Source organism: Staurois parvus, unplaced genomic scaffold (genome assembly GCF_062004578.1).
Source record: "Staurois parvus isolate SC_StPar_1 unplaced genomic scaffold, SC_StPar_1.0 ptg000833l, whole genome shotgun sequence".
NCBI classification, from domain to species: domain Eukaryota; kingdom Metazoa; phylum Chordata; class Amphibia; order Anura; family Ranidae; genus Staurois; species Staurois parvus.
In genome coordinates this window covers 101556-171844 of record NW_028318629.1, presented here as the reverse complement: position 1 = coordinate 171844, position 70289 = coordinate 101556, and the positions used below count along the sequence as shown (strand labels likewise).

The 70289-nt window shown below is 47.8% G+C and overlaps 1 long non-coding RNA gene across 2 annotated transcripts; it reads left to right on the top strand.

The window, feature by feature from the left end:
* The first annotated feature begins 34479 nt into the window (after positions 1-34479).
* LOC149443745 (uncharacterized) lies at positions 34480-66623 on the top strand. Of its 2 annotated transcripts, none has more exons than XR_016306622.1 (7): positions 34480-35525; positions 43998-44121; positions 45331-45472; positions 47009-47108; positions 47489-47649; positions 53333-53456; positions 66384-66623. It is a non-coding gene; the product is annotated as an uncharacterized LOC149443745 (long non-coding RNA). The 2 variants fall into 2 exon arrangements; XR_016306623.1 differs by lacking the exon at positions 34480-35525 and adding an exon at positions 39272-40152.
* Positions 66624-70289: the final 3666 nt, after the last annotated feature.

Genomic DNA, 70289 nt, shown 5'->3' with positions numbered 1-70289 from the left:
TTCCTCTTTTTTTCTTTCTTCTTTTCCTCTTCTTTTCTTTCTTCTTTTCCTCTTCTTTTCTTTCTTCTTTTCCTTCTTTTTTCCTCTTCTTTCTTCTTTTCTTTTTTCTTTCTTCTTTTCCTTCTCTTTATTCTTCTCTTTATTCTTTTCGTCTTTTTTTCTTTTCCTCTTCTTTTTATTCTTCTTTTTCTCTTCTTTTCTTTCTTCTTTTCCTCTTCTTTTCTTTCTTCTTTTCCTCTTTTTTTTTTCTTCTTTTCCTTTTTTTTCTTCTTTTCCTTTTCTTTCTTCTATTCCTTCTCTTTCTTCTTTTCCCTTTCTTCTTTTCCCTTTCTTCTTTTCTTCTTTCTTTTTTTCTTCTTTTCCTCTTCTTTTCTTTCTTCTTTTCCTCTTCTTTTCTTTCTTCTTTTCCCTTTCTTCTTTTCCTCTGCTTTCTTCTTTTCTTTCTTCTTTTCCTCTTCTTTTCTTTCTTCTTTTCCTCTTCTTTTCTTTCTTCTTTTTCTCTTCTTTTCTTTCTTCTTTTTCTCTTCTTTTCTTTCTTCTTTTTCTCTTCTTTTCTTTCTTCTTTTTCTCTTCTTTTCTTTCTTCTTTTCTTTCTTCTTTTCCTTTTCTTTTCTTCTTTTCCTCTTCTTTTCTTTCTTCTTTTCCTCTTCTTTTCATCTTCTTTTCCAATTATTTTCCTCTTCTTTTCTTCTTTTCTTTCTTCTTTTCCTCTTCTTTTCTTTCTTCTTTTTCTCTTCTTTTCTATCTTCTTTTCCTCTTCTTTTCTTTCTTCTTTTCATATTTTCCAATTATTTTCTCTTATTTCTTCTTTTTCTTCTCTTTCTTTTTTTCCTTCTTCTATTCCTGCTCTTTCTTCTTTTCCTCTTCTTTTCTTCTTTTTTTTTCCTCTTTTCCTCTTCTTTTTTTCTTCTTTTCCTCTTCTTTTCTTTCTTCTTTTCCTCTTTTTTTTCTTTCTTCTTTTCTTTTCCTTTCTTCTTTTCTTTTTTCTTTCTTCTATTCCTTCTCTTTCTTCTTTTCTTTCTTTTCCTCTTCTTTTCTTTCTTCTTTTCTTCTTCTTTCTTTTCCTCTTCTTTCTTCTTTTCCTCTTCTTTTCTTTCTTTTTTTCCTCTTATTTCTTTTTTTCCTCTTCTTTTCTTTCTTCTTTTCTTCTTCTTTTCTTTCTTCTTTTCCTCTTCTTTTCTTTCTTCTTTTCTTTCTTTTTTTCCTTCTTCTATTCCTTCTCTTTCTTCGTTTCCTCTTCTTTTCTTCTTTCTTTGCCTCTTCTTTTCTTTATTCTTTGCCTCTTCTTTTCTTTCTTCTTTTCCTCTTCTTTTCTTTCTTCTTTTCCTCTTCTTTTCTTTCTTCTTTTCCTCTTCTTTTCTTTCTTCTTTTCTTTCTTCTTTTCCTCTTCTTTTCTTTCTTCTTTTCCTCTTCTTTTCTTTCTTCTTTTCCTTTGCTTTCTTCTTTTCTTTCTTCTATTCCTTCTCTTTCTGCTTTTCCTCTTCTTTCTTTTCTTCTTCTTTTCCTCTTCTTTTCTTTCTTCCTTTCCAATTTTTTTCTTTCTTCTTTTCCTTTTCTTTTGTTCTTCTTTTCCTCTGCTTTCTTCTTTTCCTCTTCTTTCTTCTTTTCCTTCTCTTTCTTCTTTTCCTCTTCTTCTTTTCCTCTTCTTTTCCTCTTTTTTTTCTTCTTTTCCTCTTCTTTTCTCTCTTGTTTTCCTCTTCTTTTCCTCTTCTTTTCCTCTTCTTTTTTTCTTCTTTTCTGTCTTCTTTTCTTTCTGCTTTTCCTACTTCTTTTCCTCTTCTTTTCCTCTTCTTTTCCTCTTCTTTTTTTCTTCTTTTCTGTCTTCTTTTCTTTCTGCTTTTCCTACTTCTTTTCCTCTTCTTTCTTCTTCTTGTCCTCTTCTTTCTTCTTTTCTTTCTTCTATTCCTTCTCTTTCTTCTTTTCTTTCTTCTTTTCCTCTTCTTTTCTTTCTTCTTTTCCTCTTCTTTCTTCTTTTCCTCTTCTTTCTTCTTTTCCTCTTCTTTTCCTCTTCTTTTCCTCTTCTTTTCTTTCTTCTTTTCCTCTTTTTTTCTTCTTTTTCTCTTCTTTTCTTTCTTCTTTTCCTTTTCTTTTCTTCTTTTCCTCTTCTTTTCTTTCTTCTTTTCCTCTTCTTTTCTTTCTTCTTTCTTTTTTTCCTCTTTTTTTCCTCTTCTTTTCCTCTTTTTTTCTTGCTGCTTTTCCTCTTCTTTTCTTGCTGCTTTTCCTCTTCTTTCTTCTTCTTTGCCTCTTCTTTCTTCTTTTTCTCCTTCTTTTCTTTCTTCTTTTCCTCTTCTTTCTTCTTCTTTTCCTCCTTCTATTCCTTCTCTTTCTTCTTTTCCCCTTCTTCTTTTCCTCTTCGTTTCTTTCTTCTTTTCCTCTTCTTTTCTTTCTTCTTTTCCTCTTCTTTTCTTTCTTCTTTTCCTCTTCTTTCTTCTTTTCTTTCTTCCTTCTTCTTTTCCTTCTCTTTCTTCTTTTCCTCTTCTTTTCTTGCTTCTTTTCCTCTTCTTTTCTACTTCTTTTCCTCTTTTCTTCTTCTTTTCCTCTTTTCTTCTTCTTTTCCTCTTCTTTCTTTTTTTTCTTTTCTTTCTCTTTCTTCTTTTCTTTCTCTTTCTTCTTTTCTTTCTCTTTCTTCTTTTCTTTCTCTTTTTTCTTTTCTTTCTTCTATTCCTTCTCTTTCTTCTTTTCCTCTTCTTTTCCTCTTCTTTTCTTTCTTCTTTTCCTCTTCTTTTCTTTCTTCTTTTCCTCTTCTTTTCTTTCTTCTTTTCCTCTTCTTTTCTTTCTTCTTTTCCTCTTCTTTTCCTCTTCTTTCTTCTTTTCTTTTTTCTTTCTTCTTTTCCTTCTCTTTATTCTTTTCTTTCTTCTATTCCTTCTCTTTATTCTTTTCGTCTTCTTTTTTTCTTTTCCTCTTCTTTTTATTCTTCTTTTTCTCTTCTTTTCTTTCTTCTTTTCCTCTTCTTTTCTTTCTTCTTTTCCTCTTTTTTTTTTCTTCTTTTCCTTTTTTTTCTTCTTTTCCTTTTCTTTCTTCTTTTCTTTCTTCTATTCCTTCTCTTTCTTCTTTTCCCTTTCTTCTTTTCCCTTTCTTCTTTTCTTCTTTCTTTTTTTCTTCTTTTCCTCTTCTTTTCTTTCTTCTTTTCCTCTGCTTTCTTCTTTTCTTTCTTCTATTCCTTCTTTTCCTCTTCTTTTCATCTTTTTTTTCTTCTTTTTTCTTCATTTCCTCTTCTTTTCCTCTTCTTTTCTTGCTTCTTTTCCTCTTCTTTTCCTCTTCTTTCTTCTTTTCTTTCTTCCTTCTTTTCCTTTTCTTTTCTTGCTTCTTTTCCTCTTCTTTTCTTGCTTCTTTTCCTCTTCTTTTCTTGCTTCTTTTCCTCTTCTTTTCTTGCTTCTTTTCTTGCTTCTTTTCTTGCTTCTTTTCTTGCTTCTTTTCTTGCTTCTTTTCCTCTTCTTTTCCTCTTCTTTTCCTCTTCTTTTCCTCTTCTTTTCCTCTTCTTTTCCTCTTCTTTCTTCTTCTTTTCCTCTTCTTTCTTCTTCTTTTCCTCTTCTTTCTTATTTTCCTCTTCTTTCTTATTTTCCTCTTTCTTTTCTTGCTTCTTTTCCTCTTCTTTCTTCTTCTTTCTTCTTCTTTTCCTCTTCTTTCTTCTTTTCCTCCTTCTATTCCTTCTCTTTCTTCTTTTCCCCTTCTTCTTTTCCTCTTCGTTTCTTTCTTCTTTTCCTTTTCGTTTCTTTCTTCTTTTCCTCTTCGTTTCTTTCTTCTTTTCCTCTTCTTTTCCTCTTTCTTCTTTTCTTTCTTCTTTCTTCTTTTCTTTCTCTTATTTTCTTTCTTCTATTCCTTCTCTTTCTTCTTTTCCTCTTCTTTTCTTTCTTCTTTTCCTCTTTCTATTCCTTCTCTTTCTTCTTTTCCCCTTTTTCTTTTCCTCTTCGTTTCTTTCTTCTTTTCCTCTTCGTTTCTTTCTTCTTTTCCTCTTCGTTTCTTTCTTCTTTTCCTCTTCGTTTCTTTCTTCTTTTCCTCTTCGTTTCTTTCTTCTTTTCCTCTTCTTTCTTCTTTTCCTCTTCTTTCTTCTTTTCTTTCTTCCTTCTTCTTTTCCTTCTCTTTCTTCTTTTCCTCTTCTTTTCTTGTTTCTTTTCCTCTTCTTTTCTTCTTCTTTTCCTCTTCTTTCTTCTTTTATTTCTTCTTTCTTCTTTTCTTTCTTCTTTCTTCTTTTCTTTCTCTTTCTTCTTTTCTTTCTCTTTCTTCTTTTCTTTCTCTTTCTTCTTTTCTTTCTCTTTCTTCTTTTCTTTCTCTTTCTTCTTTTCTTTCTCTTTCTTCTTTTCTTTCTCTTTCTTCTTTTCTTTCTCTTTCTTCTTTTCTTTCTTCTATTCCTTCTCTTTCTTCTTTTCCTCTTCTTTTCTTGCTTCTTTTCCTTCTTTTTTCCTCTTCTTTCTTCTTTTCTTTTTTCTTTCTTCTTTTCCTTCTCTTTATTCTTTTCCTCTTCTTTTCTTGCTTCTTTTCCTCTTCTTTTCTTCTTCTTTTCCTCTTCTTTCTTCTTTTATTCTTTCTTCTTTTCTTTCTCTTTCTTCTTTTCTTTCTTCTGTTCCTTCTCTTTCTTCTTTTCCTCTTCTTTTCCTTTTCTTTCTTCTTTTCCTTTTCTTTTCCTCTTCTTTTCCTCTTCTCTTCTTTCTTTTCTTCTTTTCCTCTTCATTTCTTTCTTCTATTCCTTCTCTTTCTTCTTTTCCCTTTCTTCTTTTCTTCTTTCTTTTTTTCTTCTTTTCCTTTTCTTTTCTTGCTTCTTTTCCTCTTCTTTTCTTCTTCTTTTCTTCTTCTTTTCCTCTTCTTTTCTTCTTCTTTTCTTCTTCTTTTCCTCTTCTTTCTTCTTTTCCTCTTCTTTCTTCTTTTCCTCTTTCTTTTCTTTCTTCTTTTCCTCTTCTTTCTTCTTTCTTCTTCTTTTCCTCTTCTTTCTTCTTTTCCTCCTTCTATTCCTTCTCTTTCTTCTTTTCCTCCTTCTATTCCTTCTCTTTCTTCTTTTCCCCTTCTTCTTTTCCTCTTCGTTTCTTTCTTCTTTTCCTCTTCGTTTCTTTCTTCTTTTCCTCTTCTTTCTTCTTTTCTTCTTCTTTTCTTTTCCTTCTCTTTCTTCTTTTCTTTCTTCCTTATTCTTTTCCTCTTCTCTTCTTGCTTCTTTTCCTCTTCTCTTCTTGCTTCTTTTCCTCTTCTTTCTTCTTTTCTTTCTTCTTTCTTTCTTCTTTCTCTTTCTTCTATTCCTTCTCTTTCTTCTTTTCCTTTTTTCTTTCTCTTTCTTCTATTCCTTCTCTTTCTTCTTTTCCTTTTCTTTTCTTTCTTCTTTTCCTCTTCTTTTCTTGCTTCTTTTCCTCTTCTTTTCTTGCTTCTTTTCCTCTTCTTTTCTTGCTTCTTTTCCTCTTCTTTTCTTGCTTCTTTTCCTCTTCTTTTCTTGCTTCTTTTCTTCTTCTTTTCCTCTTCTTTCTTCTTTCTCTTTCTTCTTTTCTTTCTCTTTCTTCTTTCCTTTCTCTTTCTTCTTTTCTTTCTTCTCTTTCTTCTTTTCCTTTTCTTTTCTTTCTTCTTTTCCTTTTCTTTCTTTTTTCCTCTTCTTTCTTCTTTTGTTTCCCTTCTTTTTTTTCTTTTCTTTCTTCTATTCCTTCTCTTTATTCTTTTCCTCTTCTTTTTTTCTTTTCCTCTTCTTCTTTTCCTCTTCTCTTCTTCTTTCTTTTCTTCTTTTCCTCTTCTTTTCTTTCTGCTTTTCCTCTTCTTTTCTTGCTTCTTTTCCTCTTCTTTTCTTGCTTCTTTTCCTCTTCTTTTCTTGCTTCTTTTCCTCTTCTTTTCTTGCTTCTTTTCCTCTTCTTTTCTTGCTTCTTTTCCTCATCTTTCTTCTTTTCCTCCTTCTTTTCCTCTTCTTTCTTCTTTTCCTTCTTCTATTCCTTCTCTTTCTTCTTTTCCCTTCTTCTTTTCCTCTTCTTTTTTATTTCTTTTCCTCTTCTTTTCTTTCTTCTTTTTCTCTTCTTTTCTTGCTTCTTTTCCTCTTTTCCTCTTCTTTTCTTTCTTCTTTTCTTTCTTCTATTCCTTCTCTTTCTTCTTTTCCCCTTCTTCTTTTCCTCTTCTTTTCTTCTTTCTTTTCTTCTTCTTTTCTTTCTTCTTTTCCTCTTCTTTTCTTTCTTCTTTTCCTCTTCTTTTCTTTCTTCTTTTTCTTTCTTCTTTTCTTTCTTCTTTTCTTTCTTCTTTTTCTCTTCTTTTCTTTCTTCTTTTTCTCTTCTTTTCTTTCTTCTTTTTCTCTTCTTTTCTTTCTTCTTTTTCTCTTCTTTTCTTTCTTCTTTTCCTCTTCTTTTCTTTCTTCTTTTCCTTTTCTTTTCTTCTTTTCCTCTTCTTTTCTTTCTTCTTTTCATCTTCTTTTCCAATTATTTTCCTCTTCTTTTCTTCTTTTCTTTCATCTTTTTCTCTTCTTTTCTTTCTTCTTTTTCTCTTCTTTTCTTCTTTTCCTCTTCTTTTCTTTCTTCTTTTCATCTTTTCCAATTATTTTCTCTTCTTTCTTCTTTTTCTTCTCTTTCTTCTTTTCCTTCTTCTATTCCTTCTCTTTCTTCTTTTCTTCTTTTTTTTTCCTCTTTTCCTCTTCTTTTTTTCTTCTTTTCCTCTTCTTTTCTTTCTTCTTTTCCTCTTTTTTTCTTTCTTCTTTTCTTTTCCTTTCTTCTTTTCTTTTTTCTTTCTTCTATTCCTTCTCTTTCTTCTTTTTTCTTTTCCTCTTCTTTTCTTTCTTCTTTTCTTCTTCTTTTCCTCTTCTTTCTTCTTTTCCTCTTCTTTTCTTTCTTTTTTTCCTCTTATTTCTTCTTTTCCTCTTCTTTTCTTTCTTTTTTTCCCTCTTCTTTTCTTTCTTCTTTTCATCTTCTTTTCTTTCTTCTTTTCTTTCTTCTTTTCATCTTCTTTTCATCTTCTTTTCTTTCTTCTTTTCTTTCTTCTTTTCATCTTCTTTTCTTTCTTCTTTTCATCTTCTTTTCTTTCTTCTTTTCTTTCTTCTTTTCCTCTTCTTTTCTTTCTTCTTTTCCTTCTTCTATTCCTTCTCTTTCTTCTTTTCCTCTTCTTTTCTTTCTTCTTTTCCTTTTCTTTCTTCTTTTTCTTCTTTTCTTTTTTCTTCTTTTTTCTTTTCCTTCTCTTTCTTCTTTTCTTTCTTCTATTCCTTCTCTTTCTTCTTTTCTTTCTTCTATTCCTTCTCTTTCTTCTTTTCCCCTTTTTCTTTTCCTCTTTTCTTCTTTTTTTCTTCTTTTCCTCTTCTTTTCTCTCTTGTTTTCTTCTTCTTTTCTTTCTGCTTTTCCTCCTGCTTTTCCTTCTTCTTTTCCTCTTCTTTTCTTTCTGCTTTTCCTTTGCTTTCTTCTTTTCTTTCTTCTATTCCTTCTCTTTCTGCTTTTCCTCTTCTTTCTTTTCTTCTTCTTTTCCTCTTCTTTTCTTTCTTCCTTTCCTATTTTTTTTCTTTCTTTTCCTTTTCTTTTGTTCTTCTTTTCCTCTGCTTTCTTCTTTTCCTCTGCTTTCTTCTTTTCCTCTTCTTTTCTTTCTTTTTTTCCCTCTTCTTTTCTTTCTTCTTTTCATCTTCTTTTCATCTTCTTTTCTTTCTTCTTTTCTTTCTTCTTTTCATCTTCTTTTCATCTTCTTTTCTTTCTTCTTTTCTTTCTTCTTTTCATCTTCTTTTCATCTTCTTTTCTTTCTTCTTTTCTTTCTTCTTTTCTTTCTTCTTTTCATCTTCTTTTCTTTCTTCTTTTCATCTTCTTTTCTTTCTTCTTTTCATCTTCTTTTCTTTCTTCTTTTCTTTCTTCTTTTCCTCTTCTTTTCTTTCTTCTTTTCCTCTTCTTTTCTTTCTTCTTTTCCTTCTTCTATTCCTTCTCTTTCTTCTTTTCCTCTTCTTTTCTTTCTTCTTTTCCTTTTCTTTCTTCTTTTTCTTCTTTTCTTTTTTCTTCTTTTCTTTTTTCTTCTTTTCCTTCTCTTTCTTCTTTTCTTTCTTCTATTCCTTCTCTTTCTTCTTTTCTTTCTTCTATTCCTTCTCTTTCTTCTTTTCCCCTTTTTCTTTTCCTCTTTTCTTCTTTTTTTCTTCTTTTCCTCTTCTTTTCTCTCTTGTTTTCTTCTTCTTTTCTTTCTGCTTTTCCTCCTGCTTTTCCTTCTTCTTTTCCTCTTCTTTTCTTTCTGCTTTTCCTTTGCTTTCTTCTTTTCTTTCTTCTATTCCTTCTCTTTCTGCTTTTCCTCTTCTTTCTTTTCTTCTTCTTTTCCTCTTCTTTTCTTTCTTCCTTTCCTATTTTTTTTCTTTCTTTTCCTTTTCTTTTGTTCTTCTTTTCCTCTGCTTTCTTCTTTTCCTCTGCTTTCTTCTTTTCCTCTGCTTTCTTCTTTACCTTCTTCTATTCCTTCTCTTTCTTCTTTTCCTCTTCTTCTTTTCCTCTTCTTTTTTATTTCTTTTCTTTCTTCTTTTCCTCTTTTTTTTCTTTCTTCTTTTTCTCTTCTTTTTCTCTTCTTTTCTTTCTTCTTTTCCTTTTCTTTTCTTCTTTTCCTCTTCTTTTCTTTCTTCTTTTCCTCTTCTTTTCTTTCTTCTTTTCATCTTCTTTTCTTTCTTCTTTTCTTTCTTCTTTTCACCTTCTTTTCTTTCTTCTTTTCACCTTCTTTTCTTTCTTCTTTTCTTTCTTCTTTTCCTCTTCTTTTATTTCTTCTTTTCCTCTTCTTTTATTTCTTCTTTTCCTCTTTTCTTTCTTCTTTTCCTCTTTTCTTTCTTCTTTTCCTCTTCTTTTCCAATTATTTTTCTCTTCTTTCTTCTTTTTCTTCTCTTTCTTCTTTTCCTTCTCTATTCCTTCTCTTTCTTCTTTTCCTATTGTTTTCTTTATTTTCCTTTTCTTTCTTCTTTCTTTTTTCTTTCTTCTATTCCTTCTCTTTCTTCTTTTCCTCTTTTCTTCTTCTTCTTTTCCTCTTCTTTCTTCTTTTCCTCTTCTTTTCTCCTTCTTTTCCTCTTCTTTCTTCTTTTCTTTCTTCTTTTCCTCTTCTTTTCTTTCTTCTTTTCTTTCTTCTATTCCTTCTCTTTCTTCTTTTCCCCTTCTTTTCTTCTTCTTTTCCTCTTCTTTTCTTTCTTCCTTTCCTCTTTTCCTCTGCTTTTCTTCTTCTTTTCCTCTTTTCCTTCTTCTATTCCTTCTCTTTCTTCTTTTCCTCTTCTTCTTTTCCAATTCTTTTCTTCTTTTTTTTTCTTTTCCTCTTCTTTTCTTTCTTGTTTTCCTCTTCTTTTTTTTCTTTTCCTTTTCTTTTCTGTCTTCTTTTCCTCTCCTTTTCTTTCTGCTTTTCTTCCTTCTTTTCCTCTTCTTTCTTTTTTTTTTTCTTCTTTTCTTTCTTCTTTTCCTCTTCTTTTCTTTCCTCTTCTTTTCTTTCTTCTTTTCTTTTATCTTTTCCTCTTCTTTTCTTAGTCTTTTCCTCTTCTTTCTTCTTTTCCTCTTCTTTTCTTTCTTCTATTTCTTCTCTTTCTTCTTTTCCTTCTTCTTTTCCTCTTCTTTTCTTTCTTCTTTTCCTCTTCTTTTCTTTCTTCTTTTCCTTCTTCTATTCCTTCTCTTTCTTCTTTTCCCCTTCTTCTTTTCTTCTTTCTTTTCTTCTTTTCCTTCTTCTATTCTTCTTCTTTTCCTCTTCTTTCTCCTTTTTTTCTTCTTTCTTCTTTTCCTCCTTCTTTTCTTTCTTCTTTTCCTCTTCTTTCTTCTTCTTTTCCTCTTCTTTCTTCTTTTCTTTCTTCTTTACCTCCTTCTATTCCTTCTCTTTCTTCTTTTCCCCTTCTTCTTTTCCTCTTCTTTTCTTTCTTCTTTTCCTCTTCTTTCTTCTTCTTTTCCTCTTCTTTCTTCTTCTTTTCCTCTTCTTTCTTCTTCTTTTCCTCTTCTCCTCTTTTCCTCTCCTTTTTCTTCTTCTTTTCCTCTCTTTTTCTTCATCTTCTTTTCCTCTTCTTTTCTTTCTTCTTTTCCTCTGCTTTCTTCTTTTCTTTCTTCCATTCCTTCTCTTTATTCTTTTCCTCTTCTTTTCTTTCTTCTTTTCTTTCTTCTTTTCCTATTTTTTTTTCTTCTTCTCCTCTCCTTTTCTTTCTTATTTTCCTCTTCTTTCTTCTTCTTTTCCTCTTCTTTCTTCTTCTTTTCCTCTTCTTTCTACTTCTTTTCCTCTTCTTTCTTCTTCTTTTCCTCTTCCTCCTTTTCTTTCTTCTTTTCCTCCTTTTCTTTCTTCTTTTCTTTCTTCTTTTCCTCTGCTTTCTTCTTTTCCTCTTCTTCTTTTCTTCTTTCTTTTCTTCTTTTCCTTTTCTTTTCTTTCTTCTTTTCCTCTTCTTTTCTTTTTTCTTTTCCTCTTCTTTTCTTTGTTTTCTTCTTTTCTTTGCTTTTCTTCTTCTTTCCTTCTTTCTTTTTCTTCTCCCTTTCTTCTTTCTTTTTCTTCTCCCTTTCTTCTTTCTTTTTCTTCTCCCTTTCTTCTTTCTTTTTCTTCTCCCTTTCTTCTTTCTTTTTCTTCTCCCTTTCTTCTTTCTTTTTTCCTCCTCCTCCTCCCATCATCTCCTCCTCCTCCCATCATCTCCTCCTCCTCCATTTCTATCTCCTCCATTATCCCCATCTCCTCCTCCATCATCCCCATCTGCTCTTCCTCCTCCATCTCTATCTCCTCCTTTTCCATCTCCTCCTCCATCATCTCCTCCTCTTCCATCTCCATTTCCTTCTCTTCCATCTCCTCCTTCTCTATCATCCCCATCTCCTCCTCCATCATCCCCATCTTCTCTTCCTCCTCCATCTCCTCCTCCTCCCCAATCTCTTTCTCCTCCTCCTATCTCTTCCTCCATCTCCTCCTCCTCCATCATCTCCTCCTCCTCCATCATCTCCTCCTCCTCCATCATCTCCTCCTCCTCCATCATCTCCATCTCCTCCTCCATCATCTCCATCTCCTCCTCCATCATCTCATCCTCTTCCATCTCCATCTCCTCCATCATCTCCTCTTCCTCCATCATCCCCATCCATCACCTCTATCTGCTCCTCCATCTCTATCTCCTCCTCCTCCTGCATCTCCCCCTCCTTCATCTTCTCCACCTCCTCCTCTATCATCTCCTCCATCATCTCCATCTCCTCCTCCTCCATCATCTCCTCCTCTTCCATCCCCATCTCCTTCTCCATCATCCCATCTCCTCCTCCATCATCTCCATCTGCTCTTCCTCCTCCATGTCCTCTTCCTCCATCTTCTCCTCCTCCTCCTCCATCATCTCCTTCTCCTCCTCCTCCCCCTCCTCCATCATCTCCTCCTCCATCATCATCCTCCTCACAGTAACAATATAACATGAAGTCAACAAAACATTTTTTTTTTAACCTTTTTGTTTACTTTTTAATTTCCTAAATTTTTTTTTGTACTTGAGATCGAATCGTGACACCCACGGGTCGGCGGGGGCTTGGGCGCGCCCCCCTGCCTGCAAAAACAACGGGAGTGCGAATGACGTTTTGAAACGTGATTTTGTGCAGCGGTTCCACCCTGTCGCCGTTTTTATACAGTGGCTGGTCGGCAACCAGTTAATTTTGTAAATTTTTCTTTCTACCTTGTGATTTATGTTTTGTAAACACAGGAACCGGCTGATCTGTGATTCGTTACAGCAGATCAGCATGATGACTGATCGGTGCTGTACCAAATCAAAGCAGTGCCGGGCTGGCTGGCACACGTGTGCACCCCCTGTCCGGGTGCTTGAATGGTGTATGAAGTACGTGATCCAGTGCAGGGAGCCCACTTTGCCAACGTATTCCTACGTGAAGCGGTCTGCAAACAGTTAAGATAGGTAGAGGAATGAAATTTCCCAATAATGACACTGAAGTGTAATAACCGGAAATGGATATTCCACACTGTATAATGTGTAGCTTTGATGTAAAACATTGTTTTCCCCCATGTAGTTGTATATATTATTATTCTGACTACTTTCAGAGCGTGAGGAAAGTACTGTTGAGAACCGGCAGTTGTCAAAGCAGGGATCGGCACCGATCATCAGTGCTCAGCAGTGCCACCCACCACTTCTGCCCAGCAGTGCCGCCCACCTGTGCCAAGCAGTGCCACCCACCTGTGCCAAGCAGTGCCACCCACCTATGCCAAGCAGTGCCACCCACCAGTTCTGCCCACAAGTACCCAGCAGTGCCACCCACCTGTGCCACCAGTCAGTGCCGCCAGTCAGTTCCCAGCAGTTGCGCCAGTCAGTATCGCCTATCATCGCCGAATATCATTACCCAACTCATTAGTGCTGCCTATCAGTGCAGCTTCATCAACGCAGATCAGTGAAGGAGAAAAATGACCAGTTTGCAAAATGTTATAATAGAAACAAAGGAACTTTTTTTTTTGCTCTTTTTTTGTTTATGGCGCAAAAAGTAAAACACCCAGCAGCAAGTAAATACCACCAAAAGAAAGCTCGATTTGTGAGAAAAAAATAATAAAAATTCCATATGGGAATAATGTTGCATGATCACGCAATTGTCCTTCAAATTGCGACAGCGCTGAAAGCTGAAAATTGGCCTGGTAAGGAACGGGATATAAGTGCCCGGTAGGCAAGTGGTTAATGTCTGTGGGAGGAATATTGCCTCAAGAAGAACACATACCTAAAAATAAAACATATGGATTCCTCCATTCACATCGATCAATGTGGATGAAGAAATCTGTGCCAGAAGAAAACGGAAAAAAAATATATGCCGAAGTATAGGAGCGATCCACCCACTGACCGCCCCCGGCCCCCATATTTGGGCGTATACATTCTGTCAGAGTAAACATGTCAGTGCTGCAGCTGATTGGTCTTCCTGCAAAGCAAACAACGATTAACAATAAAACACAGTAACAATATAACATGAAGTCAACAAAACAACAATTTGTTTTTAACTTTCTTAACGTTTGTTTTCTTTTTAATTTTTTAAGTTTTTTTTTTACTTTTTTGATTAATGTTTTGTAAACACAGGAACCAGCTGATCTGTGATTCATTACAGCAGATCAGCATGATGACTGATGAGTGCTGTACCGAATCAAAGCAGTGCTGGTCTGGCGGGCACATGTGTGCACCCCCTGTCCCGGTGCTCGGATCGCATTCTAAGTACGTGGTCCAGTGCAGGGAGCCCGCTTTGCCACCGTATTCCTATGTGAAGCGGTCAGCAAGCAGTTAAGATAGGTAGATGAATGAAATTTCCCAAACAGACAGTGATTGGATATTTTCTAATAATGACACTGAAGTGTAATAACCGGAACTGGATATTATTATTATTATTATACAGTATTTATAAAGCGCCAATAGTTCACAATGTATAACGTGTAGCTTAGATGTTAAATAATAGTTTTCCTCATGTAGTTGTATGTTATTGTATATATTATTATTTGACTAGATAATGTGTATAATAGTTACCACTAGTTCTGGATAAATGTCTAAGTAAGTGACAATGTACCTCTAGATCAGATATAAAAAACCTTTTAAAAAGTAAGTTACGTTACCTCAGGGCAGGGGTGTCAAATTCTTTATCATAGTGGGCCCCATCCGCATTATGGATGCCCTCAAAGGGCTGACTGTCTCTGTAAGACTAGACATCCAGGGCATCCCCCCTTACATCACTGCCACTGATACTAATGATGGGGCACTATTCCTCCCACTGATACCAATGATGGGGCACTATTCCTCCTACTGATATCAGTGGGAGGAATAGTGCCCCATCACTGGTATCAGTGGGAGGAATAGTGCCCCATCACTGGTGTCAGTGGAAGGAATAGTGCCCCATCACTGGTGTCAGTGGAAGGAATAATGCCCCATCATTGGTATCTTGGGGAGGAATAGTGCCCTATCATTGTTGTCAATGGAAGGAGTAGTGCTCCATCATTGGTATTAGTTGGAGGAATAATGCACTATCGTTGGTGTCAGTGGGAGAAATAGTTCCCCGTCGTTGGTGTTAGTGGGAGGAATAGTGCCCCACCATCGATGTCAGTTGCAGGAATAGTGCTCCATCACTGGTTTCAGTGAGAGGAATTATGTCCCATTAATTTCAGTGGGAAGAATATTGCCCCAAGGGCCAGAAGAAAGAAACAAATTCCTTAAAAAATAAAATTCTTCCATTCACATTGCTCATCAATAGTGACAATGGGATAAATAGTGCCCCATCTTTGGAGTTAGTGGGAGGAATATTGTCCCATCGTGGGTGTCAGTGGGGAGGAATAGTGTCCCATCGTTGGTGTCAGTAGGGAGGAATAGTGTCTCCTCGTTGGTGTCAGTGGGGAGGAATAGTGTCCCATCGTTGGTGTCAGTGGGGAGGAATAGTGCCTCAGTGTTGGTGTCAGTTGCAGGAATAGTGCTCCATCACTGGTTTCAGTGAAAGGAATTATGTCCCATTATTAATGTCAGTGAGAAGAATATTGCCCCAAGGGCCAGAAAAAAGAAACAAATTCCTTAAAAAAAAAAAAACCCTCCATTCACATCGCTCATCAATAGTGACAGTGGGATAAATGGTGCCCCATCTTTGGAGTTAGTGGGAGGAATATTGCCCCATCATTGGTGTCAGCGGGAGGAACAGTGCCCCTCGTTGGTGTCAGCGGGAGGAACAGTGCCCCTCGTTGGTGTCAGCGGGAGGAACAGTGCCCCTCGTTGGTGTCAGCGGGAGGAACAGTGCCCCTCGTTGGTGTCAGCGGGAGGAACAGTGCCCCTCGTTGGTGTCAGCGGGAGGAACAGTGCCCCTCGTTGGTGTCAGCGGGAGGAACAGTGCCCCTCGTTGGTGTCAGCGGGAGGAACAGTGCCCCTCGTTGGTGTCAGCGGGAGGAACAGTGCCCCTCGTTGGTGTCAGGCGGGAGGAACAGTGCCCCTCGTTGGTGTCAGCGGGAGGAACAGTGCCCCTCGTTGGTGTCAGCGGGAGGAACAGTGCCCCTCGTTGGTGTCAGCGGGAGGAACAGTGCCCCTCGTTGGTGTCAGCGGGAGGAACAGTGCCCCTCGTTGGTGTCAGCGGGAGGAACAGTGCCCCTCGTTGGTGTCAGCGGGAGGAACAGTGCCCCTCGTTGGTGTCAGCGGGAGGAACAGTGCCCCTCGTTGGTGTCAGCGGGAGGAACAGTGCCCCTCGTTGGTGTCAGCGGGAGGAACAGTGCCCCTCGTTGGTGTCAGCGGGAGGAACAGTGCCCCTCGTTGGTGTCAGCGGGAGGAACAGTGCCCCTCGTTGGTGTCAGCGGGAGGAACAGTGCCCCTCGTTGGTGTCAGCGGGAGGAACAGTGCCCCTCGTTGGTGTCAGCGGGAGGAACAGTGCCCATCGTTGGTGTCAGCGGGAGGAACAGTGCCCATCGTTGGTGTCAGCGGGAGGAACAGTGCCCATCGTTGGTGTCAGCGGGAGGAACAGTGCCCATCGTTGGTGTCAGCGGGAGGAACAGTGCCCATCGTTGGTGTCAGCGGGAGGAACAGTGCCCATCGTTGGTGTCAGCGGGAGGAACAGTGCCCATCGTTGGTGTCAGCGGGAGGAACAGTGCCCATCGTTGGTGTCAGCGGGAGGAACAGTGCCCATCGTTGGTGTCAGCGGGAGGAACAGTGCCCATCGTTGGTGTCAGCGGGAGGAACAGTGCCCATCGTTGGTGTCAGCGGGAGGAACAGTGCCCATCGTTGGTGTCAGCGGGAGGAACAGTGCCCATCGTTGGTGTCAGCGGGAGGAACAGTGCCCATCGTTGGTGTCAGCGGGAGGAACAGTGCCCATCGTTGGTGTCAGCGGGAGGAACAGTGCCCATCGTTGGTGTCAGCGGGAGGAACAGTGCCCATCGTTGGTGTCAGCGGGAGGAACAGTGCCCATCGTTGGTGTCAGCGGGAGGAACAGTGCCCATCGTTGGTGTCAGCGGGAGGAACAGTGCCCATCGTTGGTGTCAGCGGGAGGAACAGTGCCCATCGTTGGTGTCAGCGGGAGGAACAGTGCCCATCGTTGGTGTCAGCGGGAGGAACAGTGCCCATCGTTGGTGTCAGCGGGAGGAACAGTGCCCATCGTTGGTGTCAGCGGGAGGAACAGTGCCCATCGTTGGTGTCAGCGGGAGGAACAGTGCCCATCGTTGGTGTCAGCGGGAGGAACAGTGCCCATCGTTGGTGTCAGCGGGAGGAACAGTGCCCATCGTTGGTGTCAGCGGGAGGAACAGTGCCCATCGTTGGTGTCAGCGGGAGGAACAGTGCCCATCGTTGGTGTCAGCGGGAGGAACAGTGCCCATCGTTGGTGTCAGCGGGAGGAACAGTGCCCATCGTTGGTGTCAGCGGGAGGAACAGTGCCCATCGTTGGTGTCAGCGGGAGGAACAGTGCCCATCGTTGGTGTCAGCGGGAGGAACAGTGCCCATCGTTGGTGTCAGCGGGAGGAACAGTGCCCATCGTTGGTGTCAGCGGGAGGAACAGTGCCCATCGTTGGTGTCAGCGGGAGGAACAGTGCCCATCGTTGGTGTCAGCGGGAGGAACAGTGCCCATCGTTGGTGTCAGCGGGAGGAACAGTGCCCATCGTTGGTGTCAGCGGGAGGAACAGTGCCCATCGTTGGTGTCAGCGGGAGGAACAGTGCCCATCGTTGGTGTCAGCGGGAGGAACAGTGCCCATCGTTGGTGTCAGCGGGAGGAACAGTGCCCATCGTTGGTGTCAGCGGGAGGAACAGTGCCCATCGTTGGTGTCAGCGGGAGGAACAGTGCCCATCGTTGGTGTCAGCGGGAGGAACAGTGCCCATCGTTGGTGTCAGCGGGAGGAACAGTGCCCATCGTTGGTGTCAGCGGGAGGAACAGTGCCCATCGTTGGTGTCAGCGGGGGGAACAGTGCCCATCGTTGGTGTCAGCGGGGGGAACAGTGCCCATCGTTGGTGTCAGCGGGGGGAACAGTGCCCATCGTTGGTGTCAGCGGGGGGAACAGTGCCCATCGTTGGTGTCAGCGGGGGGAACAGTGCCCATCGTTGGTGTCAGCGGGGGGAACAGTGCCCATCGTTGGTGTCAGCGGGGGGAACAGTGCCCATCGTTGGTGTCAGCGGGGGGAACAGTGCCCATCGTTGGTGTCAGCGGGGGGAACAGTGCCCATCGTTGGTGTCAGCGGGGGGAACAGTGCCCATCGTTGGTGTCAGCGGGGGGAACAGCGGCCCATCGTTGGTGTCAGCGGGGGGAACAGCGCCCCATCGTTGGTGTCAGCGGGGGGGAACAGCGCCCCATCGTTGGTGTCAGCGGGGGGGAACAGCGCCCCATCGTTGGTGTCAGCGGGGGGGAACAGCGCCCGCCCCATCGTTGGTGTCAGCGGGGGGGGAACAGCGCCCCATCGTTGGTGTCAGCGGGGGGGGAACAGCGCCCCATCGTTGGTGTCAGCGGGGGGGGAACAGCGCCCCATCGTTGGTGTCAGCGGGGGGGGAACAGCGCCCCATCGTTGGTGTCAGCGGGGGGGGAACAGCGCCCCATCGTTGGTGTCAGCGGGGGGGGAACAGCGCCCCATCGTTGGTGTCAGCGGGGGGGGAACAGCGCCCCATCGTTGGTGTCAGCGGGGGGGGAACAGCGCCCCATCGTTGGTGTCAGCGGGGGGGGAACAGCGCCCCATCGTTGGTGTCAGCGGGGGGGGAACAGCGCCCCATCGTTGGTGTCAGCGGGGGGGGAACAGCGCCCCATCGTTGGTGTCAGCGGGGGGGGAACAGCGCCCCATCGTTGGTGTCAGCGGGGGGGGAACAGCGCCCCATCGTTGGTGTCAGCGGGGGGGGAACAGCGCCCCATCGTTGGTGTCAGCGGGGGGGGAACAGCGCCCCATCGTTGGTGTCAGCGGGGGGGGAACAGCGCCCCATCGTTGGTGTCAGCGGGGGGGGAACAGCGCCCCATCGTTGGTGTCAGCGGGGGGGGAACAGCGCCCCATCGTTGGTGTCAGCGGGGGGGGAACAGCGCCCCATCGTTGGTGTCAGCGGGGGGGGAACAGCGCCCCATCGTTGGTGTCAGCGGGGGGGGAACAGCGCCCCATCGTTGGTGTCAGCGGGGGGGGAACAGCGCCCCATCGTTGGTGTCAGCGGGGGGGGAACAGCGCCCCATCGTTGGTGTCAGCGGGGGGGGAACAGCGCCCCATCGTTGGTGTCAGCGGGGGGGGAACAGCGCCCCATCGTTGGTGTCAGCGGGGGGGGAACAGCGCCCCATCGTTGGTGTCAGCGGGGGGGGAACAGCGCCCCATCGTTGGTGTCAGCGGGGGGGGAACAGCGCCCCATCGTTGGTGTCAGCGGGGGGGGAACAGCGCCCCATCGTTGGTGTCAGCGGGGGGGGAACAGCGCCCCATCGTTGGTGTCAGCGGGGGGGGAACAGCGCCCCATCGTTGGTGTCAGCGGGGGGGGAACAGCGCCCCATCGTTGGTGTCAGCGGGGGGGGAATAGCGCCCCATCGTTGGTGTCAGCGGGGGGGGAATAGCGCCCCATCGTTGGTGTCAGCGGGGGGGGAATAGCGCCCCATCGTTGGTGTCAGCGGGGGGGGAATAGCGCCCCATCGTTGGTGTCAGCGGGGGGGGAATAGCGCCCCATCGTTGGTGTCAGCGGGGGGGGAATAGCGCCCCATCGTTGGTGTCAGCGGGGGGGGAATAGCGCCCCATCGTTGGTGTCAGCGGGGGGGGAATAGCGCCCCATCGTTGGTGTCAGCGGGGGGGAATAGCGCCCCATCGTTGGTGTCAGCGGGGGGGGAATAGCGCCCCATCGTTGGTGTCAGCGGGGGGGGAATAGCGCCCCATCGTTGGTGTCAGCGGGGGGGGAATAGCGCCCCATCGTTGGTGTCAGCGGGGGGGGAATAGCGCCCCATCGTTGGTGTCAGCGGGGGGGGAATAGCGCCCCATCGTTGGTGTCAGCGGGGGGGGAATAGCGCCCCATCGTTGGTGTCAGCGGGGGGGGAATAGCGCCCCATCGTTGGTGTCAGCGGGGGGGGAATAGCGCCCCATCGTTGGTGTCAGCGGGGGGGGAATAGCGCCCCATCGTTGGTGTCAGCGGGGGGGGAATAGCGCCCCATCGTTGGTGTCAGCGGGGGGGGAATAGCGCCCCATCGTTGGTGTCAGCGGGGGGGGAATAGCGCCCCATCGTTGGTGTCAGCGGGGGGGGAATAGCGCCCCATCGTTGGTGTCAGCGGGGGGGGAATAGCGCCCCATCGTTGGTGTCAGCGGGGGGGGAATAGCGCCCCATCGTTGGTGTCAGCGGGGGGGGAATAGCGCCCCATCGTTGGTGTCAGCGGGGGGGGAATAGCGCCCCATCGTTGGTGTCAGCGGGGGGGGAATAGCGCCCCATCGTTGGTGTCAGCGGGGGGGGAATAGCGCCCCATCGTTGGTGTCAGCGGGGGGGGAATAGCGCCCCATCGTTGGTGTCAGCGGGGGGGGAATAGCGCCCCATCGTTGGTGTCAGCGGGGGGGGAATAGCGCCCCATCGTTGGTGTCAGCGGGGGGGGAATAGCGCCCCATCGTTGGTGTCAGCGGGGGGGGAATAGCGCCCCATCGTTGGTGTCAGCGGGGGGGGAATAGCGCCCCATCGTTGGTGTCAGCGGGGGGGGAATAGCGCCCCATCGTTGGTGTCAGCGGGGGGGGAATAGCGCCCCATCGTTGGTGTCAGCGGGGGGGGAATAGCGCCCCATCGTTGGTGTCAGCGGGGGGGGAATAGCGCCCCATCGTTGGTGTCAGCGGGGGGGGAATAGCGCCCCATCGTTGGTGTCAGCGGGGGGGGAATAGCGCCCCATCGTTGGTGTCAGCGGGGGGGGAATAGCGCCCCATCGTTGGTGTCAGCGGGGGGGGAATAGCGCCCCATCGTTGGTGTCAGCGGGGGGGGAATAGCGCCCCATCGTTGGTGTCAGCGGGGGGGGAATAGCGCCCCATCGTTGGTGTCAGCGGGGGGGGAATAGCGCCCCATCGTTGGTGTCAGCGGGGGGGGAATAGCGCCCCATCGTTGGTGTCAGCGGGGGGGGAATAGCGCCCCATCGTTGGTGTCAGCGGGGGGGGAATAGCGCCCCATCGTTGGTGTCAGCGGGGGGGAATAGCGCCCCATCGTTGGTGTCAGCGGGGGGGGAATAGCGCCCCATCGTTGGTGTCAGCGGGGGGGGAATAGCGCCCCATCGTTGGTGTCAGCGGGGGGGGAATAGCGCCCCATCGTTGGTGTCAGCGGGGGGGGAATAGCGCCCCATCGTTGGTGTCAGCGGGGGGGGAATAGCGCCCCATCGTTGGTGTCAGCGGGGGGGGAATAGCGCCCCATCGTTGGTGTCAGCGGGGGGGGAATAGCGCCCCATCGTTGGTGTCAGCGGGGGGGGAATAGCGCCCCATCGTTGGTGTCAGCGGGGGGGGAATAGCGCCCCATCGTTGGTGTCAGCGGGGGGGGAATAGCGCCCCATCGTTGGTGTCAGCGGGGGGGGAATAGCGCCCCATCGTTGGTGTCAGCGGGGGGGGAATAGCGCCCCATCGTTGGTGTCAGCGGGGGGGGAATAGCGCCCCATCGTTGGTGTCAGCGGGGGGGGAATAGCGCCCCATCGTTGGTGTCAGCGGGGGGGGAATAGCGCCCCATCGTTGGTGTCAGCGGGGGGGGAATAGCGCCCCATCGTTGGTGTCAGCGGGGGGGGAATAGCGCCCCATCGTTGGTGTCAGCGGGGGGGGAATAGCGCCCCATCGTTGGTGTCAGCGGGGGGGGAATAGCGCCCCATCGTTGGTGTCAGCGGGGGGGGAATAGCGCCCCATCGTTGGTGTCAGCGGGGGGGGAATAGCGCCCCATCGTTGGTGTCAGCGGGGGGGGAATAGCGCCCCATCGTTGGTGTCAGCGGGGGGGGAATAGCGCCCCATCGTTGGTGTCAGCGGGGGGGGAATAGCGCCCCATCGTTGGTGTCAGCGGGGGGGGAATAGCGCCCCATCGTTGGTGTCAGCGGGGGGGGAATAGCGCCCCATCGTTGGTGTCAGCGGGGGGGGAATAGCGCCCCATCGTTGGTGTCAGCGGGGGGGGAATAGCGCCCCATCGTTGGTGTCAGCGGGGGGGGAATAGCGCCCCATCGTTGGTGTCAGCGGGGGGGGAATAGCGCCCCATCGTTGGTGTCAGCGGGGGGGGAATAGCGCCCCATCGTTGGTGTCAGCGGGGGGGGAATAGCGCCCCATCGTTGGTGTCAGCGGGGGGGGAATAGCGCCCCATCGTTGGTGTCAGCGGGGGGGGAATAGCGCCCCATCGTTGGTGTCAGCGGGGGGGGAATAGCGCCCCATCGTTGGTGTCAGCGGGGGGGGAATAGCGCCCCATCGTTGGTGTCAGCGGGGGGGGAATAGCGCCCCATCGTTGGTGTCAGCGGGGGGGGAATAGCGCCCCATCGTTGGTGTCAGCGGGGGGGGAATAGCGCCCCATCGTTGGTGTCAGCGGGGGGGGAATAGCGCCCCATCGTTGGTGTCAGCGGGGGGGGGAATAGCGCCCCATCGTTGGTGTCAGCGGGGGGGGAATAGCGCCCCATCGTTGGTGTCAGCGGGGGGGGAATAGCGCCCCATCGTTGGTGTCAGCGGGGGGGGAATAGCGCCCCATCGTTGGTGTCAGCGGGGGGGGAATAGCGCCCCATCGTTGGTGTCAGCGGGGGGGGAATAGCGCCCCATCGTTGGTGTCAGCGGGGGGGGAATAGCGCCCCATCGTTGGTGTCAGCGGGGGGGGAATAGCGCCCCATCGTTGGTGTCAGTGGGGGGGAATAGCGCCCCATCGTTGGTGTCAGTGGGGGGGAATAGCGCCCCATCGTTGGTGTCAGTGGGGGGGAATAGCGCCCCATCGTTGGTGTCAGTGGGGGGGAATAGCGCCCCATCGTTGGTGTCAGTGGGGGGGAATAGCGCCCCATCGTTGGTGTCAGTGGGGGGGAATAGCGCCCCATCGTTGGTGTCAGTGGGGGGGAATAGCGCCCCATCGTTGGTGTCAGTGGGGGGGAATAGCGCCCCATCGTTGGTGTCAGTGGGGGGGAATAGCGCCCCATCGTTGGTGTCAGTGGGGGGGAATAGCGCCCCATCGTTGGTGTCAGCGGGAGGAACAGTGCTCCATTGTTGCCAGCGGGAGGAACAGTGCTCCATTGTTGCCAGCGGGAGGAACAGTGCCCATCATTGATGTCAGTCGGAGAAAAATCGCCCCATTGTTGGTGTCAGTGGGGGAAATAGCGCCCCATCGTTGGTGACAGTGGGGGGGAATAGCGCCCCATCGTTGGTGTCAGTGGGGGGGAATAGCGCCCCATCGTTGGTGTCAGTGGGGGGGAATAGCGCCCCATCGTTGGTGTCAGTGGGGGGGAATAGCGCCCCATCGTTGGTGTCAGTGGGGGGGAATAGCGCCCCATCGTTGGTGTCAGTGGGGGGGAATAGCGCCCCATCGTTGGTGTCAGTGGGGGGGAATAGCGCCCCATCGTTGGTGTCAGTGGGGGGGAATAGCGCCCCATCGTTGGTGTCAGTGGGGGGGAATAGCGCCCCATCGTTGGTGTCAGTGGGGGGGAATAGCGCCCCATCGTTGGTGTCAGTGGGGGGGAATAGCGCCCCATCGTTGGTGTCAGCGGGAGGAACAGTGCTCCATTGTTGCCAGCGGGAGGAACAGTGCTCCATTGTTGCCAGCGGGAGGAACAGTGCCCATCATTGATGTCAGTCGGAGAAAAATCGCCCCATTGTTGGTGTCAGTGGGGGAAATAGCGCCCCATCGTTGGTGACAGTGGGGGGGAATAGCGCCCCATCGTTGGTGACAGTGGGGGGGGAATAGCGCCCCATCGTTGGTGACAGTGGGGGGGGAATAGCGCCCCATCGTTGGTGTCAGTGGGGGGGGAATAGCGCCCCATCGTTGGTGTCAGTGGGGGGGGAATAGCGCCCCATCGTTGGTGTCAGTGGGGGGGGAATAGCGCCCCATCGTTGGTGTCAGTGGGGGGGGAATAGCGCCCCATCGTTGGTGTCAGTGGGGGGGGAATAGCGCCCCATCGTTGGTGTCAGTGGGGGGGGAATAGCGCCCCATCGTTGGTGTCAGTGGGGGGGGAATAGCGCCCCATCGTTGGTGTCAGTGGGGGGGGAATAGCGCCCCATCGTTGGTGTCAGTGGGGGGGGAATAGCGCCCCATCGTTGGTGTCAGTGGGGGGGGAATAGCGCCCCATCGTTGGTGTCAGTGGGGGGGGAATAGCGCCCCATCGTTGGTGTCAGTGGGGGGGGAATAGCGCCCCATCGTTGGTGTCAGTGGGGGGGGAATAGCGCCCCATCGTTGGTGTCAGTGGGGGGGGAATAGCGCCCCATCGTTGGTGTCAGTGGGGGGGGAATAGCGCCCCATCGTTGGTGTCAGTGGGGGGGGAATAGCGCCCCATCGTTGGTGTCAGTGGGGGGGGAATAGCGCCCCATCGTTGGTGTCAGTGGGGGGGGAATAGCGCCCCATCGTTGGTGTCAGGGGGGGGGGAATAGCGCCCCATCGTTGGTGTCAGGGGGGGGGGAATAGCGCCCCATCGTTGGTGTCAGGGGGGGGGGAATAGCGCCCCATCGTTGGTGTCAGGGGGGGGGGAATAGCGCCCCATCGTTGGTGTCAGTGGGGGGGGAATAGCGCCCCATCGTTGGTGTCAGTGGGGGGGGAATAGCGCCCCATCGTTGGTGTCAGTGGGGGGGGAATAGCGCCCCATCGTTGGTGTCAGTGGGGGGGGAATAGCGCCCCATCGTTGGTGTCAGTGGGGGGGGAATAGCGCCCCATCGTTGGTGTCAGTGGGGGGGGAATAGCGCCCCATCGTTGGTGTCAGTGGGGGGGGAATAGCGCCCCATCGTTGGTGTCAGTGAGGAGGAATAGTGCCCCATCGTTGGTGCCAGTGGGGAGAAATAGTGCCCCATCGGTGCCAGTGGGGAGGAATAGTGCCCCATTGTTGGTGTCAATGGGGGGGAATATTGCCCCACCGTTGGTGTCTGTGGGAGGAATAGTGCCCCAATCGTTGGTATCTGTGGGAGGAATAGTGCCCCATCGTTGGTGTCTGTGGGAGGAATAGTGCCCCATCGTTGGTGTCAGTGGGGAGGAATAGTGCCCCATCGTTGGTGTCTGTGGGAGGAATAGTGCCCCAATCGTTGGTATCTGTGGGAGGAATAGTGCCCCATCGTTGCCCCATTGTTGGTGTCAGTTGCAGGAATAGTGCTCCATCACTGGTTTCAGTGAGAAGAATATTGCCCCAAGGGACAGAAAAAAGAAACAAATTCCTTAAGAAAAAAAAAAAAAAAGCCTCCATTCACAGCGCTCATCAATAGTGACAGTGGGATAAATGGTGCCCCATCTTTGGAGTTAGTGGGAGGAATATTGCCCCATTGTTGGTATCAGGGGGGAGGAATAGTGCCCCATCGTTGGTGTCAGTGGGGAGGAATAGTGTCCCATAGTTGGTGTCAGTGGGGAGGAATAGTGCCCCATAGTTGGTGTCAGTGGGGAGGAATAGTGCCCCATAGTTGGTGTCAGTGGGGAGGAATAGTGCCCCATCGCTGGTGTCAGTGGGGAGGAATAGTTCCTCATCGCTGGTGTCAGTGGGGAGGAATAGTTCCCCATCTTTGGAGTTAGTGGGAGGAATATTGCCCCATCGTTGGTATCAGGGGGAAGGAATAGTGCCCCATCATTGGTGTCAGTTGGATAAATAGTGCCCCATTGTTGGTGTCAGTGGGAGGAATAGAGCCCCATCGTTGGTATCAGGGGGAAGGAATAGTGCCCCATCGTTGGTGTCAGTTGGATAAATAGTGCCCCATCGTTGGTGTCAGTGGGAGGAATAGTGCCCCATCGTTGGTGTCAGTGGGAGGAATAGTGCCCCATCGTTGGTGTCAGTGGGAGGAATAGTGCCCCATCGTTGGTGTCAGTGGGAGGAATAGTGCCCCATCGTTGGTGTCAGTGGGAGGAATAGTGCCCCATCGTTGGTGTCAGTGGGAGGAATAGTGCCCCATCGTTGGTGTCAGTGGGAGGAATAGTGCCCCATCGTTGGTGTCAGTGGGAGGAATAGTGCCCCATCGTTGGTGTCAGTGGGAGGAATAGTGCCCCATCGTTGGTGTCAGTGGAGAGGAATAATGCCCCATCCTTGGTGTCAGTGGGGAGGAATAGTGCCCCCGCGCTGGTGTCAGTGGGGAGGAATAGTTCCCCATCGTTGGTGTCAGTGGGGAGGAATAGTGTCCAATCTTTGGAGTTAGTGGGAGGAATATTGCCCCATCGTTGGTATCAGGGGGAGGAATAGTTCCCCATTGTTGCCCCATTGTTGGTGCCAGTGGGGAGGAATAGTTCCCCATTGTTGCCCCATTGTTGGTGTCAGTGGGGAGGAATAGTGCCCCGTCGTTGGTGTCAGTGGGGAGGAATAGTGCCCCGTCGTTGGTGTCAGTGGGGAGGAATAGTGCCCCGTCGTTGGTGTCAGTGGGGAGGAATAGTGCCCCGTCGTTGGTGTCAGTGGGGAGGAATAGTGCCCCGTCGTTGGTGTCAGTGGGGAGGAATAGTGCCCCGTCGTTGGTGTCAGTGGGGAGGAATAGTGCCCCGTCGTTGGTGTCAGTGGGGAGGAATAGTGCCCCGTCGTTGGTGTCAGTGGGGAGGAATAGTGCCCCGTCGTTGGTGTCAGTGGGGAGGAATGGTGCCCCGTCGTTGGTGTCAGTGGGGAGGAATGGTGCCCCGTCGTTGGTGTCAGTGGGGAGGAATAGTGCCCCGTCGTTGGTGTCAGTGGGGAGGAATAGTGCCCCGTCGTTGGTGTCAGTGGGGAGGAATAGTGCCCCGTCGTTGGTGTCAGTGGGGAGGAATAGTGCCCCGTCGTTGGTGTCAGTGGGGAGGAATAGTGCCCCGTCGTTGGTGTCAGTGGGGAGGAATAGTGCCCCGTCGTTGGTGTCAGTGGGGAGGAATAGTGCCCCGTCGTTGGTGTCAGTGGGGAGGAATAGTGCCCCGTCGTTGGTGTCAGTGGGGAGGAATAGTGCCCCGTCGTTGGTGTCAGTGGGGAGGAATAGTGCCCCGTCGTTGGTGTCAGTTTCCTCTATTCACATGGATCAATGTGGATGAAGAAATCTGTACTAGAAGAAAAGTGAAAAAAATATATGCCAAAGCATAGCAGCGATGCACCCACTGACTGCCCCCGGACCCCATGCTTGGGCATATACGTTCTTTTTTTAACTGCAGATGAGAAATCTCCTCCTGCAGCACTGCAAGGACTGACCTGTATATTGTGAGGGCAACACCCTGTTGCTGTCAGAGTAAATATGTCAGTGCTGCAGAAATAGTGCCCCATCATTGGTGTCAGTGGGAGGAATAGTGCCCCATCATTAGTATCAGCGGGAGGAATAGTGCCCCATCATTGGTATCAGTGGGAGGAATAGTGCCCCATCGTTGGTGTCAGTGGTAGGAATAGTGCCCCATCATTGGTATCAGTGGGAGGAATAGTGCCCCATCATTGGTATCAGTGGTAGGAATAGTGCCCCATCGTTGGTGTCAGTGGGGAGGAAGAGTGCCCCATCGTTGGTGTCAGTGGGGAGGAAGAGTGCCCCATCGTTGGTGTCAGTGGGGAGGAAGAGTGCCCCATCGTTGGTGTCAGTGGGGAGGAAGAGTGCCCCATCGTTGGTGTCAGTGGGGAGGAAGAGTGCCCCATCGTTGGTGTCAGTGGGGAGGAAGAGTGCCCCATCGTTGGTGTCAGTGGGGAGGAATAGTGCCTTATCGTTGGTGTCTGTGGGGAGGAATAGTGCCCCATCGTTGGTGTCTGTGGGAGGAATAGTGCCCCATCGTTGGTGTCTGTGGGAGGAATAGTGCCCCATCGTTGGTGTCTGTGGGAGGAATAGTGCCCCATCGTTGGTGTCTGTGGGAGGAATAGTGCCCCATCGTTGGTGTCTGTGGGAGGAATAGTGCCCCATCGTTGGTGTCTGTGGGAGGAATAGTGCCCCATCGTTGGTGTCTGTGGGAGGAATAGTGCCCCATCGTTGGTGTCTGTGGGAGGAATAGTGCCCCATCGTTGGTGTCTGTGGGAGGAATAGTGCCCCATCGTTGGTGTCTGTGGGAGGAATAGTGCCCCATCGTTGGTGTCTGTGGGAGGAATAGTGCCCCATCGTTGGTGTCAGTGGGGAGGAATAGTGCCCCATCGTTGGTGTCAGTGGGGAGGAATAGTGCCCCATCGTTGGTGTCTGTGGGAGGAATAGTGCCCCAATCGTTGGTATCTGTGGGAGGAATAGTGCCCCATCGTTGGTGTCAGTGGGGAGGAATAGTGCCCCATCGTTGCCTCATTGTTGGTGTCAGTGGGGGGAATAGTGCCCCATCGTTGGTGTCAGTGGGGAGGAATAGTGCCCCATCGTTGGTGTCAGTGGGGAGGATAGTGCCCCATCGTTGGTGTCAGTGGGGAGGAATAGTGCCCCATCGTTGGTGTCAGTGGGGAGGAATAGTGCCCCATCGTTGGTGTCAGTGGGGAGGAATAGTGCCCCATCGTTGCCCCATTGTTGGTGTCAGTGGGGGGAATAGTGCCCCATCGTTGGTGTCAGTGGGGAGGAATAGTGCCCCATCGTTGGTGTCAGTGGGGAGGAATAATGCCCCATCGTTGGTGTCAGTGGGGAGGAATAGTGCCCCATCGTTGGTGTCAGTGGGGAGGAATAGTGCCCCATCGTTGGTGTCTGTGGGGAGGAATAGTGCCCCATCGTTGGTGTCTGTGGGAGGAAAAGTGCCCCATCGTTGGTGTCAGTGGGGAGGAATAGTGCCCGATCGTTGGTGTCAGTGGGGAGGAATTGTGCCCCATCGTTGGTGTCAGTGGGGAGGAATAGTGCCTTATCGTTGGTATCAGTGCGGAGGAATAATGCCCCATCGTTGGTGTCAGTGGGGAGGAATAGTGCCCCAATCGTTGGTGTCTGTGGGAGGAATAGTGCCCCAATCGTTGGTGTCTGTGGGAGGAATAGTGCCCCATCGTTGGTGTCAGTGGGGAGGAATAGTGCCCCATCGTTGGTGTCTGTGGGAGGAATAGTGCCCCAATCGTTGGTATCTGTGGGAGGAATAGTGCCCCATCGTTGGTGTCAGTGGGGAGGAATAGTGCCCCATCGTTGCCCCATTGTTGGTGTCAGTGGGGGGAATAGTGCCCCATCGTTGGTGTCAGTGGGGAGGAATAGTGTCCCATCGTTGGTGTCAGTGGCAAGGAATAGTGCCCCATCTTTGGTGTCAGTGGGAGGAATAGAGCCCCATTGTTGGTGTCAGTGGGGAGGAATAGTGCCCCATCATTGGTGTCAGTTGGAGAAATAGTGTCCCATCGTAGGTGTCAGTGGGAAGGAATAGAGTCCCATTGTTGGTGTCAGTTGCAGGAATAGTGCTCCATCACTGGTTTCAGTGAGAAGAATATTGCCCCAAGGGACAGAAAAAAGAAACAAATTCCTTAAGAAAAAAAAAAAAAAAGCCTCCATTCAAATCGCTCATCAATAGTGACAGTGGGATAAATGGTGCCCCATCTTTGGAGTTAGTGGGAGGAATATTGCCCCATTGTTGGTATCAGGGGGGAGGAATAGTGCCCCATCGTTGGTGTCTGTGGGAGGAATAGTGCCCCATCGTTGGTATCAGGGGGAAGGAATAGTGCCCCATCGTTGGTGTCAGTGGGAGGAATAGAGCCCCATCGTTGGTGTCAGTGGGAGGAATAGAGCCCCATCGTTGGTGTCAGTGGGAGGAATAGAGCCCCATCGTTGGTGTCAGTGGGAGGAATAGAGCCCCATCGCTGGTGTCAGTGGGGAGGAATAGTGCCCCATCGCTGGTGTCAGTGGGGAGGAATAGTGCCCCATCGCTGGTGTCAGTGGGGAGGAATAGTTCCTCATCGCTGGTGTCAGTGGGGAGGATTAGTGCCCCATCTTTGGAGTTAGTGGGAGGAATATTGCCCCATCGTTGGTATCAGGGGGAAGGAATAGTGCCCCATCTTTGGTGTCAGTGAGGAGGAATAGTGCCCTATCGTTGGTGCCAGTGGGGAGGAATAGTTCCCCATTGTTGCCCCATTGTTGGTGTCAGTGGGGAGGAATAGTGCCCTATCGTTGGTGTCAGTGGAATAGTGCCCCATCGTTGGTGTCAGTGGGAGGAATAGTGCCCCATCGTTTGTGTCAGTGGGGAGGAATAGTGCCCCATCGTTGGTGTCAGTGGGGAGGAATAGTGCCCCATCGTTGGTGTCAGTGGGGAGGAATAGTGCCCCATCGTTGGTGTCAGTGGGGAGGAATAGTGCCCCATCGTTGGTGTCAGTGGGGAGGAATAGTGCCCCATCGTTGGTGTCAGTGGGGAGGAATAGTGCCCCATCGTTGGTGTCAGTGGGGAGGAATAGTGCCCCATCGTTGGTGTCAGTGGGGAGGAATAGTGCCCCATCGTTGGTGTCAGTGGGGAGGAATAGTGCCCCATCGTTGGTGTCAGTGGGGAGGAATAGTGCCCCATCGTTGGTGTCAGTGGGGAGGAATAGTGCCCCATCGTTGGTGTCAGTGGGGAGGAATAGTGCCCCATCGTTGGTGTCAGTGGGGAGGAATAGTGCCCCATCGTTGGTGTCAGTGGGGAGGAATAGTGCCCCATCGTTGATGTCAGTGGGGAGGAATAGTGCCCCATCGTTGGTGTCAGTGGGGAGGAATAGTGCCCCATCGTTGGTGTTAGTGGGGAGAAATAGTGCCCCATCGTTGGTGTCTATGGGAGGAATAATGCCCCATCGTTGGTGTCTATGGGAGGAATAATGCCCCATCGTTGGTGTCTATGGGAGGAATAATGCCCCATCGTTGGTGTCAGTGGGAGGAATAGTGCCTCATCGTTGGTATCAGTGGGAGGAATAGTGCCCCATCGTTGGTGTCAGTGGGGAGGAATAGTGCCCCATCGTTGGTGTCAGTGGGGAGGAATAGTGCCCCATCGTTGGTGTCAGTGGGGAGGAATAGTGCCCCATCATTGGTGTCAGTTTCCTCTATTCACATGGATCAATGTGGATGATGAACTCTGTACCAGAAGAAAAGTGAAAAAAATATATGCCAAAGCATAGGAGCGATCCACCCACTGACCGCCCCCGGACCCCATGCTTGGGCATATATGTTCTTTTTTTAACTGCGGATGAGAAATTTCCTCCTGCAGCACTGCAAGGACTGACCTGTATATTGTGAGGGCAACACCCTGTTGCTGTCAGAGTAAACATGTCAGTGCTGCAGAAATGGTGCCCCATCGTTGGTGTCAGCGGGGAGGAACGGTGCCCCATCGTTGGTGTCAGCGGGGAGGAACGGTGCCCCATCGTTGGTGTCAGCGGGGAGGAACGGTGCCCCATCGTTGGTGTCAGCGGGGAGGAACGGTGCCCCATCGTTGGTGTCAGCGGGGAGGAACGGTGCCCCATCGTTGGTGTCAGCGGGGAGGAACGGTGCCCCATCGTTGGTGTCAGCGGGGAGGAACGGTGCCCCATCGTTGGTGTCAGCGGGGAGGAACGGTGCCCCATCGTTGGTGTCAGCGGGGAGGAACGGTGCCCCATCGTTGGTGTCAGCGGGGAGGAACGGTGCCCCATCGTTGGTGTCAGCGGGGAGGAACGGTGCCCCATCGTTGGTGTCAGCGGGGAGGAACGGTGCCCCATCGTTGGTGTCAGCGGGGAGGAACGGTGCCCCATCGTTGGTGTCAGCGGGGAGGAACGGTGCCCCATCGTTGGTGTCAGCGGGGAGGAACGGTGCCCCATCGTTGGTGTCAGCGGGGAGGAACGGTGCCCCATCGTTGGTGTCAGCGGGGAGGAACGGTGCCCCATCGTTGGTGTCAGCGGGGAGGAACGGTGCCCCATCGTTGGTGTCAGCGGGGAGGAACGGTGCCCCATCGTTGGTGTCAGCGGGGAGGAACGGTGCCCCATCGTTGGTGTCAGCGGGGAGGAACGGTGCCCCATCGTTGGTGTCAGCGGGGAGGAACGGTGCCCCATCGTTGGTGTCAGCGGGGAGGAACGGTGCCCCATCGTTGGTGTCAGCGGGGAGGAACGGTGCCCCATCGTTGGTGTCAGCGGGGAGGAACGGTGCCCCATCGTTGGTGTCAGCGGGGAGGAACGGTGCCCCATCGTTGGTGTCAGCGGGGAGGAACGGTGCCCCATCGTTGGTGTCAGCGGGGAGGAACGGTGCCCCATCGTTGGTGTCAGCGGGGAGGAACGGTGCCCCATCGTTGGTGTCAGCGGGGAGGAACGGTGCCCCATCGTTGGTGTCAGCGGGGAGGAACGGTGCCCCATCGTTGGTGTCAGCGGGGAGGAACGGTGCCCCATCGTTGGTGTCAGCGGGGAGGAACGGTGCCCCATCGTTGGTGTCAGCGGGGAGGAACGGTGCCCCATCGTTGGTGTCAGCGGGGAGGAACGGTGCCCCATCGTTGGTGTCAGCGGGGAGGAACGGTGCCCCATCGTTGGTGTCAGCGGGGAGGAACGGTGCCCCATCGTTGGTGTCAGCGGGGAGGAACGGTGCCCCATCGTTGGTGTCAGCGGGGAGGAACGGTGCCCCATCGTTGGTGTCAGCGGGGAGGAACGGTGCCCCATCGTTGGTGTCAGCGGGGAGGAACGGTGCCCCATCGTTGGTGTCAGCGGGGAGGAACGGTGCCCCATCGTTGGTGTCAGCGGGGAGGAACGGTGCCCCATCGTTGGTGTCAGCGGGGAGGAACGGTGCCCCATCGTTGGTGTCAGCGGGGAGGAACGGTGCCCCATCGTTGGTGTCAGCGGGGAGGAACGGTGCCCCATCGTTGGTGTCAGCGGGGAGGAACGGTGCCCCATCGTTGGTGTCAGCGGGGAGGAACGGTGCCCCATCGTTGGTGTCAGCGGGGAGGAACGGTGCCCCATCGTTGGTGTCAGCGGGGAGGAACGGTGCCCCATCGTTGGTGTCAGCGGGGAGGAACGGTGCCCCATCGTTGGTGTCAGCGGGGAGGAACGGTGCCCCATCGTTGGTGTCAGCGGGGAGGAACGGTGCCCCATCGTTGGTGTCAGTGGGGAGGAATATTGCCCCATCGTTGGTGTCAGTGGGGAGGAATATTGCCCCATCGTTGGTGTCAGTCGAAGGATTAGTGCCCCTTCGTTGGTGCCAGTGGGGTGGATTAGTGCCCCATCGTTGGTGCCAGTGGGGAGGATTAGTGCCCCATCGTTGGTGCCAGTGGGGAGGAATAGTTTCTCATCTTTGGTGTCAGTGGGGAGGAATATTGCCCCATCGTTGGTGTCAGTGGGGAGGAATATTGCCCCATCGTTGGTGTCAGTCGAAGGATTAGTGCCCCATCGTTGGTGCCAGTGGGGGGGATTAGTGCCCCATCGTTGGTGCCAGTGGGGGGGATTAGTGCCCCATCGTTGGTGCCAGTGGGGAGGAATAGTGCCCCATCGTTTCCCCATCGTTGGTGTCAGCGGGGAGGAATAGGGCCCCGTCGTTGGTGTCAGCGGGGGGGGAATTGCGCCCCATCGTTGGTGTCAGCGGGGGGGGAATTGCGCCCCATCGTTGGTGTCAGCGGGGGGGGAATTGCGCCCCATCGTTGGTGTCAGCGGGGGGGGAATTGCGCCCCATCGTTGGTGTCAGCGGGGGGGAATTGCGCCCCATCGTTGGTGTCAGCGGGGGGGAATTGCGCCCCATCGTTGGTGTCAGCGGGGGGGGAATTGCGCCCCATCGTTGGTGTCAGCGGGGGGGGGAATTGCGCCCCATCGTTGGTGTCAGCGGGGGGGGGAATTGCGCCCCATCGTTGGTGTCAGCGGGGGGGGAATTGCGCCCCATCGTTGGTGTCAGCGGGGGGGGAATTGCGCCCCATCGTTGGTGTCAGCGGGGGGGGAATTGCGCCCCATCGTTGGTGTCAGCGGGGGGGGAATTGCGCCCCATCGTTGGTGTCAGCGGGGGGGGAATTGCGCCCCATCGTTGGTGTCAGCGGGGGGGGAATTGCGCCCCATCGTTGGTGTCAGCGGGGGGGGAATTGCGCCCCATCGTTGGTGTCAGCGGGGGGGGAATTGCGCCCCATCGTTGGTGTCAGCGGGGGGGGAATTGCGCCCCATCGTTGGTGTCAGCGGGGGGGGAATTGCGCCCCATCGTTGGTGTCAGCGGGGGGGGAATTGCGCCCCATCGTTGGTGTCAGCGGGGGGGGAATTGCGCCCCATCGTTGGTGTCAGCGGGGGGGGAATTGCGCCCCATCGTTGGTGTCAGCGGGGGGGGAATTGCGCCCCATCGTTGGTGTCAGCGGGGGGGGAATTGCGCCCCATCGTTGGTGTCAGCGGGGGGGGAATTGCGCCCCATCGTTGGTGTCAGCGGGGGGGGAATTGCGCCCCATCGTTGGTGTCAGCGGGGGGGGAATTGCGCCCCATCGTTGGTGTCAGCGGGGGGGGGAATTGCGCCCCATCGTTGGTGTCAGCGGGGGGGGGAATTGCGCCCCATCGTTGGTGTCAGCGGGGGGGGAATTGCGCCCCATCGTTGGTGTCAGCGGGGGGGGAATTGCGCCCCATCGTTGGTGTCAGCGGGGGGGGAATTGCGCCCCATCGTTGGTGTCAGCGGGGGGGGAATTGCGCCCCATCGTTGGTGTCAGCGGGGGGGGAATTGCGCCCCATCGTTGGTGTCAGCGGGGGGGGAATTGCGCCCCATCGTTGGTGTCAGCGGGGGGGGAATTGCGCCCCATCGTTGGTGTCAGCGGGGGGGGAATTGCGCCCCATCGTTGGTGTCAGCGGGGGGGGAATTGCGCCCCATCGTTGGTGTCAGCGGGGGGGGAATTGCGCCCCATCGTTGGTGTCAGCGGGGGGGGAATTGCGCCCCATCGTTGGTGTCAGCGGGGGGGGAATTGCGCCCCATCGTTGGTGTCAGCGGGGGGGGAATTGCGCCCCATCGTTGGTGTCAGCGGGGGGGGAATTGCGCCCCATCGTTGGTGTCAGCGGGGGGGGAATTGCGCCCCATCGTTGGTGTCAGCGGGGGGGGAATTGCGCCCCATCGTTGGTGTCAGCGGGGGGGGAATTGCGCCCCATCGTTGGTGTCAGCGGGGGGGGAATTGCGCCCCATCGTTGGTGTCAGCGGGGGGGGAATTGCGCCCCATCGTTGGTGTCAGCGGGGGGGGAATTGCGCCCCATCGTTGGTGTCAGCGGGGGGGGAATTGCGCCCCATCGTTGGTGTCAGCGGGGGGGGAATTGCGCCCCATCGTTGGTGTCAGCGGGGGGGGAATTGCGCCCCATCGTTGGTGTCAGCGGGGGGGGAATTGCGCCCCATCGTTGGTGTCAGCGGGGGGGGAATTGCGCCCCATCGTTGGTGTCAGCGGGGGGGGAATTGCGCCCCATCGTTGGTGTCAGCGGGGGGGGAATTGCGCCCCATCGTTGGTGTCAGCGGGGGGGGAATTGCGCCCCATCGTTGCAAAGCATTAGTTAACATTACTATAATCATAAAACATCTAAAAATATATAATAATAAAATTTTTTTTTTTTTTGGTTTTTAAATTTTTTTTTTTTTTTTTTTTTTTTTTTTCTCAAAGCATTAATACAATAACTACTTAAAGGCTAAAACAGATAAACATGTAACATATATAATATAAATATAAATATTAAAAATAATATATAAAGAATTTAAAAATATATACACTGTACACAGTAACAGTTCCCATTTACATTACCTGCACCCTGAGGAATACAATGACATGCAAGTCTACATCACCATTTTCATCTATTTCATATCCAAACTGGATGTCTTCAATCATGACTTCCTGTATGTCCTCAGGGAGGAGTGGCTGGTCGTCCTGCTGGTTGGGAATAGCAGTCCTGCAGATTGGACAGGTGGCGCTCTCTTCAAGCCATCGGTGGATACAGCTGGTGTGGAACTCGTGAGCGCAGGCCAGGATGGTCGTGTCCTCTCCATCTTCATAACCTGCCAAACAGATGGGACAGAGAATTACCTCCTCCTCGGCGCGCTGCTCCATGGCTGGGGGGTGCTCAGGGGCCCCGGCGCGCTGTTCCATGGCCGGTGGTGGAGGGTGCTCAGGGGCCCGGGCTCGCTCTCTTGGTGAACGGCTGCGGTGGGTGGAGGCCTCCTCCCGTCTCCGATGACGTTGGACCCTGGACCTCGTCCGATGGGCGATCGGAGACCCTCCGTTCACCTGATGTGAAGACCTTCCACGGGATGGGCGTCGTGAAGGTCGTGGCATCGTGATGGTGCTGGATGACCTCAAAGTGGCTAAAAATATAAATATTTCCCACTACTAAAGAATAATATAATGATATCAGCAATAGAAATGCTAATGATCGCAGTCAGTTGCAGGAGAACCGCTCTGACGATCTGTATCGCTCAACAACCAGAAAGGAAGTGAGGTCAGAGGCAGCCTGGAGGCGGAGCTAATCACTCTGCCAATCAGAGCCTGGAGGTGGAGCTAATCACTCTGCCAATCACAGCGTCACTTTTCGGGCCTACATATTTTTACTGAAAACCAAACTAAATCTGCTATTTTATTGATTTTCCCATAGAATGAATCAGTGTTGTGGTGACTTTAGTGGGTTTTCCTAAATTCTGCCTCCAGATGTCACTGTGCCTGTATGTGTTCCATGGCGGTAATACCGCTCCCCGCCATAGGTGTCTCCCTTCCCAATCAGCTCCATTAAACGTTATAGACATGGCTTTCCTTCGGCAGCCATCTTTTGATGTCACAGAGAGTAATAGGAGCCCGAGGAGGGATGGAGGAGACAGACGGGAGCTGAGAGAAACGGGGTCCGGGGTGGGCAAGATGGAGACCGGGGGAGCCCAGGTGAGGAGAAGGCCGGGGGTGGGGAGGAGGAAGAGGCCGAGGGAGTGCTGGATGATGTGGGGGGGATTTTATCTATTGAGAGACAAATAAATGATGGGGGGGGGACATACCTGGAGCTTCGACCCCCCCAGTGTAACCTCAACTGCCCCCCCCCCCAGTTTTACCAAACCTGCCCCCCCCAGTGTTTCTGCCCCCCCTCAGTGTTACCACAACTGCCCCCACCTTCCCCCAGTCTTTCTGCCCCTCTGTTTTACCACAACTTCCCCAATGGCCCCCCACCCAGTTTTTCTGTGCCCCCCCGTATTACAATTTCCCCCCACACTGTTTCTGCCCCCAGTGTTTCTACAAGCGCCCCCACCTTCTCCCCGAGTCTTTCTGCCCCCCCCCGTTTTACCACAACTTCCCCAATGCCCCCCCCAGTGTTTTTGCCCTCCTCCCCAGTGTTACAACTGCCCCCATACCCCCCGTGTTTCTGCCCCCCCCCTAGTGTTACAACTGCCCCCATCCTCCCCCCCCCCCCCCCGTTTACCACAACTGTCCACATCCCCGACAGTGTTCCCCCCCCCCCCCCCCCCGTTACAACAACTACCCACATCCCCCTTCCTCCCAGTGTTTCTTCCCTCCACCCCAGTGTTTCTGCCCCCCCCCGTGTTACAACAACTTCCCCCATTCCCCCCCCAGTGTCTCTGCCCCCCCCCCCCGTGTTACAACAACTTCCCCCATCCCCCCCTAGTCTTTCTGCTCCCTCCGTGTTTCAACAATTTCCCCCATCCTGCCAGTGTTTCTTCCCCCCCCCCCGTGTTACAACAACTTCTTCCATCCCCCCCCCAGTGTTTCTGCCCCCCCCGTGTTACAACAACTTCCCCCATCCCCCCCCCCCAGTCTTTCTGCTCCCTCCGTGTTTCAACAATTTCCCCCATCCCGCCAGTGTTTCTGCCCCCCCCCCCCTGTGTTACAACAACTTCCCCCATTCCCCCCCCAGTTTTCTGCCCCCCCCCATGTTACAACAACTTCCCCCATTCTCCCCAGTGTATCTGCCCCCCATGTTACCACAACTTCCCCCATCCCCCCCCAGTGTTCCTACAACTGCCCCCATCCCCCCAGTGTATCTGCCCCCCCCATGTTACCACAACTTCCCTCCCCCTTCAGTGTTACCACAACTGCCCCCATCCCCCCAGTGTATCTGCCCCCCCATGTTACCACAACTTCCCCCATCCCCCCCCCCAGTGTTCCTACAACTGCCCCCATCCCCCCAGTGTATCTGCCCCCCCATGTTACCACAACTTCCCCCATCCCCCCCCAGTGATACCACAACTGCCCCCATCCCCCCAGTGTATCTGTCCTCCACCCCAGTGTTTCTGCCCCCCCATGTTACCACAACTTCCCCCATCCCCCCCCCCAGTGTTACCACAACTGCCCCCATCCCCCCAGTGTATCTGTCCTCCACCCCAGTATTTCTGCCCCCCCAGTGTTACTACAACTTCCCCCATCCCCCCCTCCAGTGTTTCTGCCCCCCCCCCCCATGCCTGCACAGAATACATCTCATTTCTCTCCATGTATTCATTCTATAGTACCCCAGCATTGTGCAGAAACCCCCCCAATAATCCCCCCAGCAGCTGTGCCAGACCCCCCCCCCCCATATCAGCCATTCATAAAGGAAATGAATACAGAGCTATAATCCCCCAAATATCACTTCCCCGCCCCTCCCCCACTCTTCATAAAGAGATCCGTGTCATACAATCACTGAGGAATACTGAAAACAAATCTAAATATTAAAAGAAATGAAATAAGTAAAGGAAAGTCATGTTTAGATTTGGATGGAGTGGAGATGATTGGAGCCCCTGTCAGTGTTTATTGCTGTGTGTGCCCCCATTGTTGGGGAGATCCCCCCTCTCTGTTTGTCCTGTTTACCATCATCATCCAAAGTGAATGGGAAAGACGATCCCACATTTTGGGTTGTCCCCAGAAAAGTGATAGAGGGGAAATCTTCCGATGGGGACACTAGTTCTGGTGATCTGGGGGGTCCAGTTTGCATGGATTTCCTCTCACTTCCTGTTATGGACACATGGACGGTGCTGACCAATCAGAAGCCGCCTTGCCCGGACTGTCATCGCTGCAAGGAGAGAATAGATAGTTGTGGGGATTTCAAATCTGCAGACCTGTGAAGCGGCTTTCTCTCCTCTCCTTGCAGCGATGACAGTACGGGCGAGATGGCACAGGGGGGTGGAAATGTTTGATAAACGACGTGTCCAGGGACTAAATCGGGGCCCCAATCTACTTGTCCCTCATGACAATCTACTTGTTTTAAAAGCAAAAGAGACTTTATGGCGACTTAAACGTGTCATATTTTTAACATTGCGCTGTTTATCTCCTCCCCCTCCCCCCCCCTCTCTCCAGCACTGCACCCGGGGACTAGCAAGGAGGAGAGAGACCTTGCAGTGTACTGAGCACCGATTGGCTGCTCGTCAGGAATGGGTGGGTCAGGGCTTATACTTTATCCCTTTGGCTGCCAGAGACGTTTTTGCCATTTTTGCACACATTTAAAAAATCATTTTAAGCCTGAAGATGGCATAACACCCAAATATATATTTCCTGAAAGCAGAGACCCTAGAGAATAAAATAGTGGTAGTTCCAATTTTTTATGTCCCATATTATCGCAAAATTTCAGTAAAAAATACAAGTATGTTAATTTTAGGGCACAAAAAAAGCAATAAATGACCCTATTTTCTGTAAAATCTAAAAGCCGAGGTTGCAGCGAATAAATAGATATCCAACTTGTCATCCTTAAATTTGTGCGCACTTGTGAAATGGCGAGGAGCTTCAGTACCCTGTATTTTCTATAGGTGACACTTTTAAAGCTCCTTTATAGGTCACCAGTTTAGTATTACGGAGGAGGTCTGGTGCTAGAATTATCGCTCTCATTCTGGCGTGCGCGGCGATATGTAACGTATCGCAATCGACGGTTTGATGCGTAGGCGTCCCAGCGTGTGCTTTTACGTTTTGTACGTTTTTGTATGTGTGGGGGTGCCGGCCTTTTTGGGGGGATGGCATGTGCTTGGGTGTAACTTTCATTGTTTATAATTGTAAAAAAAAAGTTTTTTTTTAATCACGGGGACAACTTCCCCTATGTGATGATTTTTGGTGACAGGTTCTCTTCGAGACATCCAAGGTCTAAAAGACTCTGGATGTCTCCCCTCTGTTCCTATGGGGATTGCTCTACAATCTCTCAACGGGGACCCGGAAGTGACATCATAACGTCACTTCCGAGTCAGCACAAGAAGGGGAGGGGACTCGTCCGCTCTTCTCCCTCCCCTCTACCCAACGGGGAGAGCACACGACGGGGGTGCGGAGAGGCTGGCACTGTGCAACGCAGTCAACAGCAGCGCTGCCACCTATTGCCTCACCTGACAGGTGAGCCCTGCTGCTTGCCCGCAGCAGACCTAAAGGTAGAATGAAACTACCTGCCCAGCGCCCGGAACTACATGTCCCGGGCGTCAGGAGATAGGAATCCAACATCCCTGTGGCATCTGATTGGTCAGCACCGTCCATGTGACATCAATAGTCCTCTAGCCTGAACTGTCATTGCTGCAAGGTGAGGAGAGAAATCGGCAGGGATTTCAGATGTCGGCGTCTTTGTCTCCTCTCCTACCGCTGAGAATATGGAGTATCTGCCACCATGGTATACATCCCCACTGCCCACTCTCCGCTGCGGGAAAACTCCCTTCACCGCTCCTGTCCAGTGGGGAAACCGCATTTGTTTTGGACAGAAATTGCATTCCTGTTCACATTGCATGCTGGTCTTTGTGGTGCAATTTGTGTTCATACATTTTGTATTGACGCACATCGCACCACAAAGTATCGGCAATCGGTATCGGCGAGTACTTGACCGAAAGTATCGGTACTGGCCGATCAGAAAATGGTATCGGTGCATCCCTGCTTTCTAACCTGCATGCTGGCTTCAAGTTGGTGTTTCAAAGTATGGATTCTAGAGACAGCCAGGCAAATAGCATTTTCAGAGTGTTCCATAATGATCTCCATATTGTTTCATGCATTCGTTTCCTTCAAAGTCTACCTGTCATGAGAAGTATGGGTCTGCTTTTGTGGCCATTGTTGGTCTTCTGAAAATGCTATGTGCCTGGTAGTTTGGCTTCAATGCCTGGAACAAGCATGCTGTGAATGTCAGAAAACTGTTAGAATTCCTCATCTCTGTACTTGTGAAGGATGATCCAAAGTATCATGGCGGGTACTACAATTCTCAGAAGAAAGGGTCACCTCGATATGTTCCTCAGGGTTTCCTTTGAAGCTGAAGTCTTTCCATCCCCATCAACATGCTGATGAGTTTTAAAAGGAAACTTTCTGTTTTCACTATATAGCTTGTTTAGACATCACTGGGTCTCTGTGCTTCCCTATGCAATGGCTGGTGAGAGGTGCTAGTGGGATGCTGGCCTTCTGAAATGATCACAGCACCCTGCCTCAGTACTCCTCTCATAGGTCCTCAGTTCTGATACAAGCAGTGGGCTGACTCTTAGGACGATTTGTGCAAAAATCAAAATGCTTTGATGGTTGGATGTCCGTCTCTCAGCAGTGGCACTCTCGGCAGGCTTGGTTGGCACACAAATCACTCCAGGTAATGCACACATGTGATGCCGAATCTTCATGATTGAAAGTGAAATCCAATGAATGAAAAGGGTGGACCAGGGACAGGAAGGCCGGGGAGGAAAGAATAGATGCTTGACGTCCTCCAGCAAGGAAATAAGGTGGGCTCTGACTTGTGATGCACACTGTGAGAAGCTCAGTGTGCAGTGAAATCATGCCATGTCAGTAGAGCAGAGAAGTCTGTACAACTGTGTAAGACTGAAGGGAAGCTGAAGTTCAGATCTTCAAGATCTATGTGCTCAGCTTTGATCTAGCTAGTGTCCATTAAACTCCAGAAGATCAGAAAAGAAGTCTTATCAGGTTACCTCGTATTTGTACTTTCAGTGAACCGCTTTCCTGCCGCCCTATAGAAGATATACTGCTACAGGGCGGCAGGGGTGCGCAAAATCACCTGTATATATACGTCATTTTGCATTTCTGAGCCGTGCACGCCCCTACCCGTGCAGCTATTCGCAGCCTTAGCTGTCAGTCACCGGGTCCCGGTGATTGAGGAGCATTACTGACGGAGGGAGAGAACTGTATGTAAACAATACAGTGCTCTCCCCTGTCAGCTACTGCACAATGCTTTGCATGGCTTACACAGCACACAGTTAACCCTTTGATCGCCCCACATGCTAACCCCTTCCTGACCAGTGCCATTAGTACAGTGTCAGCGCTTTTTATTAGCACTGATCAGTGTATTGGTGTCACTGGGGATGTCAGTGACATCAAGTCAGTTCCCCCCAGTGTCAGAATGCCCGCCGCAGTCATGCTATAAGTTGCTGATCGCCGCCATTACTATTAAAAATAAATCTTGCCCATTGGAGGACAGGCAGGCTGTGCTCCCACCACAGCCAGAATCTGCTTGCTTGTACATCCCGTATGGGCAAGCAGATACTTACTGACAGGAAGGCTCAATGAACTACCATGGTGCTGTGGACTGGCGTGATAGTTGGTTGAAAACCACAAACTGACAACTGGAAAGGCTGCTGGGACTTGTAGTTTTCCCATTCACAGAATACTGTGAATGAGTGACGCTGCCGGAGCCCCGCATAGCAGTTTTTATTTTACATTTTGACAGCTAGCAGGGGGGAGAAGATCCCCCATTAGCAGATACAACGGTGATGGGGGGGGGGGGTGCAGGGGCTGGTGTGATTGTAACCCTGAATATGGGTGTAACGTTACAAAAGGTGACTGTATCCTTTAAAGGATGAGTTCACCTTTTAAAAAACAATAATTATTGCACTTTTTTTTTTTTTGCAGGTAAAATAAATGTGCATTTCTTATTTCTGTCTGCAGGAGCCCGTAGACCATTGTGCCAGCGCCATGCGGGTCTCCTGCAGATCTGTTAGTATATCTTCTTACACGTAAAGGGATGTACGAGCCAACAGATATACTGACAGGAAAAATGAATGAACTACCACGGCACTTCACAGCACAGTAGTAGTTTATTGAGGACTAAAGCTGACAGCCGCTAAGGCTCTTGGGACTTGTAGTCTCTCATCCACAGGTGACTGTGTGGGCGGAGCCCTACACGGCCACGGTTTTAAAAATTTGACAGCGAGAGGGGAGAAGATCCCCCACAGGGCCCAGTCTGATCATAACAACATATTACATTTTACACCCTGAGTTTGGGTTTAACGTTACGAAAGGTGAACTTGTCCTTTGACGGCTGCCGACATTTTTACAGGATCTTGCTAGCTGAAAGATCCTGCATAAAAAGGATCCATACTGCATCTCTGCTCATATGGCCTGATCCATATAGGTTTGTGGGAGGTGAAATGTACGGGCAGCTTTATGGGCTCTCACATTTTTAAAAAATATTTCTCTGCCCTGAATGAGTCATTTAAAATGACGCCCCATGGACTAGAATGCAGCATTTATGTGCTCGTCTACTGCTTATATATAATTATTACATTGAATGATGCAAGTGCCTACACTTTGACTTGATATTTGACTCTTAAAATCCCTGTACAGCAGAGTTCAGATTTGACCAGAGAGAAGCCGCAGCACAAGAAGTGAATCAGTTCTGCTGCAATACTCGTGTAAGGGGCATGCGGTTAGGAGGAGAGAGCAGAGTGACGGGTGTGAGCTCATCAGTCTACTGCTTCTTTCACTATCCATTCAGACTGAGGGAGGAGCAAGAACTGTAAGTTACTGCAGCAGATTAAAATCAGGTCTACTGCCCTGCTAGACAGAGCTGTGCAGTGTGACAGAGCTTTGAAATTCTCAGAACTGGACAGACAGAAATAAAGAATCTTTTGGCAGGTAAAATGTCTCTGTTCTATGTATTCCAGATTGTTTTTCAGCAGTTCATCTTCAGGTTGTACTTTTCTGCCTGGAGCCACTCTGGTTGAACAAAAACAATGTAGAAATGAAAGGATCTAAGCACCTTTCGGAGCATGTCACCCATATTTGGGGTGTAACACTTACCATGCTCCTATTCCCCAACCTCCCGCCACCAGCGCTCCTCTCCATGACAGTGGGCTTCTTCCCTCACCCGCTGTCACAATTTAAAAACAGTGTGGCCCTTCAGGGCTCCACCCACATGTCCACGTCATTCATTCAGTTTCCTTGAATGAACGGACTACAAGTATTGTCAGCCATTGTGGCTGACAGGTTGTAGTTCTCAATGAGCTGCGAGGACACTGATGAGCACTCTTGTAGTTCATTGATTCTTCCTGCAGTGTAGGAACTTTCTGACATATGGGAGTACGGGCAGACAGCTTATTGTGGGTCTGCAGGATCCGGGCATTGCACCCACAATCTGCTGATCACAGGTGCAATACTTTACAGAATGTAATGTACAAAAATAGTAAATGCACATTTTTGTTGGCTGCAAAAAAAAAAAACGTGCATTTTTAATTTTTTATTTTTTTTTTACAAAAGGTGAGCTTATCCTTTAACCACTTGGTAACCGTGATATAGCCAAATGACGGCTACAGCGCGGTTACCTAATTCTGGGAGGGTGTCTTATGACGTCCTCCCAGAATGTGCCCCCCGCGCACCATCAGGGGCACGCACCCGGCGATCTCCGTGATCGCTGTGTCCTACGGAGACAGCTGATCACATGATGAGGTAAAAGGCCAATCACAGCAGCCTTTTCCCACATGATCAGCTGCGTCCAATGACACAACAGTTCACTGTGTAAATACAGTTGTCTGTTATCGGCAGCATTTTCCTCACACTGTCACAGCGTGCAGAAAGTACTGCCGATAACTGGCAGCTGTCACAGAGGAGATCGGCAATGATCATCAGGGCACTGATGATCAGTGCCCTTCAGTACCACCCAGCAGGGCCCCCATCAGTACCGTCCATCAATGCCACCCATTCAGCTTCGGCAGTCAGGGCTGGTTGTCCGTGTCGCCCATCAGCGCCGCCTATCAGTGCCCATCATTGCTGCATATGTTGCTCTTCTTTTGTTTATAGTGCCAAAAATAAAACACCCAACTGCGATTAAATACCACAAAAAAAAATCTCTGTGTGTGAAAAATATTATAAAAATGTCATATGTGTACAATGTTGCATGACTGTGCAATTGTCATTCAATGTGAGACAGCGCTGAAAATTGGCCGGGGCACAAAGGGGGTATAAGTGCCCGGTAGATAGGTGGTTAAACTTGCAGGTTTCTGAGTGTAGACTTCAATCCTCCTTTAAATTGTAATGTAAAATAAATGCACCCTAAAGACAACGGAAATATGAGAGCTGCTCATAAGAAGTCAAGTGTTCAGAATTACAAATCAAACTGATTGTATTCCTGTCCATGGTAGAATATGTGGGCAGTGCTGGGGTTGATGCTCTTCCAAATAACTGATATGTTTATTTTTGTTGTCAAAGTGCAAACTGAATGACTGTAAAGAGAAAGTTCTCTGGAGCAATTGTCGTCCCCAAGAATCTGTCCAAGGGAACGTCTGACTTGCTGGTGCTGTTCACGCTGGACCACAACTAGGATGTGTTCAAGGTAAGTTTGTTGATGTGTTTGGATCGTGGCGTACCGGTGTCCTGACTGCAAGTGTTTTGGGTTTGTTCTGTGACTCAGTAGCAAGTGCAGTAACCACCCCAACAAAATGTTATTGAATGACAGATTCTTGGATTAGAATCAACTTCCATTTTACTCTTGGCTGAAAATAATCAGTGGCTGTAGGGCCAGTTATCGGTGGGGGGTGGGGAAATACCAGTGTCAGTGTTAAACCGCTGCAAAAGGATTGTGGTGCATAATTCCAATGGGTTACATTTAGGAAGGCTTAATTGGGAGAATCCTGTCATTAAGTGTTCTTGCATGGCAACCACTTACTGTTATCTCACATATATATTCCTATTATTATTGCCAAATTTACCACCCTAACTCCTCCCGCAGTTTTTACACTACATAGACAGTAATATACCGAAACGTGCGGATTGTTCCCGATTGGTGTGCTATTACTTTGTGGAACGTTTCGCCGAATGGTTCACGAAATATCAGCGTTTTTGTGGTGAAATTGGTCCCATAGGAATGAATGGCGGAATGTTGAAAACTAGAGTGGGAGCTGACAAAAGCTAGAGTGTGAGCTGAAAAATCAGGACATGATTTGTAAACTGCCATCACTCCCTCATTTTCAAGCCCACCTACACAAATCTTATATCAAAACGTTCAGCTATCCCTGCTGCCACTAAAAATGTCCACGGCTAGGCCATAGTCCTGATAGTCTTCACAATATGACCATTTGTTTGCAACTCACGCCGCCCATTGACATTCATTGAAACTGCACTCTAGCCACCTCAAATTTGAAGGGCAATTTCTAAACTGCGACTGTGCCTTCATTTTTAATATTTCAGAGACATACTATGCAACAAAATGTAGGGCTGGGTCTTGTGATTCTCACAATATAAAGCTCTTCAGATTTATCATTTTTAAACTACAATCTTTTGAAGAGGCCAACCGCCAGTGAAGTGAGCAAGTTGGAGCAGTTTTTTAACCGCTCTTCTCTGGCCTTGCTGTAGAGTGAGTTGCCATAGGAACCCACTCCACCCAGTTACACCGCCCACTCCAGTTATAGACTACTGGTGGAGGCAAGAACACTTCACACAATTTCCCCAGAAATTGTAGCTTTTCTAGTTATAAGCTGGTGTTCTGTCATACAATGGACTAGATATATGATATTCCTACTGTTATATTTGTGTTTTATCCTAGACCTTCGGTTATATTATTACACTGAGGATCTCAGGGGTGGAGAGGCTATTTATTAGGAAAAAGTGGATCAGGTGTTTCCTGGTAGGAGGAGCCTATCTCTCATGTGAAGCTGTCCTAGAAGATTCCTGGAAATAGTTAACAGGTAAATAACTGTGTTTTTTTCTCTTTGTGAATGAGCCCTAATTTGGTCTAAGCTGCAGATGAGTATGATCTATTATAGGGCAAGTGCTGATGTAATTGTTAGGCTACTTTCACACCAGCATTCCAATCAGGTCCACTTGTCAGTTTTTCAGGCAGACCTGGTTGGAAGGTCCATGGAGCCCTATGGACAGGCAGATGTAATTGGGCTTGTGTCTCTTTACATCCACCTACCGCCATCCAGGTCCAGAAAGCAAAAAAACAGAAAAGAAATGCATAATTTTTCATTTTTGTTGACTGGATGGGAGGTACAGGAGAGCCCATTTACACCTGGCCACCCATAGAGCTGACGGGTCTGCCTGTGTCCACAGAAACTGTAAGGGCACGGATGTGACCGGTCACACACTGAAACATTATTACTCCTGCAGGTCACAAAAATAGTAATGCTAAGGCTCCTTTCACACAGAGGAAAGTCCACTGCGATCTGTGAGCAGATACCCTGCTGATCGGAGCCAAACGGTTTGAAAGGTGCCTTATTAGGGGTGTTTATTTTTTTTTACCTGCTGGAGTTTTAATGTGTTTCGGTGCAGTAGTTGCCACAAATCTGCAGCTTTTCTCCTGTGCTTTAAGGAAATGTTCTTCATTTGTTGTCATTTTATGCGTGTTAGTACTTGTTTATTTCTGGTTCTGTAAGCTCAGAAATGATGATTTTTACTACTGTGAGGATGCCCCAAACCTGCCAGCAGTAAGCCTTCTATACAAAAGTGAAAACAATGGAGTCCAATGGCATTGATATTTGTATGCATGTTTTGAGTAAGAAACAAATGTGAAAGTACCTAAAGTAAAAAAAAAAACACAATTGTGTTGGAACACAATTCCTATCCACAAGCCCACTCTTTGTAGGATCCATTCACACCATCGACATTTTGCATCACACCGTTTACTTGTTTTACTTCAAAGGATAAGCTGCTCTTTGTAAAAAAAAAAGAAAAGAAAGGAAAGTTTTTGAAGGTAAAAATGTTTTTTTTTTATTTATTTTTTTTGTGCAACCTGGGTGCAATATTAGGCTCCTGCAGAATGTCAGTGTTGCTATCACCACGTACTGGGAGGAGCAGTGAACTACCTAGAGCCGTGGTTGAGGACTATAAGCCGTCAGCTGCAAAAGCTGTTGGTACTTGTAGTTTTCCCGTTCACAAAATTCTGTGAATGGATGACACGGCTGGGTGGACGGAGCGCCGCAAGGCCGTGTTTATTTAAAATGGTGGGTGTGGGGAGAAGATCAGCAGCATGCTGACACAATGAGGATTGGGGGGGGCCTTGTTGCTGCTGCAAAAGTAACTTGTTACATGTTACACCTTGAATACGGGTATAACACGTAACGTTACAAAAGGTGAACTTGTCCTTTAATAAAATTTCACAAAATAACATTTCATTCAGTGCATTGGTGTGAACCGGACTCACAGGAAATGGGCAAATAGGCTCCTGAGCACCTTCTAGTAAATGTGATTTTTCTTTTTTTGTTATGACTTCATATTCACAGCATCTGGAACACCTGGGCCGGACCAGAAAATGACAGATGTAGTGCCATGAAGTACGACCAGGGCACAGGCTGTTGGCAGGGTCCCAACCGGTCCACATTGGTGAGTGTCACTAGGGATGACCGATGGGAATAACATGTTGGATTGCGGGGCATTGCCTGCTGTGACCAAAGTGCAGGGTATGGCTTCATTACAGGATAACGAGACACCTAGAAGGTCACATACACCATATATCTTATGCCTACTCTGCACAGCTATGTAACAGCATTGCAGTCACTTTATAAATACAGCTACATAGCAGTTTTGTAGTCTCCATAAAAGTGCATCTGTACACATACAGCCACGTGGAAGGATTGTACTCGGAATCTTTGGGAACGTGTGAGGAGGCGTGTTTCCCCCTGTATGTTGCACCGTAGCAATCGTGATGAGGTGTTTGATCAGACTAAGACATGCAAATGCCGTCATTTTTCTCCCTTCTGCAGGTGAAATTGTTCTGTGGTAAAGAAACAGTCATCATGTCCACGTCGGAGCCAAGTCGTTGTGAATACCTCATGGAATTCTACACTCCGGCCTCCTGTCAGCAGCCCGCTGGGATTCCCCAACCAGAGGAACATGAGGAGCTGTGACCTCATCAGTCCTATAGGTGCCGTACTGTTCTGAGTGGGAGTGTGAGCGGGGAAAAAGTGTTTTAGGCTCAATACCCACAATAAAATGGTATATGTTGGTTGTAGTGCAGTGCATTGCGGTCTGCTGTACAATGTAAGGGTGTGCCATTCATAATCCATACACCCCAATGTGCTGCACATAGAGCAGGTATATTAGAAAAAACGCATTGGTGGAAGGTCCTTCTATTCATGTCGGTAAACGTCCCTGCTGTTTTGGTCCTGCGGCACTTGTATTTTTCTTGGTCTTGAATTAGTTGGCAAATACAGTATCTCCCAGAAGTAAGTACACCCCTCACATTTTTGTAAATATTTTATTCTATCTTTTCATGTGACAACACTGCAGAAATGACACTTTGCTACAATGTGACGTAGTCAGTGTACAGCTTGTATAACATGTAAATGTACTGTCCACTCAAAATAACTCAACACACAGCCATTAATGTCTAAATCGCTGGCAACAAAAGTGAGTCCACCCCTAAGTGACAAGGTCCAATTAGCCATTTTCACTCCCCAGTGTCATGTGACTCATTAGTGTTACAAGGTCTCAGGTGTGAAAGGGGAGCAGGTGTGTTACATTTGGTGTTATCGCTCCCACTCTCTCATACTGGTCACTGGAAGTTCAACATGGCACCTCATGGCAAAGAACTCTGAGGATCTGAAAAAAAGAATTGTTGCTCCACATAAAGATGGCCTAGGCTATAAGAAGATTACAAACATAAATCACGTGATAGTGCCACTTCAAATCTCATAAATGTACAAACGCATAAATATATAAGTCCAATATGAATAATTCAGTGATGCAACATACACATGCAATGTGCAATTGGTGCTCAATCGTGTAAGTGCCAACACACTTTTCCACTCCAGCTGCGTGTGTATGTGTATGTTGCATCACTGAATTATTCATATTGGACTTATATATTTCTGCGTTTGTACATTTATGAGATTTGAAGTGGCACTATCACGTGATTTATGTTTGTTATCTTTATTCCAATATTATTTGCTGGCACTTGTGTGGGGCACTAAGATGATTTGGTCACTTTAAGATGTGTCATATTTTTCACATTTCATATGTTTTCATTTTTTAATTTTTTTTCCATGTTTTCAATATCATTATTTCACATGTAGGTGTGTTTGGCATTTTTAGCCCATGTAGCAATATTTATAGTGATTCAGTTTATTAGCGCTGCACTATTGTTTAATATTTATTCTGCACTGGTTGGGTATCAGTTTGAGTGTAAGCAGCTGATAGGTAGGGTTTGGGGTCCATTACAGCGCAGGAGGAATTTTTTATCAAACAATTGTCTAGGCTATAAGAAGATTGCCAAGACCCTGAACCTGAGCTGCAGCACGGTGGCCAAGACCATACAGCGGTTTAACAGGACAGATTCCACTCCGAACAGGCCTCGCCATGGTCAACCAAAGAGGTTGAGTGCACGTGCTCAGCGTCATATCAAGATGTTGTCTTTGAGAAATAGATGTATGAGTGCTGCCAGCATTGCTGCAGAGGTTGAATGGGAAGGGGGTCAGCCAGTCAGTGCTCAGACCATACGCCACACACTGCATCAAATTGGTCTGCATGGCTGTCGTCCCAGAAGAAAGCCTCTTCTAAAGATGATGCACAAGAAAGTCTGCAAACAGTTTGCTGAAGACAAGCAGACTAAGGACATGGATTATTGGAACCACGTCCTGTGGTCTGATGACAACAAGATCAACTGATTTGGTTCAGGTGGTGTCAAGCGTGTGTGGAGGCAACCAGGTGAGGAGTACAAAGACAAGTGTGTCTTGCCTACAGTCAAGCATGGTGGTGGGAATGTCATGGTCTGGGGCTGCATGAGTGCTGCCGGTACTGGGGAGCTACAGTTCATTGAGGGAACCATGAATGCCAACATGTACTGTGATATACTGAAGCAGAGCATGATCCCTTCCCTTTGGAGTCTGGGCCGCAGGGCAGTATTCCAACATACCGACCCCAAACACCGCTCCAAGACGACCACTGCCTTGCTAAAGAAGCTGAGGGTAAAGGTGATGGACTGGCCAAGCATGTCTCCAGACCTAAACCCTATTGAGCATCTGTGGGGCATCCTCAAACGGAAGGTGGAGGAACGCAAGATCTCTAACATCCACCAGCTTTGTGATGTCGTCATGGAGGAGTGGAAGAGGACTCCAGTGGCAACCTGTGAAGCTCTGGTGAACTCCATACCCAAGAGGGTTAAGGCAGTGCTTGATAATAATGGTGTCCACACAAAGTATTGACACTTTGGGCCCAATTTGGACCTTGTCATTTAGGGGTGGACTCACTTTTGTTGCCAGCGGTTTAGACATTAATGGCAGTGTGTTGAGTTATTCTGAAGGGACAGCAGATTTACATGTTATACAAGCTGTACACTCACTACGTCACATTGTAGAAAAGTGTCATTTCTTCAGTGTTGTCACATGAAAAGATAGAATCAAATATTTACAGAAATGTGAGGGGTGTACTCACTTCTGTGAGATACTGTATATATCCTTAACTTCCCCCTCTGTGGAGAACAGGGTGGCAGCAGGACTGTTTTACAGCTGCTGCAAAGCTTAGTGCGCTGTGTTCAGAGAATTCAGTGATAGTATTGTACCCAGTGTAGGCGCAGACTCTCCCACAATTACACACTCCGTGGTCATTTTTGTGGTTTTAATACAAACGCTAATAATAAGAGCTTTAGTAAAATTAATGCAAGGCTAAGACTAATTTTTTCTAAACAAAAGAAAAAAAGTATATGTACTGTGGCTGGTCGGCAACCTGTTATGAAGTTCTTTAAGATATGCTCAGTGAGGCAAAACAATACCTTTTTGGGTGCAGAAAAGCAAATGTAAAGGAAGGGTTCTTTTTAACTCCTTTGCCCTGAGGTTTATGTTCTTACTGTGAGACTGTCACTTGTGGCATATAAATTAGAAGCATTTTGTGGGTACAAGGACTGTGCCATATGTGTACAGTGTACTGTATACTGGGACTAGGCTCAGGTTCTTTTCATCCTGCTTTAAGCCATTTCCACTGCTAGGCACAACCTGACCGTGACAACCAATTGCAATGGTGTGCTACATGCACTGCTGGACTTATTTTCTGTTCAATCCCAGCTTTCCTCAGCTGGATCTGAAGATTGAAAAACGCTGGCATAATACAGCCACATGGAGTTGTAGGGAGCTAAGAGAGGATTGGATAAAATGTGTGTAAACATTATGCCCCCGACTTTTTTTTTTTTTTTTTTTACTGCACCCCCAGACCAGACAAACTAAATCCGGCCCTGCCAGGAAAGAATGTGATTATTATTATTATTATTATACAGGATTTATATAGTGCCAACAGTTTGCTCAGCACTTTACAATATAACGGGAGACAATACAGCAACAATACAGTTCAATACAAGAGGGATAGGAGGGCCTTATCCTTGGAGCTTACAATCTAGGAGGGAGGGGCTAGTGGTACAAAAGGTAGTAACTTTGGGGGATGAACTGGTTGGAAGAGTAGAAGATTCCAGTATTATTTGAGGGAAGGATAGGCTTCCCTGAAGAGATAGGTTTGCAGAGTAGGCGATAGTCTGATAAATTGGGGTAGAGAGTTCCAGAGGATGGGGAAGCTCTGGAGAAGTCCTGGAGACGAGCATGGGAGGAGGAGACAAGGGAGCTAGAGAGTAGGAGGTCTTGTGAGGAGCAGGGAGTACGGTTTGGGTGATATTTAGAGACAAGATTGGTGATGTCATTTGAGGCAGAGTTATAAATGGCTTTATACATTATTGTTAATGTTTTGAATTTTATCCGTTGGGCAACGTTAAGCCAGTGGAGGGATTGGCAGAGAGGGGTGACAGATACAGAACGTTAGTAAGGTGGATGAGTCTGGCAGCAGCATTCATGATAGACTGAAGAGGGGATAGCCTGTGATGAGGTAGGCCAATGAGGAGGGAGTTACAATAGTCAAGGCCAGATATAACAAGGGAGTGGATAAGTTGCTTAGTGGTTTCTGAGGTTAGGAACGGGCGTATCTTGGGGATGTTGTGGAGGTGAAGTCTACAAGATTTGGACAGTGACTGGACTTGGGGCTGAAAGGACAGATGGGAGTCTAGGATTACACCTAGTACCCTGGCATGAGGGGAGGGAATGATGCTTGTGTTATTGATCTTGGTGGAGCACAGGGGAGGCATGCAGGGTCTTTTAGATCCTGGATGTCTCAAAATAGAGAATCTGTCACCCAAAATCATCACATAGGGGACTTTTTGTCCCCTATGTGATTTAACAAAAAAAAAAAAAATGTATTTCTTAAAAATGTAAGTTACACCCTAGCATATAATGCCCCTCACCCCCACATATGTACGCACACACAAATGTAAAAGCATGCGCTGGGGCGCCTACACATCAAAACGTCAAGTGCGATACACATGTTCTATATCGCCGTGCACACCAGAATGAGAGCGATAATTCTAGTACCAGTCCTCCTATGTAACGCTAAACTGATGACCTATAAGGAGCTTTAAAAGCGTCACCTATAGAAAATATAGGGAACTGAAGTTTGGGACCTTTTTCACGCGTGCATTCAAATTTAAGGTTTGACATGTTGGATATCTGTTTACTCGATGCAATCTCATCTTTTATATTTTACAAGAAAATCTGATAATTTATTGCGTTTTGTGCCCTGAAATTAAATTAAGTGGATTTTTTACTGAAATTTTAAGTTTCATAGATCTTTGTGATAATATCATGTGACATATAAAATTGGAACTGCTGCCATTTTATTTTCTAGGGTCTCTGCTTTCACAAAATATATAATGTTTAAGAGTTTTGTGTAATCAGGCCTTAAATGATTTTTTAAATGTGCACAAAAAACGCAAAAATGGCTCTGGCAGTGAAAGTGATAAAGGATAAGTCCAACACTCCCATTTTCTGAGGAGCAGCCAATCAGTGCTCATTACACTGCAAGGTCTCTTCCCTCCCTGCTAGTCCCCGGGTACGGTGCCGGAGACAGGCAGGGAGGGGAGGAGGAGATATAGAGTGCAATGTTAAAAATATTAAACGTTTAATTCGCCATAAAGTCCCTTTTTTTTTTTTTTTTTTTTTTTTTTTTTTTAAAAGCCCCAGACAGTCCATAAAGCACCTCAGATTTAAATAGTGTTTTGGTTAAAATATATTTATTTTTTAGTCAGGACAAGTAGACCTGGAGACCGATTTAGTCCCTGAACAAATAGTTTTTTCAAAAATTTCCACACCCGTTTCTGCCCAGGTACGGGCAGACAGCTTATTGTGAGCCTGCTGGAACCTGGCATTGCACCCACAATCTGATGATCACAGGTGCAATACTTTACAGAATGCAATGTAAAATAATAATAAATGCACATTTTTGGTGCTTGCAAAAAACACGTGCATTTATTATTTTTTTTTTTTTACAATAGGTGAACTTATCCTTTAAACTTGCAGGTTTCTGAGTGTAGACTTCGATCCTTCTTTAAATTGTAATGTAAAATAAATGCACCCAAATACATCCTAAAGACAATGGAAATATGAAAACTGTTCATAAGAAGTCAAGTGTTTGGAATTTTAAATCAAACTGATTGTATTCCTGTCCATGGTAGAATATGAGGGCAGTGCTGGGGTTGATGCTCTTCCAGATAACTAATATGTTTATTTTTGTTGTCAAAGTGAAAACGGAATGACTGTAAAGAGAAAGTTCTCTGGAGCAATTGTCGTCCCCAAGAATCTGTCCAAGGGAACGTCTGACTTGCTGGTGCTTTTCACGCTGGACCACAACTAGGATGTGTTCAAGGTAAGTTTGTTGATATGTTTGGATCGTGGTGTACCGGTGTCCTGACTGCAAGTGTTGTGGATTTATTCTGTGACTCAATAGCTAGTGCAGTAACCACCCCAACAAAATGTTATTGAATGACAGATTCTCTGATTATTATTATTATTATACAGGATTTATATAGTGCCAACAGTTTGCGCAGCGCTATACAAAATGAAGGTTGACATTACAGTTACAATACAATTTGTAACTGTAATGACAACAGTGCAAATTGTACTGATAATCAGAGAGTGAATTAGGAGCATTGTGGCATCATTTTGTTAATAAGGGGCGTATTCTGGAGATGTTGCGGAGGTTGAGGCGGCATGATTTGGACAGGGATTGGATGTGGGCCTGACAGGATATTTCAGAATCCAGGGTTACCCCTAGCACTTTGGCATTCAGGGATGGGTTGATAGTGGTGCTATTGATCCTGACTGAGAAATGGTTTTGGATAGGTTGAGTTTTAGGAAGTGGTGTGACATCCAGTCTGATTTGTCTCTGATATGTCTGTTAGTAAATCGTTAATACGTGAGGGAATTGAGGTGGTGAGCTGAGGAGTAGAGAGGTAGATTTGTGTGTCATCAGCATAGACATGGTATTGGAAACCATGGGAAGCTATCAGCTGACCCAAGGAAGAAGTGTAGATCGAGATTAGGAGAGGTCCAAGGACAGAACCTTGGGGGACCCCGACAGTGAGAGGAGTAGGAGAGGAGAAAGTATAGTTGTAAGTGACACTGAAGGTGCGGTGAGATAGGTAAGATTTGAACCAACGGAGAGTACAGTCACCAAGACCAAGTAAATAGAGTTTTTTTGAGGAGGAGGGGGTGGCCAACTGTGTCAAAGGCAGCACAGAGGTCCTAGAGCAAGAGTACGGAATAGTGACCATTGGTTTTCGCGGTTAGTAAGTCGTTTGTGAGTTTTAGGAGAGCAGTTTCTGTGGAGTGTTGTGGGTGAAATCCAGACTGAAGGGGAACGAGAAGGTTATTCTCAATAAGGTGGCAGCTCAGCTGGTTGTAGACTAGACATTCAAGGAGTTTGGAGGCAAAAGGGAGTAAGCAGATGGGTCTTAGGTTGCTAAGATTGCTGGGGTTCAGTGAGGCCTTTTTAAGTATGGGGGCGACTAGCACATGTTTTAGAGAGTTGGGGAAGATGCCAGTAGAAAGGGAGAGACTGACGATACGAGTTAAAGAGTGAAGAATAGAGCCAGAGGATGACCGAAGTATTTGCAAGGGAACAGGGTCCAGGGGGCAGGTGGTTAGGTAGGCTTTAGAAACGTTTACCAACCTCCTCTATAGTAGCTGGGTTAACCAAGGGAAGTATAGATTGTGCAGGTAGACAAGGAGTGTAGGGTGAGGGAGATATCTGTACAGTAGAGATCTCGTCACTAATTGTATCAATCTTATTTTTGAAGTGATTAGCGATTTCCTGGGCAGTGAGTGAGTTAGCGGCTGGAGGTAAAGGATGAAGTAGAGTTAAATGGAGAAAAGAGTTGATGGGGATTGCGTGAGAGGGTGTTAATGAGAGTGATAAAATAGGTCTGTTTGGCAGTGTGGAGACAGGAATTGTATTTTTGAAAGGCAGATTTATATTGATTGAAGTCTTGCTGGGGCTTAGTCGTATGCCATAAACGCTCAAGAGCATGGCTACATTTTTTGAGGCATCTGGTATTGTCTTTTTGCCAGGGCTGTAGCGGTTAGGGCTTAGGTCTGTGTGTAGTGAGGGGGGCCAATGTGTCCACAGTGGATGACAGTGAACTGTTGTAGACAGAAGTGGCCAGGTTGGGACAGGACAGGGCTGAGATTTTGTCATAGAGACAATCTGTTGCCGAAAAAAAGAAGAGAAGGGTTAAGATAACGAAGGTTTCTACCGGTAACTGGTAGTTGGAAGCCAAGGAGAGAGTGAGGCTAATAACGGAGTGATCAGAGATCGGAAAAAAGTTGGTGAGGTTGCAAAGAGTGCTGTCAGGAATGGACTTGCCAATAGTGGTGGGACTCACCTGCCTTGTGGGCTGCAGTACCAGGGCTGGCCAGCGGGTGCTCTCAACAACCAGAGGTTCACTTCGGCAATTAGCCATCACCTGGGGCTGATTGCAGGTGGTGTATTTAAGGGATGGCCAGACCTGCAGTCTGTGCCTTGGTGTGTGTTTTTCCATGGGCCCCTGTATCTTGTAACCTGCATTCCTGTTCCTGTTTCTGCCTGACTTGTTGCCGACCCTGCCTAATCCTGACTTCTGCTGACTTCTCCTGTTTGATCCCTGGCTTGTGACCCTGACCATTCTCTGCCTGACCCCCTGTACCTACCTGTCCGTTAGTTGCTGTACCCGGCTCGTGACCTGACTACTCTCCGCCTGCTCCTCCTGTACCTACCTGCCCGATAGTTATCGACACGGCCTGCCTGGCTACGTTGTGCTCTATATGTGTATGTACCTGTGTATCTATATCAGTTTAGGTTTGGGTTTGTTTTACCTTGTTGTATGAATTTGTGTTAGCTTGGTGTTTGGTGCACTGCGTTTATATTTGTATTGTTAGTCTTAATAAATTGTCTTATTTATACCATATCTGAAGCCTGCGTTTCCCTGTGTCAGTCCACACACTTCTGGTCACACCCGCATCCCTGACAAGTGCATAGGTAGGAGAATACAAGGTTGAGGCAGTTCCCATTAGAGTGAGTAGAAGCATGTGTCCATTGTTTTAGTCAATAGAAGTGGTTAGGCTCAGAAGTTTAGAGGTAGCAGGAGTTTTAAGATAAGCAGGGATGTTTAAGTCACCAAGAATGATTGTGGGAATTTGAGAAGAGAAAAAGTAAGGCAGCCAGGCAGAGAAGTCAACAAGGAAGCGTGATACCGGTTCAGGAGGCTGATAGATCACAGCAATTCTTAAAGAAATTGGAGAGAATAGACGTATACAGTGAACTTCAAATGAGGAGAGGGAGGTCCTGAAAAGTGCTTTGAGGGGATAGGAGGATTCCAACTCCACCTCCTTTCCATCCACTAGACCTGTAAGAGTGAGTCCAGAGGAGACCACCATGGGAAAGGGCAGCAGGAGAGGGAAAGTCAGATTCATGAAGCCAGGTTTCTGTAGTTGAAGGAAAACCGAGGGCTGGGCCCACAGATTCAGAGGGTACACGATGCCACAATTACGTTTACTGAAGAGTTATAGTGATCATGTAGTTGAGCATACGTAAACAGAATGATAACAGCGCATAACCATACAGTAAGAATAATACTGTCTAACACTAACCCCGTACTTGCGGACTTTTCCCCAATGTCCAGAAAGCAGCCTGGCTGCGCCTGAATGTTCCTGAGCAAGATATAACGTTGGGGTGCACCCTAAGTATTGCGCAATACTATTTGTAATCCAAAGGAAAGTGGAGTATGTCTCTTGTAACTTTCTGGTATATATAAAATGTCACTGACCACGTGTGGTGCGATGTGCTGCGGCAAAGCCGCACTTACGGTTCCCTGCCAGGCTCTTGGTGTTTTCTCCTGACCCACTCCGGAACCAGACCACACAGTCACTTGTTTCCTGGCCTCGTTGTGGATCTTCCTTAGGTGCCCTTGCCAGATTCCACTGTGAGCCGTAAATCCTCTTCCAGGCCCCACACAGATTCTCCAGACGTCCTCAGCATCCAAAAGCCAGACCCAGACTCCACTTCCTCCTCAGAGTTTGTGATGCAGTAAGTCATTTCTTAATTGCACCCTCAAACCTGCATTTACAGTTCACTATGACCCTTCTGAGGGTCCTACTCGGCCCCTAAATTAGTATTCATGAAACTTTATAGGGTAAATAAGCATTTATCTTGTCTTAGCAAAAGTCACTACAAAATCGATTCTTGTACTTTGCTGCCATCTACTGACCAAAGAGCATATTACAGGCACAATATAGTTTAACATTAGATGTCAGTATTCATCCATGCGTCACACCCTTACATAGTTGCAAGTAGGTTAAAGGAGTTAGTGATTCAAAGGTCATGGACAGAAGTGAGTTTGTTACAGACAGAGCAGACATTCCAAAGGGCACAGGAAAAGGGGAGGCTGGTTCTAGAAAGAAGAGGAATAGTAACCAGATTGTGTGGATTGCGGCCGCAGTTCGAGGATAAGGTGTGTTGGTCAAATGAGAAAGATGGTGGCCCAGGATTTGGGAAATGTCTCCCAGATGTTAGGAGATGCAGAAGGGTGAGAGAGGTAATATGGGAGTGTGACTTATATGGAGGGACAGGTCCCAGTGTCCTGGAGGTTTTATTAGGATGTGAGTTCAGAATTAGCAGGAGTTGATGAGTACAGTAATAAGGTGAAGGTAGGAGTGAGGGTGATATATATGAGTTGTGGGGTGGAGAAGAGGGGTGTAGGAGAGAGAGTTTGAAGAGAGAGGATACAACTGTGAGAAGGAGGAGTAGGGAGTGCATGTTACAGAGTGGTGAGATGAAGAAGCAGACTGGGTAAGAGATGAAAGAGTGGAAGAGGAAACAGGTCACCTGTAGTCTGTTTAGTATTTGAAGTCGTCTGCTGTGGTTTTGCTGAAGTGCAGAGCCAAAGTGCAATGCTCAATACTTAATCCAAGATGATAGTTGCCAATGCTACCCATGGCTGTGCTGCCTCTGGCTGTGCCTCCCCTAAGGAAGGTCTAAATTTTTACTGAGTTGGGTGGGGGTATTGCCAATTAATCAATGAGGAATGCATAGGAGAGACACATGGCTAGCAGGGCAAATTTCTCACACCAAAGGAGGACAAAAAGACTGCAGGAGGGCAGAGTTGTAAAGATTAGGATCAACTCATAAATTTGGGTAAGACAATAAGAGCAAAATAAACACCACAGTAATATGGACAGAGTTAGAGCTCGTTCACACTTGACTTATCTCTAACTCTTGCCAAACGCTCCTATAGTGTTTGACAGGCATTTGGGAAGCGTTTTTGAGGCATTTACCAAGCATTAAAACCGCACCACAAACACCTATAATGAAGTTTAATGGTATTAATGCTCCACAAACGCCCAGGCGTTTGAGGAGCGTCACCATAGACTTGAATGGGAGGTTTCAACTCCTCCTGACTCAACATGAGGCGTCAGTTTTGCGGCGACGCAACGCTTCAGTGTGAACAGCACTGTGTGCTGCCATGTGCAGAATATTCATAGGTGTTTGAGAAACGTTAAAAACACTTCCCAAACGCCTGTCTGACGCCTGCTGACAAAGCTAGTGTGAACGTAGCCGTAAAGATTTGGGAAGCAGTAAGAATTACCAAGAACATTGATAGCCATGAATCGGCTTCAGTTAGAGGTGGATTTTAAAAGCAGTATAGATTACCATATAGCAGTGCAGGGTGAATTCGCATTCATACATGGCATGGGCGATAGTACAGATGGATATTGCTTGCAGACATTTACCATATAGCAGTGCAGGGTGAATTCGCATTCATACATGGCATGGGCGATAGTACAGATGGATATTGCTTGCAGACATTTACCATATTGCAGTGCAGGGTGAATTCGCATTCATACATGGCATGGGCGATGATACTTCTATTTTGCTCCTGACTAAAAATAAGCAGTGGCTGTAGGGCCAGTTATTGGGGAGGGTGGGGAAATAACAGGGATTGTCAGTGTTTCAGTGTTAAAACCCTGCAAAAGGATTGTGGTGCAGAATTCCAATGGGTTACATTTAAGAAGACTTAATTGGGAGAATCCTGTCATTTCCAGTTGCTTTATGATGTTGAGTGAGTGTGCCCTGATCTCCCAACCTACAGTCAGTTGGGCAGGTTAGAAGTCCCAGTTGTTAAGTCTTTACCTGCTCAAATATTACTTTATCCTGTGAATTGTTGAACACATTTAAGTGCTTTCCAATTCGTCCATCACTACTCCCTAGACCAGTGGTCTCCAAACTGCTGCTCGAGGGCCATATCCAGTCCTTTACTTGCCTTTATCTAGCCCTTTGGACTTCCAAATTATTATGCAAATGATATTTTTCTCATTTACCTAAATAATTGATGTAAATAACAGTCGGCATAATTCTCATGTTATCAACTATTAAGAGTACAATTCAAATTTGATTGAACAAACCTCCTAATGATAACAGGATTTTTTTGAAACCTAAAACACTTACAATGCGCTGTTCCAAATTATTCCGCACAGTAAGTTTCAAAACACTTTATAGGTTGTAAAGAACTGAAAATTGTAATTTCTTGTGTTTGCAGCATATTTACTGAAATCAAAAGCTATTTCAATCAAACTTTTAACAACATTTTAACAGGTCACGTTACATTTTAACATGGGACCCTTTATTTGATAGCAGCTTTACAAGTCTTGCATCCATTGAACTTGTGAGTTTTTGGACAGTTTCTGCTTGAATTTGTTTGCAAGATGTCAGAATAGCCTCCCAGAGCTACTGTTTGGATGTAAACTGCCTCCCACCCTCATAGATCTTTTGCTTGAGGATGCTCCAAAGGTTCTCTTTTACAAAAAGCTTTATTGAAAAATAAGCAAAGATGAACAGACAATCGTAACAAAAATTCAATGACCAACATTTACATAGTACAATAAATGAAGGGAAGCTGGTGCAAGGCATGCATCAATAAAGGCAAAATCGGAAAAGTTTACATAGGTGCCCGGAGGGAGGGGATGGGGAGGGAGGTTGGGAGAGAACGGGCAACAGACCTTTGTGGGCAATGATAATGTAAACTCCAAAGGGAAGTATTGCTATATCAACATTATAATAAACAGGAAAGGCCCGAGAAAAGGCCGCATCAAAAAACAGCACATATTCATGACCTAGAATTTAAAAAGAAATCTAGATTGCATAAATAGCCTTACGAATGCAGCGTAGAGAACAGGAGGTACAATCCGTAAATTATGTTTAAGAGCAGAGTAAACAGAAGAGTAGAAAAAGACAAATAGTAGAGAGACATGGACAACACACACAGACACACAACAAAAAAAAAAAAAAAAAAAAAAGGGGGGGAGAGGGAGGGGCCCCGGGGGGATCACAGCAGAATCCATCCTCATATCGATAGAAGGGACTGGTCGAATCTCGAGGGCTGGGCTACGTCCAGCCAGGGACGCCATATCTGCAGAAATTTTGTATGGGTATCCAATAATATGGCCGTCAGTTTTTCATTGACCATTATGAAGTTCATCCGGTTTTTGACAGCCTCAAAGCTAAGAACAGGAGTCTTCCAAGCCCTCGCAATCGTCAACTTAGTTGCCATAAATAAATGTGATGCCAGTTGCCGTTCAGAGCGGAGAAGGCCCTCTGGTGGTTTAAATAGAAGCGCTTCATATGGATTACGCTTAATGTCTGTATGAAGAATAGTGCGGAGGAGGGCATACACCCTAATCCACAACCTGCTTACCTTAGGACAAGTCCACCAGATATGTGCCATGGTACCTAATTGCTGACATCCCCGAAAACAAACCGGGGAATAGGTAGGAATAAAACTAGCTAGACGGGCAGGCGTATAATACCATCGGTATAGAATTTTGTAGGCATTCTCAAGAATAATAACATTCCTGGAACACTTAGATAATGTTTGGGTCATGAGCTGCCAGTCTTGTTGATCCAGGGTTCCCCCTAATTCCGACTGCCAACGCTGATGGTAGGAACGAACCGGAGGGGTTCTATATGACATAATGGAAGAATAAATCAGGGAGATCAGACCTGGAGCATGAGGTCTATGTCTACACTGGCTTTCAAAAGGGGATAAACGGTAAGGTCCTGGATGCGTACGTATTAGAGTATGAATAAAGTGACGAAGTTGAAGATAACCAAAATGTTCTCGGAGGGGAATGTTATAAGAAGAACGCAAAGTGTCAAAGGTAATTATTCTGGTGGGGGATAGGAGTGAATGAATATCATAAAAACCATGTGTCTGCCACCAGACAAACTGTCTAGGGTTATCCTTACCCGGAGGGAATAATGGGTTATGCAATAGACGTAGCAGAGGCAGATGAGGAGAGATAAGGCCAGCGGAGTATTTTATAGAATCCCAAAGACGAAGCGAAAGTGTCAGCGTTGGGCTAAGATTAGATGGACGCTGAGCATTAGGGAGCCAGGGCAAGGAGGGGAGCGGTATCGGGTGAGAGTCCATCATATCTACTACAGCCCACAGGGGGAAATGGTGAGAAGCATGAATATGAGCTAAAGGGGCAATGTTAGCCGCCAAATAATAGGACTGGAGATTTGGAACAGATAACCCGCCCGCATTCCGCCGCGCAAATAAAATGTGCTTGCTAATTCTAGGTCGAGAGGAGCCCCAAATAAAGGACAAAAGTTTTCGCTGATGTATACGCAATATATGCGAAGGTACTGAAACTGGCAGAACACGAAATAGGTATAATAGTTTAGGAAGGTAGGTCATACGGATTGCATTAATTCTGCCAAACCATGATAACGGGAAATGGGACCAAGAGGACAAAAGCTCAGTCAACTCATGAAAAACAGTGGGAAAGTTAGCCTGATACAGTCCATCATATGTCGGGGTAAGCTTAATTCCTAGATATGGTAAGGCCGAAAGCCATTGGAAGGGGAACGTTTGCTTCAAAGTAGTCAGAAGTGATGGTGGGAGGGTAACTGACATAGCTCTTGATTTAGCTGGATTGACGTGTAAACCTGAGAGGGTGGCAAAAGAATCAAGAACTGCTAGTAAATTAGGCAAAGTAATCCCCGGATTCGAGATTGACAATAATATGTCATCCGCAAACAACGATAATTTATGTTGGGAGCCCGCCACATCGATTCCCTTAATATCAGGATGTACACGGATTGCTTCTGCCAACGGTTCCAGGGCTAAGATAAAAAGTAAAGGGGAAAGCGGGCAGCCCTGCCTAGTACCTCTAGCAACCGAGAACGTAGAAGACTCAAATCCGTAGTATCTAAGCTTCGCTTGAGGGGATGTATATAGTGAAGAGATCCATCGCAAGAAGGAAGGACCGAAGCCAAAACGATGGAGGACCGACAGGAGATACGGTCAGGATAAAGTGTCAAAAGCCTTGTTGATGTCCAAGGATAAGAGCATCATATCGATTTTACGAGTATGGGCCAAATGTTGCAATTGTAAAATACGTCTAATGGCATCTCCGGCCTGCCTATGGGGAACAAATCCCACCTGATCCTTTTTAATCAGACGAGAAAGGAAGGAATTCAATCGAGTAGCCAAAATCTTAGTAAGAATCTTCATATCGATATTGGTAAGAGAGATAGGCCTATAATTAGCCCAGGAAGAATGATCTCGGTCCGGTTTAGGGATCATAACTACATTAGCAGTTAAAGAGTCCGGGGAAAAATTTGAACCTCCCTTCACCGCATTAAACATAGCGGCAAGGTGGGGAGCGAGCACATCAGCCAATTTCTTATAATATAGTGCCGTGTATCCATCAGGACCTGGGCGTTTGCCTGTTTTCAGTTCCGCTATACTTTGCAAAACTTCAGATACTTGGATATTGCGATCCATCAGATCCTTATGGGCCGGTGTTAAAGTAGGTAATGACAAACTAGATAAGAAGTCAGAAATAGACTGAGGGTCAGCCCGGGTGGGATCAGAGTAAAGTTTAGCTAGTCTGTGCCGGAACTCCTCTAAAACCGTTACTGGGTTGCTCGTAAGGGTATTGTGACGAGTACGTAAAGATATCGGTTTAGGGTGTTGCGCAAAAGAACGCAATCTACGGGCCAACATAGAGTCTGGTTTGTTAGCTTTGCAATACCACTTCTGGCGAGTCCAACGTAAGGAGCGCTCAGCCTCATCTGTTAAACACAGATCCAACTCCAAAGGTTCTCAATAGGATTGAGGTCAGGGGAGGATGGAGGCCACACCATGACTTTCTCTCCTTTTATCCCCATAGCAGCCATTGATGCAGAGGTATTCTTTGCAGCATGAGATGGTGCATTGTCATGCATGAAGATGATTTTATTACGGAAAGCATAGTTCTTCCTTCTGTACCAGGGAAGAAAGTGGTCAGTCATAAACTCCACATACTTTGCAGAGGTCATTTTTACACCTTTGGGGACCCTAAAGGCGCCGACTAGCTCTGTTCCCATGATTCCGGCCCAAAACATGACTCCACCACCGCCTTGCTGACGTCGCAGCCTTGTTGGAACAGGGTGGCCGTCCACCAACCATCCACTACTCCATCCATTTGGACCATCCAGGGTTGCACGACACTCATCAGTGAACAGGACTGTTTGAAAATTAGTCTTCATGCATTTTTCTGCCCAATGCAGCTGTTTCTGCTTGTGAGCATTGGTTAGTGGTGGCCGAATAGAAGGTTTATGCACAGTTGCAAGACTCTGGAGGACTCTACACCTTGTTGTCCGTGGGACTCCAGAGGCACAAGCAGCTTCAAATATCTGTTTGCTGCTATGTAATGGTATTTTAGCAGCTGCTCTCTTGATCCGATGCATGGATCTGGCAGAAATCTTCCTCAATGTGCCTTTATCTGCACGAACCCGTCTGTGCTCTGAATCAGCCACAAATCTCTTAATAGTGCGATGATCACGCTTAAGTTTTCGTGAAATATCGAAAGTTTTGATACCTTGTCCAAGGCATTGAACTATTTCACTCTTTTTGGCAGCAGAGAGATCCTTTTTCTTCCCCATATTGCTTGAAAACGGTGCTCTGCTTAATAATGTGGAACGCCCTCCTTCAGTAGTGTTTCCTTAAATTGGGCTCACCTGCTAATCCGAGGTGTCCGAGATTGTGTTCAGTGATCAAAAGAGCCCTGACACACAATGCCATCCATGAGTTAAACTGAAAAACAAAATATTTAATCTTTGTGACACTTAAATAGAATTTGCATAATAATTTGGAACAGGGTGTATTCCTCCCTCTGACCAACAATGAGGTATTATTCCTCCCATCAGTGATGGACTATTCCTTTCACTGACACCAGCTATGTTTTTTGTGTTAAGTGTTAAGCTAAGTGTTTTTTTTTTTTTTTTTTTTTTTTTTTAAGATTCCTGGAAGTTTGCAGGAATGGTCAGTGATAAGCTGGTGGTTACTCGGCAGGGAAGAGACCCAGACAGACACAGGTGGATATACCGTATTTTTTGCTCCATAAGATGCACCTAGGTTTTAGAGGAGGAAAACAAGAAAAAAAATATTTTGACCCAATGGACTGCAGACATAATACAGGAGATGACCAGAGACTGCGGACATACTACAGGAGATGACCAGAGACTGCGGACATAGTACAGGAGATGACCAGAGACTGCGGACATAGTACAGGAGATGACCAGAGACTGCGGACAAACTACAGGAGATGACCAGAGACTGCGGACATACTACAGGAGATGACCGGTGACTGCAGACACAGTACAGGAGATGACCAGAGACTGCAGACACAGTACAGGAGATGACCAGTGACTGCGGACACAGTACAGGAAATGACCAGAGACTGCAGACACAGTACAGGAGATGACCAGAGACTGCGAACACAGTAGAGGGGATGATCAGAGACTGCGGTCACAGTACAGGGGATGAGCAGAGACTGCGGTCACAGTACAGGGGATGAGCAGAGACTGCGGTCACAGTACAGGGGATGAGCAGAGACTGCGGTCACAGTACAGGGGATGAGCAGAGACTGCGGTCACAGTACAGGGGATGAGCAGAGACTGCGGTCACAGTACAGGGGATGAGCAGAGACTGCGGTCACAGTACAGGGGATGAGCAGAGACTGCTGACACGGTACAGGGGATGAGCAGAGACTGCGGACACGGTACAGGGGATGAGCAGAGACTGCGGACACGGTACAGGGGATGAGCAGAGACTGCGGACACGGTACAGGGGATGAGCAGAGACTGCGGACCTTTGGGGAGGGAGGGGTAGCAGGTACCCACTCCCACTTGCACTGAGTTGTCCTCCCTCCCCGTCTTCTGGGACACTGACAGGTCCCAGAAGACTGCTGGACCACTCACAGAGAGCAACACTTCTCATGCATGCGCAGTGGGCACCCGGCTGTCACAGCCTGGTGCCCACACTAAAGATGCCGGTGCTGGGAGAGAAGACTGTAGAGCTCTGGACCAAGGAACAGGTAAGGGCTCTGCTGCAGAGAAGAGCCGAGTGGCCGGCCAGGTATTCTGACACGGCGGCAGCAGGAATACCAGACCGGCTGCTCCATATTCGCTCCATAAGATGCACAGACATTTTTCTCCATTTTTTTTTTTTGGGGGGGTAATGCATCTTATGGAGCAAAAAATACGGTATATCAAATGTCTTTTTCCAGCCAATTGCTTTTCCGGGGGGTTTCACATTGTTTCTAATATATGGGTAAATTTAAGAGCTGTTTTGAAAGATGGATGGGTCCCTATTCAACTGTGCATTTCCTAGCCCCGTGGAAGACCACGCTTTTAGGATGGTCTAATATTTAATAAAATACAGCCTGTGAATTGCCCAGGGAGCAGCATTAACATTGTGGCTTGTAGTACATCCATAATTTTATACTAATAAGCTGTGTATTGGGTCTGTGCACAGGATGGGTCTCTCCACGGTGTTTGGGTGACAGGTTCTCTTTGATAAAATTCAACCTTCATTCTTCCTTGCAAAGTAAACGCATGAAGGTTAAATTAATCTGCACATTCAGGATAAAGCGACAGGTTCACCATAATGCCAACCTCCACAAATGCAAATACTTTCCTGGTTTTTGCTCCTCAGCCAATCTGTAAGGTTGGAAATGAAAGTAAAGCCCCGAAGGAGTGGTGTTTGTGAAGTCATGCTGGTGCTTGTTGAAGGGGGGGAATTGTTGGGAAAGGGTGAGGGATTACAGGAAACATTGATTTTCTCTTTTTTTAATCAACATACAGGATAAATTTAAAGTGATGTAAGGTTGTACTTTTTTTTAAGGCAAACCGCTCCAATCCTCTTCTTTTTTGTGTCATGTCCTCCTGCAGTCAATTCAATTTGTTCATTCTTCTTCTCTTTTCCAACAGATGGAGCGCAAGACTCCATGTCACTACCTGGGAACCATGAATGCTGTGCCCAGTGGGATGAAGCTCCATGACCTCAGAATCCCCATCCTCCTTCCCTCCTGATCACTGCAGTAAAAGTCGCCAACAGACTCATTCCATCCATCCATCCATCCTGCATTGCTGCTCTGTGCACCTTCATGTACGTAGTCATGATTTCTGTGTGCAGTGTTTAATTTTATTAAATTTAGACCTTTCCCACTGGCTGCTGTAGTTTTTCTTCTAGTTTGTGGTGAACAAACAAAATGCTATTCGTGTTAGCTACAATAGACTTGCTCAGTATCTAAACCAGCGGTCACTAAATGGCGGACCACAGTCCGAGAACGGCCCCAAAATGCTCCCTTCTGGACCGCCAGCCTGCAATGACAGATCTGCCGCTGAGCAGGGCGGTCCTCACAGCAACATGACATCACGTGTGTGCGCCCCGCCCCTTGCAGCTCACTGTCTCTCCGGCTCCCTCTCCCTGCCTGTACACAAGCATTCTTCAGCAAGGATCCTGACACAGCTCCTGTCTGCCCTTAAGGTAGGGTGTAGTCTTACAGGGGCACTCTGATGGGCACATTTAATGTTAGAGTCATGCTGATGGGCACATTTAATGTTAAGGTGCACTGTGATGGACACAACATAGAATGTGCCCATCAGAGTGCCCCTTACTATAAATGTGCCCATCAGAGTGTCCCTTAATATAAATGTACCCATCAGAGTGCCCCTTACTATAAATGTGCCCATCAGAGTGCCCCTTACTATAAATGTGCCCATCAGAGTGCCCCTTACTATAAATGTGCCCATCAGAGTGCCCCTTACTATAAATGTGCCCATCAGAGTGCCCCTTACTATAAATGTGCCCATCAGAGTGCCCCTTACTATAAATGTGCCCATCAGAGTGCCCCTTATTTTATGTTAAGGGTGCACTCTGACGGCCCCATGTTATGTTAAGGGGGCACTCTGATGGCCCCATGTTATGTTAAGGGGGCACTCTGACGGGCCCATGTTATGTTAAGGGGGCACTCTGACGGGCACATACTGTGGAAAGGGGCACTCTGATGGGGAATATGATTTAAAGGGGTACTCTGAGTGAAAGGGGGCACTCTGACGGGAATACCTGATGTAAGGTGGCACTGTGATGGGGACACCTGTTGTAAAGGGGGCACTCTGATGGGCACACCTGATGTGATGGGAATACATGATGTAAAGTTGCACTCTGATGGAGACACTTAGTGTAAGGGGGTGCACTGATGGGCACACTCTATTTGGACCTCGGCCAGAAGAAAATTTTAGTGACCGGACTTCTTGAATTTTAATTCAATACCCCTGATCTAAAAAACTGTTATTGATCATCCTAAATTGGTGTAGTGACTCCTCCTGGCTAGAAAAGGAAAAACCTCCAGCACAGAGGTGGGCTGATATTACCCCAGGGTGGATCCATGGCCGCAGTGGAGAGTTACAGTGATGAAGGGCACCTAGCACTTTAGTATTTTATAGTATTCTGCTCTGGCTCATAAGAGAGAGAGGATTAGGGATTGAGATACCTCCAGCAACATGGGTTCAAAACGTCATCACACTCTCTGAGGGCAGACTCCAATCTTCCTCCAACAGGACTTCTTTTCCTGGCTCTCCAGCTTGGGTACTGTATGCTCCTTGACCTGGCAAGGCAGCTTGAGGATTTTCCTTGTGGTTTACCAAGACTGACATAAATATCTATAATCTAGTATTGCTGCAGCTCCCTTGTTTATTGCCCTAAGCGTCAGTGATTCCTAGTAGCAGCAGCCAGGAACACCAACACTGAGTTTAGGGGAGAGCCAAGTAAAAGACTATTGATCAACCTGGCAGAACTAAATTTACTAGTCACCTCTGTTTATTGCAGGGTGGCTACACTGGGCAAGTTGAAATGAGCAGATCGGTTATCAGGAAAAAACACATAAATACATTTTAAAAAAAAAGGTGAAATTATTCTTTAACTCTGTTTTGCAGATAAAAAAATGTGCATTTATTATTTATTTTTTTACTTGGAGCCTAGAAAGCATTGCACCCACAGTTAGCAGATACAGGTGCCATGCAGGACTCCTGTAGACCTGTCAGTGTATCTGTGTGCTCCTACCTCATACAGGCAAGATGATACACACTGACAGACAGGAAGAGACAAAGAACTACCACAGTGCTCAACAGCTCCGTGGTAGTTCATTGAGAACTACAAGCCAACAGCCGCAAAGGCTATCCTGACTTGTAGTTTTCCATTCACTGAAATCTGTAAATGAATGATGCGACCGAGCAGGAGGAGCCCCACATGGTTGCATCTAAAAAAAAAAAAAAATAGTAACCGCTATCAGGGGAAAGATCTGCTCGCTGTGCCTAGATGCAGCAGAGCGGGCCCCGGGAACATGTTGCATGTTCCCAAAGATTAACTTATCCTTTAACTTTGAGTTAAACCTGCATGCCAGAGATGGAGGCAGCTGATGTGATGTGCAACTCGCCATCCTTACTGGAGCTGTTGTATTCTCAGCCTTACTTTTGGCATTTTTATGTGGCTGACCAGTAAAGAGGGGGGGGGGGGGGTGTAGGATGAAACCCAAGCTTTCCCATGCAATTATTTTGCAGGTAAAACAAATGTGCATTCATTTATTTATTTGTTTTGGTGCATGTAAAACATTGCACCCCGTGATCAGCAGATCGCTGGTGCAATGACAGGCTCCTGCAGGTTGTCATTGTATCTGTCTGCTCGTTCCTCATATGGACAGGCAGTTACACGATGACAGGAAGACTCAATGAACTGCCTAGAGCACTCACTAGCACCCTGGTAGTTCAAGAACTGCAAGCCGTCAGACGCAAAGACTGTTGATACTTGTAGTTCATTAATTTACATTCTGACCACACGGCTGCATTCTTTTCAAATTGTGACAGCTAGCGCTGAGAGAAGATCCCTGGCCCGCTGTCACAGGTGGGGGGGGGGGGAATTTGTGACCCTAAAGTGTGTGGAACTTGTAACAAACCTTTAAGTTGCATGAAACCTTTCCTGCCAATATGTCTGGACCTGATTGGCATATTGCCTCTTTATTGTATGCTCTGTATAAGAAGTGCCAATATACTGGATGTGCTTGACTACTGCACCATAGATAGGCTTGTCCACTCCTACTTCCACCATTGCCTATCCTTACCACCCCAAACCCCCCCCCCCCCCCTTAACCAAATAAACGTTACAAAAAACATGACACCATTTTTGGAGTAAATGGCCAACATGGCCTTTTATTAACAACTTCACAATTTACATACATCAACCGTTCCTTAACGAAACCAAAGAATTGTTGTTGGTCTTCAAAGGCACCCACAAACGATCCAAAATGCACCTGCGGACAACCCTATACACTAGGCCTCCAGCCGCAACCAACCAGCTCGGAGACAACCATACCGTCCGCAGTGCAGCACCACCACCTTCCAGCTAAACCTTGGTTAACTGGGAATATCCACCGGGCCCCCCATACCTCGGATGGGGTCCCACACCATTGTTTTCCTTCCAAGATGAGAACCGCCTCCAAAGACCAACAACCGCACCTGCCCCCGGACAAGACCCGATACCCAACCTAACAGGGAGGGCGGGAGGGAAGCTCTGGTCCTTGCACTCATCCAGCTGCAATGACGCCCCTTCCGCAGCAACCCCCACCCTACGGTGCCACAGACACCTCCTACACTCCACGTCTGCCAATCCAATTATTCCCAATCCCATTCCCCACCCCTTGGAGCTAAATTTTTTAACCCTTTCCGTTCCCAACCACTCTGGGCCTAGTCATGTATGCCCTGCGCTATTTCCATTCTTCCCTATTCGCTACGGGCATTTCTTGACTACTGCACCATAGATAGGCTTGTCCACTCCTACTT